The sequence below is a fragment of the Oncorhynchus nerka genome, linkage group LG12 (assembly GCF_034236695.1).
Source record: "Oncorhynchus nerka isolate Pitt River linkage group LG12, Oner_Uvic_2.0, whole genome shotgun sequence".
In the NCBI taxonomy this organism is placed as follows: Eukaryota; Metazoa; Chordata; class Actinopteri; order Salmoniformes; family Salmonidae; genus Oncorhynchus; species Oncorhynchus nerka.
Window position 1 is genome coordinate 61683533 of NC_088407.1, and position 53733 is coordinate 61737265.

Here is a 53733-nt window from a genome sequence, read left to right on the forward strand (position 1 = left end):
TCCTAACGTTCACCTGATCACTCTGTCATGGAAAGAACAGGTGTTCTTAATGTTTTGTATGCTCAGTGTGAGATATTCTTTCGTCTCTTGGACCATGTGTGAGAAACTTGCACGCATTGCTGAATATCCAAATGTGCTTGGACAATGAGCCTCGGTCACTTGTAGGCTACATTTTCTCACGGACAACAAGAGAAACCAGATTGTAAAAATCCACTATAAAAGCTTGGTTAGCTCTCTGCAGTCGCCCCTTTGATTTTTCCTTGACCAGAACCTCTGTGCCTTCTGCTGAACTTGTGACTCCGTGCCCTTCCCTACAGACCACAGCAGACAGAGAGGGAATAAGGAGCCTGTAGCACAAGATGCGTGGCAGCAACAGATTCAGTTTTAATTGAACTCACAGCACTTCAAAAGACTTTTGACACAGAGAACAGCTCAGGCCTGTCGGTCGGATGGAGGTCACTACTACACAGACACACTGTCCCACGGTTCCTCAACCTCAGGTCTCAATAAAAAAAACAAGCCACACATTTTCATCAAGATGACATAATGTTAGTTTTACTTTATTTCCCTGCGAAAGTAGATGCTTCAGAGAAATCTATAAGTAGTATTTCAGAAAGAACACAGCAGTTTCCCGTAAAGGACGAAAATAAGAGCTTGAGCAAAGTCTGGAAAACCACTGTATTCCCAAAACAGAGCCGGAGCGCCCATGTGAAGAGCATCTGATGTATGAGCACAAATGACAGAGGAACAATAGAGCTCATTTAGCATCAAATCTGTGGGTTTTACAAGTACATTTCCTCCTCGCAATGTTATTGGGACATGAAGAAAGTTTGGTTCTTGAACTTTTTGATGTTTGCACATGATTACCTGAAATGAAATGGAATCAACTGTTGTGACCATCATAAAAAAAACATGATTATTTTCTTATAAGAACATGTTAAAGAACTGTATGACCTGTGTAAAAACCTGCTGAATTCAGAGCACACGTTTGGTGATCTTAGGGGACTTCTGGGTTGGGGTTTCTCTATTCAAACTGATTTTATTGTGGTGCTCTCCACTATGAACATCTCAGAGGACAAAAATCAGTTAACCACCTAACTGAGGAACTCAATTTAACCTTGCGCAATACCCTAGATGCAGTTGCACCCCTAAAAACTAAAAACATTTCTCATAAGAAACTAGCTCCCTGGTACACAGAAAATACCCGAGCTCTGAAGCAAGCTTCCAGAAAATTGGAATGGAAATGGCGCCACACCAAACTGGAAGTCTTCCAACTAGCTTGGAAAGACAGTACCGTGCAGTATCAAAGAGCCCTTACTGCTGCTCGATCATCCTATTTTTCCAACTTAATTGAGGAAAATAAGAACAATCCGAAATGTATTTTTGATACTGTCGTAAAGCTAACTAAAAAGCAGCATTCCCCAAGAGAGGATGGCTTTCACTTCAGCAGTGATAAATTCATGAACTTCTTTGAGGAAAAGATCATGATTATTAGAAAACAAATTACGGACTCCTCTTTAAATCTGCGTATTCCTTCAAAGCTCAGTTGTCCTGAGTCTGCACAACTCTGCCAAGACCTAGGATCAAGAGAGACACTCAAGTGTTTTAGTACTATATCTCTTGACACAATGATGAAAATAATCATGGCCTCTAAACCTTCAAGCTGCATACTGGACCCTATTCCAACTAAACTACTGAAAGAGCTGCTTCCTGTGCTTGGCCCTCCTATGTTGAACATAATAAACGGCTCTCTATCCACCTGATGTGTACCAAACTCACTAAAAGTGGCAGTAATAAAGTCTCTCTTGAAAAAGCCAAACCTTGACCCAGAAAATATAAAAAACTATAGGCCTATATCGAATCTTCCATTCCTCTCAAGAATTTTAGAAAAGGCTGTTGCGCAGCAACTCACTGCCTTCCTGAAGACAAACAATGTATACGAAATGCTTCAGTCTGGTTTTAGACCCCATGTGAAGGTGGTAAATGACCTTTTAATGGCATCAGACCGAGGCTCTGCATCTGTCCTCGTGCTCCTAGACCTTAGTGCTGCTTTTGATACCATCGATCACCACATTCTTTTTGAGAGATTGGAAACCCAAATTGGTCTACACGGACAAGTTCTGGCCTGGTTTAGATCTTATCTGTCGGAAAGATATCAGTTTGTCTCTGTGAATGGTTTGTCCTCTGACAAATTAACTGTAAATTTCGGTGTTCCTCAAGGTTCCATTTTAGGACCACTATTGTTTTCACTATATATTTGACCTCTTGGGGATGTCATTCGAAAACATAATGTTAACTTTCACTGCTATGCGGAAGACACACAGCTGTACATTTCAATGAAATATGGTAAAGCCCCAAAATTGCCCTCACTAGAAGCATGTGTTTCAGACATAAGGAAGTGGATGGCTGAAAACTTTCTACTTTTAAACTCGGACAAAACAGAGATGCTTGTTCTAGGTCCCAAGAAACAAAGAGATCTTCTGTTGAATCTGACAATTAATCTTAATGGTTGTACAGTCGTCTCAAATAAAACTGTGAAGGACCTCAGCGTTACTCTGGACCCTGATCTCTCTTTTGAAGAACATATCAAGACTGTTTCAAGGACAGCTTTTTTCCATCTACGTAACATTGCAAAAATCAGAAACTTTCTGTCCAAAAATGATGCAGAAAAATTAATCCATGCTTTTGTCACTTCTAGATTAGACTACTACAATGCTCTACTTTCCGGCTACCCGGATAAAGCACTAAATAAACTTTAGTTAGTGCTAAATACGGTTGCTAGAATCCTGACTAGAACCAAAAAATGTGATCATATTACTCCAGTGCTAGCCTCCCTACACTGGCTTCCTGTCAAGGCAAGGGCTGATTTCAAGGTTTTACTGCTAACCTACAAAGCATTACATGGGCTTGCTCCTACCTATCTCTCTGATTTGGTACTGCCGTACATACCTACACGTACGCTACGGTCAAAAGACGCAGGCCTCCTAATTGTCCCTAGAATTTCTAAGCAAACAGCTGGAGGAAGGGCTTTCTCCTATAGAGCTCAATTTTTATGGAATGGTCTGCCTACCCATGTGAGAGACGCAAACTCGGTCTCAAACTTTAAGTCTTTACTGAAGACTCATCTATTCAGTGGGTCATATGATTGGGTGTAGTCTGGCCCAGGAGTGTGAAGGTGAACGGAAAGGCTCTGGAGCAACGAACCGCCCTTGCTGTCTCTGCCTGGCCGGTTCCCCTCTTTCCACTGGGATTCTCTGCCTCTAACCCTATTACAGGGGCTGAGTCACTGGCTTACTAGGGCTCTTTCATACCGTCCCTAGGAGGGGTGTGTCACTTGAGTGGGTTGAGTCACTGATGTGATCTTCCTTTCTGGGTTGGCACCCCCCCTTGGGTTGTGCCGTGGCGGAGAACTTTGTGGGCTATACTCGGCCTTGTCTCAGGATGGTAAGTTAGTGGTTGAAGAGATCTCTCTAGTGGTGTGGGGGCTGTGCTTTGGCAAAGTGGGTGGGGTTATATCCTTCCTGTTTGGCCCTTTACGGGGGTGTCCTCGGATGGAGCCACAGTGTCTCCTGACCCCTCCTATCTCAGCCTCCAGTATTTATGCTGAAGTAGTTTATGTGTCGGGGGGCTAGGGTCAGTTTGTTATATCTGGAGTACTTCTCATGTCCTATCCGGTGTCCTGTGTGAATTTAAGTATGCTCTCTCTAATTCTCTCTTTCTTTCTCTCTCTCAGAGGACCTCAGCCCTAGGACCATGCCTCAGGACTACCTGACATGATGACTCCTTGCTGTCCCCAGTCCACCTGGCCGTGATGCTGCTCCAGTTTCAACTGTTCTGCCTGTGATTATTATTATTTGACCATGCTGGTCATTTATGAACATTTGAACATCTTGGCCATGTTCTGTTACAATCTCCACCCGGCACAGCCAGAAGAGGACTGGCCACCCCACATAGCCTGGTTCCTCTCTAGGTTTCTTCCTAGGTTTTGGCCTTTCTAGGGAGTTTTTCCTAGCCACCGTGCTTCTACACCTACATTGCTTGCTGTTTGGGGTTTTAGGCTGGGTTTCTGTACAGCACTTTGAGTTATCAGCTGATGTACGAAGGGCTGTATGAATACATTTGATTTGATGGTAGCCTAGGCCTACACAGTTTGTGTGTGGCCAAAAGGTTGGTTTCTTGTTATGCTTAACATTTGTTCATAAAACACAATTCTATTCCCCCCTCAAATCAAACAAATAACTTTGATTTTATGAGACACAGTACATTTATCCTATAATATTCCTTCCGTTTCTCAAAATCACTTCTGACAAACACTATTTCAAAAAGACAGAGTATATCAAGAATATACTACCTTCACAGGGCTGCACTAAAGTACACTGGACATTACTTAGGTTGACAATTATACCGTTTGAATTTTGGAGTACTATTATATACATTATGTAGCTTCCTTTGGGTTCAGGAAAAACCAAAAACCACAATATATGAATGATGACAACATGACAAAACATACAGTACCAGTCAAAAGTTTGGACACACCTACTCATTCAAAGATTTTTCTATATTTTTAAAAACTATTTTCTACATTGTAAAATAATAGTGAAGACATTAGAACTGTGAAATAACACAAATGGAATCATGTAGTAACCAAAAAAAAGTGTTAAACAAATCCAAATATATTTTATATTTGAGATTCTTCAAAGTAGCCACCCTTTGCCTTGATGTCATGTGGTTCCCACCGTGATGCATGGAGGTGGTGGTGTGATGGTGTGGGCGTGCTTTGCTGGTGACACTGATTTATTTAGAATTTTAGGCACAATTAAACCAGCATGGCTACCACAGCATTCTGCAGCGATATGCCAACCCACTGGTTTGCGCTTAGTGGGACTATCATTTGTTTTTTTTTAAGAGGACAATGACCTAACATACCTCCAGTTTGTGTAAGGGCTATTTGACCAAGAAGGAGAGTGATGGGAGTTCTGCATCAGATGACCTGGCCTCCACAATCACAAGACCTCAACCCAATTCAGATGGTTTGGGATGAGTTGGACCGCAGAGTGAAGGAAAAGCAGCCAACAAGTGCTCAGCATATATGGGAACTCCTTCAAGACTGTTGGAAAAGCATTCCTCATGAAGCTGGCTGAGAGAATGCCAAGAGTGTGCAAACCTATCATCAAGGCAAAGGGTGGCTACTTTGAAGAACACTTTTATGGTTACTACATGATTCCATAGTTTTAATGTCTTCACTATTATTCTACAATGTAGAAAATAGTAAAAATAAAGAAAAACCCTTGAATGAGTAGGTGTATCCAAACTTTTGACTGGTACTGTAACTACAGCTTATAATCAACTCATAGGAAGGGAAAAGACACCAGAGAATCAACGTTCAAATCCCATTATATCATCGACAAAGAGCTTGAATATATGATCACAGAATAGAAACTGCAAAGACACCGACAACAAGGCACCTTAAGCCACAAACCAAATGCTTCCATTGAAAAACCCCATCAGACTAGCAAATAGTCTGCACATAATCAGTCAACATCATTAGCTCGGTGGTTTGTGGAGCACACTGCTCGACAGACCTGGGTTCAAAGACTATTTCAATTACTTTCAAAGACATTTTGAAGCAAGTATGTCGATGTGTTTTCCTTGAAAATAAGTAGTTCAATATTTGAATGTATTTGGAAGTATTGGCATGTACTTGAAAATCCTCAAATACACAGACAAGTGCATTTAAATACTCCATGCATTCGAACCTTGTCCTTTAGGTTACATTTTTAAATGTTTTAAATAAATGTATTTGGAAATAAGCATGTCAAAAAAGTAGGCTATTTATAGGAAACTATTAGAATATACTTTCTAATACTTCAAGAAAAGGTAGTACCATTCAGCTACATTAGAAAATATTCAAAACTCAGAAAATACAACTTTTACTAAAGACTTATATGCATGTACTTTATTGAACCCAGGTCTGCTGCTTGTCTATTGGTTGACGGAACTGTATGACACACAGTACACAGGAAGATGGCTGCTCACATAAAGTAGGGAGTAGGATAATAGCTATCAATTGCGTTGGATAGAACTATGGCCAGAATGTGCACATATGCGTGTATGTTTGAATCGGTCTCCCGCTTTTCCCTGCTCTTCAGTTCAGTCCATGCAACATAGTGAGTTTTTCTTCAAGGCACAGCAAGAGAGCACAATGACAAAACTCAATCAGTTTCCATTTAGTTTGGCATGGAAACCTCTCCCCCGAGCAGCAAAACACTCGCAATACAAAACTAGCAAAGGTTACTGTATGATTGAATCAAACAGTGAGGTCAGCCGAGTCTTTAGTTTGATGGGTGGACATGGAGTATTACAATGTATACGTTTGCAACATGCAGTGGAGCGGACGACTGGTTTGGACTACTGAAACCATGATGCAATAGGGTACTACTAGTATCTTTTCAAGACTATTTTTACGGCCGGACCTTTACGCACAATGTTTTAAAACCCAAGTCAATTGGAGATAATGTTAATGTTCTAAAAATTGAGGACTTCAGGTGCTCCCTGAACTTGTCCAATAAGAGTACTCCTTTTTGTTTTCTGTTTTGAAATCTTTTCTCCCATTTCCTCCTACTGAACACAACTATGATGTTCTCATAATAACAGTCATTGATAAACATTAATAAAAAGGGATGGCACTATACATAAATTATTAAACAATACACACAGTCCGCCCCTCAGCACAATAATATCACATACAACTGACAGTAGAGAAGAGCAAAAACAAGAACCTTGACAATAAATGCAATAGTATCAGACCCGTTGTCCCTTCCCCTCCATAGGGTGTTAGAGCTCGGAGTTCCACTCTGCCTTCCCTCCATCTGTCCTGTTCTCCCACTGCAGATGGCTTGATCCCGACCCGCAGCCCTGCCTCGCAGAGCTCTACCCCACTAGAGCCAGATCCCCCAGAGCCAAGACCACTCTGTCTAGTAGGGTCGTTGGGTTAAAACCCACTGAACTGCTGAAATTCATCCCTACTCCTTTCCCAGTGGTACACAAAGATAGTGTCCTTCACTACACAGTCACTCCCAGTCAGGTCACATACAGTATGGTAAAGTTCATTCACTTATAGAGGGAAAAAAGGGAGACATGAAGTAGTCAGAAAACTACAGATGCACTTTTGTTTGAAGTATCCTCCGTATTGTTTATTTAAGATGAAGCCCCCACATCCCCTCCACTGGGCTGGGGAAGAACCTATTTCAGCCTTTGGTTCCAAAGAACCTCCAAACACAAAATCCAAAAGGGTCCCTCACAAACATTGTACAGTCAGAGGGGCTTGGATGTGGAAGAGGGTAAAACAAGGGTTTAAAAAAAACATCTTTCTCTCTTACAAATAGGAGACGGTATGGAGGTTAGGGAGGGGGGTGAGTCACTGGTAGCCCACTGGGCTGTCCATGAGGGGGCTGGAGTAATAGGGGTTTGGAGGGTCCTGGAGCTCTGTCTCGACAGTCTCAACCTGGTCTTCCTCCTCCTCTTGCTCCTCTCTGTCCTGGGAGCTGGCCATAGTCCCGTAGCTCTGGTGAGCTGGGGAGGGCATGGGGGTCAGGCCTAACTCCGGCTCCAGCAACACAGATGCCACAAACAGCTTAGGGGAGAGACACAGAGAAAGAAGTTACTAATTACTAAAACTGAAATGACTCATACATATATACTAGTTATGAGCTTATTGTACAGGGATTGAGAGTGGTGTGAATGAAGGCAGGTACATTGGAGGGGGTGGTGGAGGGGGTGGAGCTTCTCTCTGCATCAGTGAAGGCCCCTTCTGCTGGCTGGTCAGCAGACATCTGGTCAAACATCTGAAACACATTGGGACAGTGATAATTAAGCCATTGAGGGCCAGTACTCTACACCCACCGGGGGGAAGTGTCAATAATAATCTCGCACTGAAATTATAGGGATTTATCTAAAGAGCATAGCTGCACTGCGACAGCAGATGCTTAAATACCACATCTCATAAAGACATAGCCCAAGGTTGAGGTACTTAGGCTTAATAAATTACATTACATAGAGTTTGTCAAAAACTAAGGCTGTGCTAGCAATAACACCAGTACAGCACTATGTCCCATTGTTCATACTATCGCTGACCTGGTAGCTTGATGACTTGTCAGGCTGTTTCCTAAGGCATAAGCTGAAGAGGGAGAAGACAAGGCAGGAGAGCAGCGACACAAATGTGAAGAGGGTGATGGGACGCATTGGGCCTGGAGCACAAGAGAAGAACCACAATCAAGACCACATCACCATATATGACGACTCACTAAGCTATGTCTGACTAACAGTGGGTAACCCACATGTATCGGTCTGTTTGATAGGCTATGGTAACATGAACCAGGAAGTACCCAGCCTGAGCACAGAGAAGAACAGGAGCCAGAACATGCAGAGGATGGGCGCCACGATGACCTGGCTGATGGCTGCAGTGTGGATGCGCTGGTTGAGGTTGGTGGGCACGTAGGCATAGTAGATGTTGTAACGGTCCACCATGTGTTTCAGGATCAGGTAGAGCAGCCCTGAGAGACAGACATACACCGAGCTGACTGATGAGGACATATGCAGCCAATCACCTATTGTAAAGTGTTAACTTCAGTCTAAAGCATAGTTGAGGTCAATTACACTCCCATGCCTGTCGGCTGACTTCGGAATTTACTAGAATTTAGATGGAATTGACCCCAACTCTGGGCTACAGAATGAATAACAGGTTAAAGACAGCATGCAGCAGGGCCCAGGCCTGGTACAATGTGGAAGGCAGGTGTCAAGGCCTGGAGAGTAGCAGCAGTAAATAAAGGAGAGTAGCGGCAGTAAATAAAGGAGAGTAGCGGCAGTAAATAAAGGAGAGTAGCGGCAGTAAATAAAGGAGAGTAGCGGCAGTAAACAAAGGAGAGTAGCGGCAGTAAACAGAGGTGAGTAGCGGCAGTAAACAAAGGAGAGTAGCGGCAGTAAATAAAGGAGAGTAGCAGCAGTAAATAAAGGAGAGTAGCAGCAGTAAATAAAGGAGAGTAGCGGCAGTAAACAAAGGAGAGTAGCGGCAGTAAACAAAGGAGAGTAGCGGCAGTAAACAGAGGTGAGTAGCGGCAGTAAACAAAGGAGAGTAGCGGCAGTAAATAAAGGAGAGTAGCGGCAGTAAATAAAGGAGAGTAGCGGCAGTAAATAAAGGAGAGTAGCGGCAGTAAATAAAGGAGAGTAGCGGCAGTAAACAAAGGAGAGTAGCGGCAGTAAACAAAGGAGAGTAGCGGCAGTAAACAGAGGTGAGTAGCGGCAGTAAACAAAGGAGAGTAGCGGTAGTAAACAAAGAAGAGTAGCGGCAGTAAATAAAGGAGAGTAGCAGCAGTAAATAAAGGAGAGTAGCGGCAGTAAATAAAGGAGAGTAGCGGCAGTAAATAAAGGAGAGTAGCGGCAGTAAACAAAGGAGAGTAGCGGCAGTAAATAAAGGAGAGTAGCGGCAGTAAACAGAGGAGAGTGGCAGCAGTAAATAAAGGAGAGTAGCGGCAGTAAATAAAGGAGAGTAGCGGCAGTAAATAAAGGAGAGTAGCGGCAGTAAATAAAGGAGAGTAGCAGCAGTAAACAAAGGAGAGTAGCGGCAGTAAATAAAGGATAGCAGCAGCAAATAAAGGAGAGTAGCGGCAGTAAATAAAGGAGAGTAGCGGCAGTAAACAGAGGAGAGTAGCGGCAGTAAACAAAGGAGAGTAGCGGCAGTAAACAAAGGAGAGTAGCGGCAGTAAATAAAGGATAGCAGCAGCAAATAAAGGAGAGTAGCGGCAGTAAATAAAGGAGAGTAGCGGCAGTAAACAGAGGAGAGTAGCGGCAGTAAACAAAGGAGAGTAGCGGCAGTAAACAAAGGAGAGTAGCGGCAGTAAATAAAGGATAGCAGCAGCAAATAAAGGAGAGTAGCGGCAGTAAATAAAGGAGAGTAGCGGCAGTAAACAAAGGAGAGTAGCGGCAGTAAACAAAGGAGAGTAGCGGCAGTAAACAGAGGAGCGTAGCGGCAGTAAACAGAGGAGAGTGGCAGCAGTAAATAAAGGAGAGTAGCGGCAGTAAATAAAGGAGAGTAGCGGCAGTAAATAAAGGAGAGTAGCGGCAGTAAATAAAGGAGAGTAGCAGCAGTAAATAAAGGAGAGTAGCGGCAGTAAATAAAGGATAGTAGCAGCAGCAAATAAAGGAGAGTAGCGGCAGTAAACAGAGGAGAGTAGCGGCAGTAAATAAAGGAGAGTAGTGGCAGTAAATAAAGGAGAGTAGCGGCAGTAAATAAAGGAGAGTAGCGGCAGTAAACAGAGGAGAGTAGCGGCAGTAAATAAAGGAGAGTAGCGGCAGTAAATAAAGGAGAGTAGTGGCAGTAAATAAAGGAGAGTAGCGGCAGTAAACAGAGGAGAGTAGCGGCAGTAAATAAAGGAGAGTAGTGGCAGTAAATAAAGGAGAGTAGCGGCAGTAAATAAAGGAGAGTAGCGGCAGTAAACAGAGGAGAGTAGCGGCCGTAAATAAAGGAGAGTAGCGGCAGTAAACAAAGGAGAGTAGCGGCAGTAAATAGAGGAGAGTAGCGGCAGAAGTGACAGAAGTGGAGTGGGCGTCTGGCTCACAACTCGCTGTGCCTGAGCGTCTGGAACTACAGCAAATACACTTCACAGTCTGCACCAGGCTGGCAGCAGAGGTGACCAAGGTTACAGTAGCAGGAGAGAGGTTTCCACTGAGCACACACACAGGAAGGAGACACGCACACAGGAAGGAGACACACAAAACACACACATAGGAAGGAAGGATGTGAGAAGCAAAGACAAGCGTGCTTCTTTAGCCTACACACACACGCACTCACCAAAGGGCATGATGATGGGACAGGTGATACTGTAAGTCATGCTAACAGCATAGATGCACATGGTCCAGGCGTACTCCAGACCAAACTGGAACTCATAGGCCTGGCTCTGGAGATAAAAAAAATTAATAAAAAAAAGGTTATTTGATAAATCACAGATGCACACAAATACTACAGTCAAATACTGCTCCTGTCACCCGTTTGACGTGGATGCGCTCGGCCCCGGGCTTGGCCAAACAGAGACGCAGAGCATACACCATCAGAGCTGGGATACGCAGCAGCTCCATGGCCGTGCCGATCAGGCTGGACGTGATCACGTAGTTTACAAAGAACGCGCCGTTATCAGGCAGGAACACACACCTGTACACAGAGGAGACATATCTTAGAAGTGTGTTTGCCATGGCAGTTCTGTCAGAGCGAGCTACGCAGATGGTACCATAGCAGTAGAGGCCTGGACAGTTACACTTACTCCAATTTAACATCCTTGTCTTCCAGGAAGTTGACATCAAACAGCCACCTGAAGAACAGATCCAGACTAGAGTAGGGCAAAAGGAGAGGAAAGAAGCACAGGTACATTAGAGCAGAAGCACAGGATCCTGGATCATACACAGTCTCTGTAATGATCATAGCAGTGAGCAATAAGTGGTCTGTTACACGTCAGCATGTACGTTCCTATATTCATACCTGGAGAGACCCAGCGAGGGCAGGATGATCACCATGAACACCAACAGTACAAAGCACTTGTGCATCGTGATCTGGTTCTCACTGGATCTGAGGACACCACAACATGGACCACATCACAAGAGGACATGTTTTGGACATCACAACACATATTTTGGACATGTAGTACATGTTAGAATATGAAATACTTTCAGGAGACACTAATGACAGAAGCTCACACAAACACAATCGCACTCACTCACACGCGACATTCAAAAAGCAACATCTCACATATTTAATGATTCCGTTTCAAATGCAAACAACTTAGTGGGCTCATTACCACGAGCAGAGCCCTCCACAATAACAGTAAACATTGATTTGCATTAAGTCCTTCACAATATATGGGTGGGTGGTTATGTAAAGAGACAGTGCTCATAGGTGCAGTGTGAGGTTGTCTCCTCCAGGATGCAGAGCTATTCTGCTCCTCAGTGTATCGTGACCACTTTGCATGTCATTATCTCCACAGAAGATCGTTACGACAACCTGACTAGAGAAGTAACGCAGGCAAACAGAGCACACACAGTGAGACAGAGAGAGAACAGTGAGAGGTGTGTAATTGTGTCGAGAAGACAGACAAAAACAAGTGAAGAGGGTCAGAGGAATATGAATACAGTGTTTTGTCTTTTCAGGGACAGAAGTGGGCCTTGGGTTGAGCAGTATCTGCTGGGGCCTGCAAGCAGTGCAATACTCTACCTGGTCCAGTGAGACTCGAAGAAGGCTGAGTAATAGACTATGAAGGGCAGCAGGACAGAGAATGACCAGAGCAATAGAGTAGGGAAGAACTGAGTGATGATCGGGCTCTATGGGGAGAAACCAAAACCTCATGAGTTCATTCTGGAAATACTGAGTTTATTTGCTTTTGTACAGCACCATCACCCCATTAGGACCATTCAAGCACTGTAATTCAGGAATGAACTCTGACCCTCAGGCTGTCCACAGGCCGGGTGACGTTGAACTTGTCCATGGTGTTGACAATGATGGCAGGAGTGGTGAGGAAGAAGAGGATGAGGAAGAGGAGGATGTTGAGCAGGACGCTGCGGAGCCACCAGCGGGAGCCACACACTGAGAGGTTCTCCCTGGAGACGAAGGAAAAACATGGTCACTGATCTATCCTGATGGACGGCTGACATGACAGACCTCTCCACGTCCTGTCTCTGCTAATCTGTACTACTGTTTATATCCACAAAGTATGAATACAACAAAAACAACCCTTAACGTGGGAGGGAATAACAAACCACACTGGAGTGGATAACAGGTTGGATACAGCACAATCGAGTGCTCCGTTTTAATGAAAGAAAACACAGTCAGTTAGTCAGTCAATCACTGGTCGACCCCAGAGCCTGTGACACCACCAGGGAGCACTCCTGCCGCACAAACACACACAGCCAATGCGGCATGAAGCACAGCGAGCATTGTCTCGTTGGCTAATGGGGGATACAGTCGAAGTAGTAAGTTTACATACACCTTAGCCAAATACAATTAAACTCAGTTTTTCACAATTCCTGACATTTACTCCTAGTAAAAATTCCCAGTCTTAGATCAGTTAGGATCACCACTTTATTTTAAGAATGTGAAATGTCAGAAAAATATTAGAGAGAATGATATATTTCAGCTTTTATTTCTTTCATCACATTCCCAGTGGGTCAGAAGTTCACATGGACTCAATTAGTATTCGGTAGCATTGCCTTTAAATTGTTCAAATTGGGTCAAACGTTGTGGGTAGCCTTCCACAAGCTTCCCACAATAAATTGGGTGAATTTTGGCCCATTCCTCCTGACAGAGCTGGTGTACCTGAGTCAGGTTTGTAGGCCTCCTTGCTCACACACGCTTTTTCAGTTCTGCCCACAAATGTTCTATAGGACTGCGGTCAGGGCTTTGTGATGGCCAACACCTTGACTTTGTTGTCCTTAAGCCATTTTGCCACAACTTTGGAACTGGAGCTTGGGGTCATTGTCCATTCAGAAGACCCGACCAAGCTTTAACTTCCTGACTGATGTCTTGAGATGTTGCTTCAATATAGCCATAGCATTTTCATTCCTCATGATGCCATCCATTTTGTGAAGTGCAGCAAAGCACCCCCACAACATGATGCTGCCACCCCCATGCTTCACGGTTGGAATGGTGTTCTTCGGCTTGCAAGCCTCCCCCTTTTCCCTCCAAACATAACGATGATCATTATGGCCAAACAGTTATATTTTTGTTTCATCAGACCAGAGGACATTTCTCCAAAAAGTACAATCTTTGTCCCCATGTGCAGATGCAAACCGTAGTCTGGCTTTTTTATGGCGGTTTTAGAGCAGTGGCTTTTTCCTTGCAGAGCGGCCTTTCAGTTTTTTTTTATTTATCCTTTATTTAACCAGGTAGGCTAGTTGAGAACAAGTTCTCATTTGCAACTGTGACCTGTCCAAGATAAAGCATAGCAGTTCGACATATACAACACAGAGTTACACATGGAATAAACAAATCATATAGTCAATAATACAGTAGAAAAAATATGTCTATATACAGTGAATGGAAATGAGGTAAGATAAGGGAGTTAAGGCAATAAATAGGCCATGGTGGCGAAGTAAATACAATATAGCAATTCAACACTGGAATGGTAGCTGTGCAGAAGATGAATGTGCAAGTAGAGATACTGGAGCGCAAAGGAGCAAGATAAATAAATACAGTAAGTATGTGGATGAGGTAGTTGGATGGGCTGTTTACAGATGGGCTATGTACAGGTCTGTGAGCTGCTCTGACAGCTGGTGCTTAAAGCTAGTGAGGGAGATATGAGTCTCCACCTTCAGCTATTTTTGCAGTTCGTTCCAGTCATTGGCAGCAGAGAACTGGAAGGAAAGGCGGCCAAAGGAGGAATTGGCTTTGGGGGTGACCAGTGATATATACCTGCTGGAGCATGTGCTACGAGTGGGTGCTGCAATGGTGACCAGTGAGCTGAGATAAGGCGGGGCTTTACCTAGCAGAGACTTGTAGATGACCTGGAGCCAGTGGTTTAGAGACGAGAGTGAAGCGAGGGCCAGCCAACGAAAGAGCGTACAGGTTGCAGTGGTGGGTAGTATATGGGGCGTTGCTCACAAAACGGATGGCACTGTGATAGACTGCATCCAATTTGTTGAGTAGAGTGTTGGAGGCTATTTTGTAAATGACATCGCCGAAGTCGAGGATTGGTAGGATGGTCAGTTTTATGAGGGTATGTTTGGCAGCATGAGTGAAGGATGCTTTGTTGCGAAATAGGAAGCCGATTCTAGATTTAATTTTGGATTGGAGATGCTTAATGTGAATCTGGAAGGAGAGTTTACAGTCTAACCAGACACCCAGGTATTTGTAGTTGTCCACATGTTCTAAGTCAGAACCGTCGAGAGTAGTGATGCTGGACGGGGGGGCAGGTGCGGGCAGTGATCGGTTGAAGAGCATGCATTTGGTTTTACTTGCATTTAAGAGCAGTTGGAGGCCACGGAAGGAGAGTTGTATGGCATTGAAGCTCGTCTGGAGGTTTGTTAACACAGTGTCCAACGAAGGGCCAGATGTATACTGAATGGTGTCTGCGTAGAGGTGGATCAGAGAATCACCAGCAGCAAGAGCGGCATCATTGATGAATACAGTGAAGAGAGTCGGCCCGAGAATTAAACCCTAAGGCACCCCCATAGAGACTGCCAGAGGTCCGGACAACAGGCCCTCCGATTTGACAAACTGAACTCTATCAGAGATGTAGTTGGTAAACCAGGCAAGGCAATCTGAAAATAAATTGAGAAACCAAGGCTGTTGAGTCTGCCAATAAGAATGTGGTGAATGACAGAGTCGAAAGCCTTGGCCAGGTCGATGAATGCATCGGCTGCACAGTGATGGCTCTTATCGATGGCGGTTATGATATCATTTAGGACCTTGAGTGTGACTGAGGTGCACCCACCAGCTCTGAAACCAGATTGCATAGTGGAGAAGGTACAGTGGGATTCGAAATGGTCGGTAATCTGTTTGTTAACTGGGCTTTCGAAGACCTTAGAAGGTTATGTCGATATAGGACTCGTTTTACTGTGGATATAGATACAAATTATGTCAATTAAGCCTCCCGGGTGGCGCAGTGGTTAAGGGTGCTGTACTGCAGCGCCAGCTGTGCCATCAGAGACTCTGGGTTCGCGCCCAGGCTCTGTCGTATCCGGCCGCGACCGGGAGGTCCGTGAAGCGACGTACAATTGGCCTAGCGTCGTCCGGGTTAGTGAGGGCTTGGCCGGATGTCCTTGTCTCATCGCGCACCAGCGACTCCTGTGGCGGGCCAGGCGCAGTGCGCGCTAACCAAGGTTGCCAGGTGCACAGTGTTTCCTCCGACACATTGGTGCGGCTGGCTTCCGGGTTGGATGGCGCTGTGTTAAGAAGCAGCGCGGCTTGTTTGGGTTGTGTATCGGAGGCCGCATGACTTTCAACCTTCGTCTCTCCCGAGCCCGTACGGGAGTTGTAGCGATGAGACAAGCTACTAAAAACAATTGGATACCACGAAAAAGGGGAAAAATTCAACAAATTAATTAGCCTAACAGAAGCTTCTAAAGCCATGACATCATTATCTGGAATTTTCCAAGCTGTTTAAAGGCACAGTGTATGTAAACTTCTGACCCACTGGAATTGTGATAAGTGAAATAATCTGTCTGTAAACCACTGTTGGAAAAATCACTTGTGTCATGCACAAAGTAGATGTCCTAACCGACTTGCCAAAACTATAGATTGTTAACAAGAAAATTGTGTAGTGGTTGAAAAACGAGTATTAACGACTCCAACCTAAGTGTATGTAAACTTCTGACTTCAACAGTATGTAACCTCATAGGGGCTGATGGTTATCACTTTATTTTATATCTCAAATGGACTTTAAAAACAAGTTCTAAGACATCCCACACAACGATCATTCTAAAATCCATCTCATTTAATCGGTTATATTGTTGAATGGCCCTCTTGTAAGAGTAAGTTAAGTAACACAAATTAACGCACTGCAATTGATTTTCAAAGGCAATTTACAGTATGCTTGAGTCGTCAAACGGTGAACTCAATCTGTGCAAATGTCTTTGGAAGCCTGTTACTAGCGTGGACCTTACTGCTAGCAACTTATTGAGGAAAAAATAGCTTACTCTGACTGGGATACGCCGTTGTCTCTCTTTGCGACTAACTGAAATACGAATTGCTAATGCAACAACTAAGTCGCTCTGGATAACAGCATCTTCTAAATGACAAATCTAACTGTAAAAATGCAGGGTACCGCTCGTTAATATGCGTCAGTTTCAAATCCCGAACGGTATATTTTAACTCACCTATCAGGTGAGATAAAGCTTCTAAACAGTTTGAAAACCAATGGGAGGGAATTTCTAGTCATCATCTGCTTCAGATAACCTCGCTCACCAGATGATGTCGCTTGGTGCCGGGGCGTAGTTTACACCCCACCTGTGAGACTGAACTACCGTGGTGATGCTTGACTGCTGTGGTTTCTGACGGCAACGGACCCTGCTATAGTCCTTGACAATACTGCGAAGAGAAACAACACACACAGACACAAAGTCATCACACAAAACAGGCAGACACACACTCATGAACATATTCAATCAAACCCTGTAACAGGAATTTGGGGGAAAGTAAAACATGTAATTTGGCACTGCGGGAAACTGCAGTACAGTGCATTACCATGGTCAGTCAGAGGTCATAGTTTACTCACACAGCAGTCATCCTTTCGTCCCGAAAGGTCACAAAGGCGATGCCCAGCCTCATGAGCGAGATGCGATGCTTCTCTGCATTAAACTCATCAGTCAGTTTCTCCTCTAGCTCACTGTAGTACTGCTCTGCATCCACCTGCAAAGAGTTGAAAATATAGATCAGCTACATACCGGTATTATTCATCAAGTCTTGTTGTATCCCTTATTGTATTTCAATTCAGACAGACGAGGAATCACGTTGCTGCTCAAATCTAAATTAGTTTCTTAGTGCCATCCAGTGGCAAAATGCAATCAATGCAACATAATTACTATGACCAAGATTCACTGTAACATTTCTGTTACAAAAGCACCTGCTCAAAGCCGCACACGTCACAGCAGAAGATGGTAGCACAGGGGTGGGTCTTAATCATGATCTTCCCCTCCTTCTGGGCCTTAGTGGCAAAATACAGCCTTCCTTTCATCGCCTTCCGTCTGAAACACAACAACTCAAATCTGCACAAGGCAACAAAAATGAAAAATGTAACTCATTTCTCCATATTGTCATAGTTACTGTACCTCTCAGAGTCCAGCCTCATCAGTTTGTGTACGTTGAAGCAGAAGCGGAGGTCAGTGACAGTACAGCTGGGGTAGGCCTCACTAGAGTGGAGGGAAAGGGGAGTTAAACCACCTATCCACACCAGCTGTATTAGTATCAGCTGTATCTTGAAAGAGTAAGGAAAGTGGGAAGTAAACATTTAAGATTACTGGAAGTGTTTGGTGATGAGGCCTGGGTCTGAGATCTCTCTGGGGATGCAGGTGATCATGAGAGTCCTGGCCACCTGACAAGATGGTAACAATAAATTACAGACACCAAATGGTGTCTCTTTCAGGTTTTCTGAGACAGTAACCTGACCATGCTGTAATCATTATACATTTGGCTAGGTTTGAGGAGCAGTCACACACACCTTCTCGTCCTCTTTGTACTCAAGGCGTGAGGAGTGGTGGGCCATACACAGCACTGTGATGATGAAGTAGAGCAGAGCAAAGACACTGTGGAGCCACAGGAAGCTGTCCCTAAGAGGAAAGAAAAGGTTTCCGCATGACTGTTGGATAACCATGATGGTCTCAAGATATTCTTGAACATTTCCTGAATTATTATGAATCCTCTGCCAAAAGAGAAGCCATAGCCCTTTGACCTACTTCGCAGGAAGATTAGCCACAGTCGTTCTTCCAAAATTTTCAGGATTATCCCCTATAGAAAAGACAACATGCGACAGTTAATGTGTGTGTAACAGTTATTTTTCTAAAGTAAAGGGAGGGATTTTAAACACCCACATCACTAGAAATCCACTTTTTCTCATGATGTTGCACAAAGTATGACATATCTGGGCTTGAAGTGACAAATCTGAACTGCCCACTTCGTGCAAATTCCTATGATATGACATAAATTATTTTCATTCTACGTTTTGTTTTAGGGCTGGGTTTTATTTGAATGTTACCATCCAGTAGCATGGCATTGTTTATTAACTCAGAAACAGCTGCAAAGTTCTTCCTCTTGACTGAGATGAGCCAAACAGCCTCGAGCCGCCTGAGCTATGGAGCAAATAAAGATAGCACCTCTACTTTCATTCATTACTAACATCAAGGCGGTGGCCCGTTCCTGTAGGTTCATGCTCTACAACATCCGCAGAGTACGACCCTGCCTCACACAGGAAGCGGCGCAGGTCCTAATCCAGGCACTTGTCATCTCCCGTCTGGATTACTGCAACTCGCTGTTGGCTGGGCTCCCTGCCTGTGCCATTAAACCCCTACAACTCATCCAGAACGCCGCAGCCCGTCTGGTGTTCAACCTTCCCAAGTTCTCTCACGTCACCCTGCTCCTCCGCTCTCTCCACTGGCTTCCAGTTGAAGCTCGCATCCGCTACAAGACCATGGTGCTTGCCTACGGAGCTGTGAGGGGAACGGCACCTCAGTACCTCCAGGCTCTGATCAGGCCCTACACCCAAACAAGGGCACTGCGTTCATCCACCTCTGGCCTGCTCGCCTCCCTACCACTGAGGAAGTACAGTTCCCGCTCAGCCCAGTCAAAACTGTTCGCTGCTCTGGCCCCCCAATGGTGGAACAAACTCCCTCACGACGCCAGGACAGCGGAGTCAATCACCACCTTCCGGAGACACCTGAAACCCCACCTCTTTAAGGAATACCTAGGATAGGATAAAGTAATCCTTCTCACCCCCCCCCTTAAAAGATTTAGATGCACTATTGTAAAGTGGCTGCTCCACTGGATGTCATAAGGTGAATGCACCAATTTGTAAGTCGCTCTGGATAAGAGCATCTGCTAAATGACTTAAATGTAAATGTAAAATGTAAATCTAACAGACAATTATCAAAATCACTTCGTTTTGAGCTAGTCTGTATTACAAATATAGCTGACCATTTTATAAATGGTTTAATTGCATATGATAGCATTTTGCTAACCCGCTCCCCCAGACACCAGAGACGGTTCTAGACCATTTCAACTGGGGGGGCCAAGCTGGGGCCAGTTGTACTGTTAGAGGGGCCAGTTACATTAGACGTTATTGTCACTGCATTGCAGGCATTAGCAGGCAAAAGACCATGTTCACAATCATTCAACATTTGCATTTTCTGTCTAATAACGGATGTAAAAAAAGAACGATCGCAAAAATGAGTTATGTAAAAATGATTTCATACTCCACATTTAGGGGGGCCACAGGGAGGTCCAAAATTGTTCTCACAGCGGCACTGCCCCCCCGAACCGATAGTGCCCGACAACACAAGATGAATGGTTTTGACAACAAACGTTTTGTTCACTTCCCACTAAATAAAATTCAAGGAATTTCTAGATGGGTTAGCGGACGTCGTCACGAAAACGATGTGCATGGTTCCATTGGGCATTATTCAGCATGTTGTGATTCTGGATGGCCAGATTGCTAGCAAGAATGACAAGAAACTGCTATGTGGGGAATAGTTATTGTCTTGTTTCAACTCGGTTCATAATGTTCTTGATACCATGTCTTGTTTTGAGGCATTTTAACTGATTTAATGTCAATGCTAATATGGGTCAAACAACTGTAAAGATGTATTTGAGAGACAAGTACTTGTGCAAATGTATTTGTGTTTTCAGTAAACAAACATCGGAGACGAAGTATAGCTTGGGGCGGCAGGGTAGCCTAGTGGTTAGAGCGTTTGGACTAGTAACCGGAAGGTTGCGAGCTGACATGGTCAAAATCTGTCGTTCTGCCCCTGAACAGGCAGTTAACCCACTGTTCCTAGGCCGTCATTGAAAATAAGAATTTGTTCTTATGGCTTTGTTGCTAAACAACCAACCTGTCTATAGTTACAAGTCATTTGCGGAGTGCATGATCATGAACAAAGTCATTGTAGCCTATCATTTCACTTCCCCGGTGTCATTTCACTCTGTCTGTGTTTGGATCTGTGGTGTGTGTGTGTGTGGCCTACATTTAAGATATCCATGAGCAGACTTTGTCCATTTGTATTTATAACTGTTGTGTGTGCATGCGTGCAAGCCCACCCCTGTATGCGTTTGCGTTTACATATGCATGTGTGGCCTGGTCTCTCCCGGCGAGGTGCCCCTCTACCTCCCCTGGCATCGATGATATCCCTGGGCCTCCCAACATAGGCCAAGGCTTAGTTCTAAATTACCTAGGAGGTTTCCCGAAAAGTTGACAGGCAGGATGATGGCCAAAGACAGCAGGCAGACCACAGTCATGAGCAGGATGATGTGGCGCTGGAAGGACAGGTAGGTGGTAGCGTCGACACCACACTTACTCCTGATCTCCTCATCCCTGGAGACGCAACACAGAGAGAGAGGTTCTGAAACTGGGGAGGGAAGAGGGGATCTTCCCAGGGTGGCAGGATTCAAACTAAGGAGACTAAGCGCAGAGTTACAAAGAAGCAGTGTGCAGTTGAGAAGGGGTCTAGGGGGAAACAGCATGTACTAGACACATGGGTGTAATGGGACTGTAGTGGGAAGAGCAGAATCCTTCTCTTCTATGGGGAGACAGAGTCAGGTGCTCCGTGGTAGTGATATTGTGGGGCCTGCTCCTCATACCTCACTGCACTCCTGGAGGGTCAGAAAACACACTTGTCTCATAAAAGAGAAGAAACAAGAGTTGACTGCTGGTCCCACGGCAGGCAGGCCAGGCCACACAGAGAGCTTTCAGGGTGGGTTAGCACTTTCCCAGGGATCCCAAGGTGAGGTATTACAGTCAGCCACTAACACAAGAGCTAAAAACAGCACCCGGAAGAACCCAAACTCCACCATAATAATATGGAAACCATGGACACAGAGGAAGTTACGGATCTAAATCCATTTAGTGGAGTTGCTCGAGTCTATGGTAAACCACGGCACAAACAATTCCGCGAGCACACACACACACTTGTTTGCTTTTCGCTGCTTAATGGGATGACAACATTGAAGAGAAGGGCAATAAAAATGATAGAAGTGATAACAGGTAGAGGTTTTACACTTACTTCATATGGTAAAGTGTTGTAAGCCAAGAGCAGAAGCCCTAAAGGAGGAAAGACATAAAACATTCAGTGGATCGCTTATCAAAAACAAAATCGATACCACATATGTGGTAGGCAGTGCCAAGCACGCCTGGCCCGCGGTGCATAACATTAAGGCCTACGCACTGAGAGAGTGATGGGGTTTAAATAGGTCTAGTCTGAGGCGTAAACCACTTCACTGCTGTCAAACTCTGGGAGAAGACTCCTGTCTTACTCCGTCCTACTCCCTCATTAACATAGTGTGTTACATTAATGGTGATCTTACCGAGTCACGCAGGCAGGTGTGTGTATATAAAGTCATTCTCTAAAGAATCTGCCTTTTCTTCATGTTTTTGTTTTTTGTTTGTGCAGCTGGATGTTTCATCAACTCAATTAAGGAAAAGTGCTTGATCAGGGTCACAAAAAGAGTGGAATCACACTCAAACAGGGTCACCCTTTATCAGCTATACCTCCAGACCTATCCTACTGTCTGGACTTGGATCCATAATAAAGTTGGACTTACCAAGTCCTTGGTGTCGGAGTCTGACGGGCTGGACTCTGACGGGGACTTCTCCTTCTCACTCTGCTCTCCGTAGAACAGGGACGTGAGGCTGAGCAACAGAAGACATACCAGGATTATCATTATGGTGCATGGTTCTCTTCCTACAGAATAGGAAGGAAGGAAGCTCATCACATAGATCACAAGATGGAAGACACTAAACTGCACGAGCAACAAGACTGCACAGTATGAGACTACAGCCGTTAAACACATTCTTGGAAGGATGATTTTCAGTGGCCTGGACAGCATCCTAAAATAATATAGCAAACGTGAACCCATTTTGCAATGAGTGACTGTGGGAAGTTAATATCCTCTCTTTCCAACAGACGGTCAGGCACAGAGCCTGCAGACAGCATGAGCGCTAATTGTGTTGGCTGGGTCTAATAGCTATTCCATGCAGGATGCGGTCCTCCCCTTAGAACTCCAGTCAATCTGAGATCATATCAATGATAGGAGGGAGGAGGGATGGACAGTGTTCCTGGAATCCAATGAAGCATTGTGATGATCGAGTTTGGTGATGTTTCTTTCAAGTTGAAGTTGCTGACAGCTCTACAGCGTGTCACTTTAAGCGTAATAATTGAATTAGCGCGACGGCCGCCCGCTCCGCAGAACAAACAGATGTCACTGCCCCAGGGTGGCAGAGAGCTGCTGCTGGTCAGGCAGAACTAAATCAACCCCACACTCACACCGGAGTGGATCCAGGTCAGGCAGAAGTAAGCTGTTGCAGAGCCTCACTCTGCAGACCCACACAGAGGACTGTCTGGACCTCACGTCACTTTAAAAGCTAACAAGGTCCTAAGATTCAGGAAAATCAGAGCTACAATGAGTGTGCCATTATTGCCTTCTGCATATTATGGTATCAAGGCTTGGGGAAAAAAAAATAGTACTCACAGATTGTGATAATGTGTAAAAAGTGATTAACTGGTATGTATGTATAGAATACTGAATAAAAATAACATGTAAAGTTTTGGTCCCATGTTTCAAGAGCTGAAATAAAAGACCCCAGAAATGTTTCATTTGCACAAAAAGCTTATTTAGCTCAAATTTTGTGCACAAATTTCTTTACATGATCGTGCCGTTTAAGCTTCTTGATATACCACACCTGTCAGGTGGCTGGATTAACTTGGCAAACAGCATGATCATTACACAGGTGCACCTTGTGTAAAAATGGCCACTCTAAAGTGTGCAGTTGTCACAACACAATGCCACAGACATCAAGTTGAGGGCGCGTGCAGTTGGCCTGCCCACCAGACCTGTTGCCAGATAACTTAATATTAATTTCTCTACCATAAGCCGTTTTAGAGAATTTGTCAGTACATCCAACCGGACTCACAACTGACCACGTGTATGGCGTTGTGTGGTGGGTGGTTTTCTGATGTCAATGTGAAGTGAGTGCCAATGGTGGTGCTGGGATTATGGTATGGCCATGCATAAGCTATGGACAACGAACACAATTGTATTTTATCAATGGCAATTTGAATTCACAGAGATACCGTGACGAGATCCTGAGGCCCATTGTCGTGCCATTCATCCGTCGCCATCACCTCATATTTCAGCATTATAATGCACGGCCCCATGTCGCAAGGATCTGTCCACAATTCCTGGAAGCTGAAAATGTCCTGGTTCTTCCATGGCCTGCATAGTCAGACATGTGACGCATTGAGCCCGTTTGGGAGGCTCTGGATAGACGTGTACGACAGCATGTTCCAGTTCCCACCAATATCCAGCAACTTCACACAGCCATGGAAGAGGAGTGGGACAACATTCCACAGGCCACAATCAACAGCCTGATCAACTTTATGCGAAGGAGATGTGTCACGCTGCATGAGGCAAATGGTCACACCAGATACTGACTGGTTTTCTGATCCACACCACTACTTATTTTTTTTTTTTTTAGTATCTGTGACCAACAGATGCATATCTGTATTCCCTGTCATGTGAAATCAATAGATTAGGGCCTAACTACTTTATTTCAATTTACTGATTTCCTTATATGAACTATAACTCATCTTTTAAATGGTTGCATGTCGCATTTATATTTTGTTAGGCATAGTTATATTAAAGCAATGTAATAGTGCTCCATCAAAGCAAGAGAGACAGGAAAACAAAGTATTTCATGAGCATGAGAATGCCTGGGCAGTACCATTTCTTCTCAGGAGGGGGAGCCAATCTCAAGTAGCACAATGTCAATCAGTCATGAATTATGCTTTCGATACGGATTTCTCCATCTTGAGTGTTGCCTCGACTTCTAAATCAGGCTTAAAATTCAGTGAGAATGAAGAAGCTGAGGTGAAGGGCTTTACTGTACCTGTCATTCTCCATCAGTAGAGCCAGACGGCCATAGTCCCACGCAGCCTTCCTCAAACAGGAAAAGATGAGCAAAAGAAACTGCAATACAAAGAACGAGTTACAAGACACACAGAGCTCATCAACCACCACCTCCCTGCGCCTTCATACTGGTCTAAAGCCATGCATGGGCAACCAGGACAATGTTTAACAAGGTATTGGACTAAGATGAGTAATACATTCTGCTTTTATAGTCGTGGCCAAATGCAATTCCTAAGCTCTCTGCATATATAATATCCCCTCGTTGTATCCCATTTCTCTCTGCCTGTCTCGAATGTCTTCCATCTCTTGTCCCTGGGTGGGTGTCCACGTTCCGCTGATGCCTCACAGATGATTCTTTTGTGTGATGTTAGGAATGGTGCAGAGGCGGCACGCTGTCACATGGGGGGAAATCAAGGTTTGAAACACACTTGAACTCGTCATTAAGACACTGCTATTAACCTTCTGTGTTGTCCTGACTACCAGGGAACAATCACAGTGAATCAATTAAACATGGGCTGGTAGACAAGACTGATAACCAGAGAGAAAATCTAGTTTGACAAGAACTGACAGCGGAACAGAGGTGTACATTCACAAATCTGGAGACAGATGGATTTCTATCATCATCCTGGAGTGGGAAGAGTAATCTTTCTGCATTTTTCTAAACACACCGTATTTTATAGAGAAGAGGAGAATGGAGTAGTGTTTGTATCATAAAACGATGAATGTGAAGGCTTGTAAGCAGATCCAGCATTATGGACGGGCCTCAGGGGTCTAGCCCGCCCCACCTTCTTGCCTGTACAAATAAAATATTTAAATATTGATAATTTATTTGACCGAGACGCATGCTGACGGAAAGACACATCGATCTCAGTTAAAGCACCCGAGCGAGCAAAACAGCGCCCCTCGGTCTCAGTATGTGTAACCATGTATCTGATGCTGCCTGGACCAAAAGAGTATTATGACATGTCATACTATTTCTGGCCAGACAGCATCAGATACATGGGCTACATATAGAGGGGCGCTGTTTCGCTCACTCGGATGCTTTCTCCTCTTGTGAATTGGAAAGGAAAATTGGTGGTTGCAGAGCTCTGCACTGTTAGGATGCAGAGGATGTGACCCCTAAAGTAAATGGTTGTTTCGACAAAATTGGCTATAATTACTTGTGTCTAAATTAAATCATTCAAAATAATTCACCAGGGAGCATGACTTAGCCACAGAGGATCATTAGCTTATTTAAAAAATATTTTATTGTGGATTGTTTCAAATCACAAGTATGTAGGCCTATGCTCAGCTCACCAGAATGCATGTGCTCAGCTCTCCAGAATGCATGTGCTCAGCTCACCAGAATGCATGTGTTCAGCTCTCCAGAATGCATGTGCTCAGCTCACCAGAATGCATGTGCTCAGCTCTCCAGAATACATGTGCTCAGCTCACCAGAATGCATGTGCTCAGCCCTCCAGAATGCATGTGCTCAGCTCTCCAGAATACATGTGCTCAGCTCTCCAGAATGCATGTGCTCAGCTCTCCAGAATACATGTGCTCAGCTCTCCAGAATACATGTGCTCAGCTCTCCAGAATGCATGTGCTCAGCTCTCCAGAATGCATGTGCTCAGCCCTCCAGAATGCATGTGCTCAGCTCTCCAGAATACATGTGCTCAGCTCTCCAGAATGCATGTGCTCAGCTCTCCAGAATGCATGTGCTCAGCTCTCCAGAATGCATGTGCTCAGCTCTCCAGAATGCATGTGCTCAGCTCTCCAGAATGCATGTGCTCAGCTCTCCAGAATGCATGTGCTCAGCTCTCCAGAATGCATGTGCTCAGCTCTCCAGAATGCATGTGCTCAGCTCTCCAGAATGCATGTGCTCAGCTCTCCAGAATGCATGTGCTCAGCTCTCCAGAATGCATGTGCTCAGCTCTCCAGAATGCATGTGCTCAGCTCTCCAGAATGCATGTGCTCAGCTCTCCAGAATGCATGTGCTCAGCTCTCCAGAATGCATGTGCTCAGCTCTCCAGAATGCATGTGCTCAGCTCAGAATGCATCTCCAGAATGCATGTGCTCAGCTCCCCAGAATGCATGTGCTCAGCTCCCAGAATGCATGTGCTCAGCTCTCCAGAATGCATGTGCTCAGCTCCCCAGAATGCATGTGCTCAGCTCTCCAGAATGTGCTCAGCTCTCCAGAATGCATGTGCAGCTCTCCAGAATGCATGTGCTCAGCTCTCCAGAATGCATGTGCTCAGCTCTCCAGAATGCATGTGCTCAGCTCTCCAGAATGCATGTGCTCAGCTCTCCAGAATGCATGTGCTCAGCTCTCCAGAATGCATGTGCTCAGCTCTCCAGAATGCATGTGCTCAGCTCCCCAGAATGCGTTCAGCTGTCTCCCGCCAATTCATGTGCATTCATTGTTTAATTGTGTGAATCGTTTTCCCTTTGTTTATTTTCCATCAATTCTCCATTACAGGTCACCAGTAGGCCTAGTAAATACCTAGTAAGTACCATTAATTCCCCGTCATTTGGTTACATTAATTTATGTTAATGCCTGTATTGTATTAATTACAGTAATTTACCGCTCTCATTCTCAGACTGGAAACGTTGTTTGAGGAGTTTACAACCTGCTACACTTGTGAGAAACACGTTTTGGTTTATTTCATAACCATGAGTTTTGTAAATGTTTTCATTGGCTTTTGTTTGGCGTAATCCATGTCAGCAATGAGCATGTGTCTGGTTTCTCGTTCCTGATAAAGTTGAGGGAGAGAGAGCACCTGAGTACACAGAAGTAGGCCTACCGGGCCTGCTGCATGCAAAAGTAAGAAAGCGCCCATTTGGCAATGTCTGATTGTCATAACTCACCACATCCACCACTAATGAGCTGAGCTTCTCAGTCATTTTTTATTCACCTCACACAGTAAGTCAACAATGTCTGTTTAGTTCCTCAGTATTTGAAGTCTTTCGAACACTCCCAGCTTCGATAATCACCAAGACTTGGTGTGAAAGAGCAAAATATCATGATCTGATGATTCCAAATGTAGTGTCTTAACACTTAGTACTTATTTATGTAATAAGAATGACTCTGAATACAAGCAATTGAACTGGAGCTTCACATTTACTCAAACGAGTTAGTACCAGAATAACATAGAACAACACTGTGCATGACCAAGGGTGCTCCATCCTTAAAGGGGACATCAGTAATTAACAGAACACAACACCAAACATCCAGTGGGATCGTCATTAAAAACAGATGTCTGAAACTCTGACGCCCGGAATAAGCTAGATGATATAATTTTGCAAGTTCGCGAGGGACAGCTTTGGATCGACCCGGTTGATGATTTGATACAATGTTGCACTTCACGTGAAGGATGGGTCTTTGGGGAAAATGTCTCTCTGGTACTGCTGTAGCACTGTAGTGTGTGTGTGTGTGCGCGCGTGTGATTGTGTATACATACATGTATCGGTGTGTCTGTGTCAGCAACATACCAGCCACAGGACAACATTGATGGCGAGGACCGTGGGCACCCCTCCAAAAGGCAGGCCCTGCAGGACACTGCTGCGGGAGTGGGAGCGGTAGCACCTCTCTGCTGCTGTGGTGTTGTCCTCCCCCAGAGAGTCCAGGAAGCCCAGCACATCCAGCTCCATATCCCTCCCATCCAGAGGGGGCGCCCTCACCACAAACTCAGAATCCACCATGAGTGAGCCAAGGCCTACGTCTCAGGGGCTGAAGTCATGCAACCATAACTGAGGAAATAGAAAAAGGAAAGTGATTCATATTGAACGGTATGCCATATCCCACACCATGCTGTTGATGTTTGCACTCAATCGCCATCAAAGTATGTCACACATCACTACTTCACAGGAGAGGCATTCTAACATTTTTATCAAAATGCATTTTGGGGCAGAAATGCCTTCATAAACATGTTAACTTTCATGTGCCTTAATAACAAACTTGTATGCCATCTGTAAATACAAATACAATTCTTAAATTACAAGCCTAGTTGGTTTAGCCATGGAAAAAGATAGGAACCTTCTTGCTAGCTATGATTGGCTGAGATAATGGATGGGCTGGATATGCCGAGAGAGGAGTTCAGATTGGTCTGCCATGTAGCACACTTCTGTCTATAACATGAGCTGCTTAGTATGTGTAGATAATCCTTGCTACCGCAGCTTTTTTTGAAAGATAATGTTAGCCATGGAGAACTCTGCTGAACAACATTGCTGCCCTGAATTTAGCAGGTGCTATCGACAAAGATCAATGGGAAGAAGTTGTGATGGACTACTTTCTGCACACCGTCAGTGTGAACCAGAGTGACTTGACGCACGCCGGACCAAACAAGCTGTACAGTAGTTAGCTACAAACTATCAAGTGAGTGGCATTGCAAGCATGTTATTCTTGCATTTCCAAATCAGTGAAAACTGCTAAATTATGGTTTACTATTCCTTGTCAAATATTGCATTGTTATCCGACTGGCCTTGGCATGCTACTGTTTAGGACTAAGGTATGGATTCCCTATGGGCCACACTCTTGCCTTTTTCTGTACAGGCACAAAGAGGATCTCTCCAACGCCTTCAGGTCCAGGCGATATGGGCTTGACGGTGTATCTACACACAATACATTTAATCTGGAGGTCACAAAGGACCCAGTGAAATTCAAAACCTCCATCAATCCAACTGTTTGCTGAGATAATGTTTGGCATGTGCTTCCTTCATGTCGCCATATTACTTTGTCTTTTCCATTCACACCAACACTGCAATGTACAAAGGCATATTTTTAAGTCTGATTTCAGAGCATTTTCCCCCAAGTCCAATTATAATGGCTGCCAGTGTCTTTAAAGTTGAGGATGAGGGAATGAATGCCATTTAAACAAGAAGTGACTCCTGTAACCCAACGCCCTCTCTAGAGTGGTTTCTCTCCCTGGGGATATTGCAGTAAGTGTTCATATCCAATAGACTGGATTTTTTTATTTAACCTTTATTTACTAGGCAAGTCAGTTGAGAACAAATTCTTATTTATAATGATGGCCTAACAAAAGGCCTCCTGCGGGGATGGAGGCTGGGATTTAACAACAACAAAAAATAGGACAAAGGGAGATCATAGACAACAACATAGCTAGGCAGCAACACATGACAACACAGCACAGTAGCAACAAGATGGTAGCAGCACAAAACATGGTACAAACATTACTGGACACAGACAACAGCACAAAAGACAATAAGATCGAGACAACAATACATCACGCAAAGCAGCCTCAACTGTCAGCGAGAGTGTCCATGACCGAGTCTTTGAATGAAGAGATTGAGATAAAACTGTCCAGTTTCAGTGTTTGTTGCAGCTCGTTCCAGTCGCTAGCTGCAGTGAACTGAAAAGAGGAGCGACCCAGGGATGTGTTTGGGAACCTTTAACAGAATGTGACTGGCAGAACAGGTGTTTTATGTGGAGGATGGGGGCTGCAGTAGATAGAGGGGAGTGAGGCCTAAGAGGGTTTTATAAATAAGCATCAACCAGTGGGTCTTGCGATGGGTATACAGAGATGACCAGTTAACAGAGGAGTATAGAGTGCAGTGATGTGTCCTATCAGGAGCATTGGTGGCAAATCCGATGGCCGAATGGTAAAGAACATCTAGCCGCTTGAGAGCACCCTTACCTGCCGATCTATACATTAGGTCTCCTTAATCTAGCATCGGAAGGATGATCATCTGAATCAGGGTTAGTTTGGCAGCTGCGGTGAAAGTGGACTGATTACGATAGAGGACACCAAGTCTAGATTTAACTTTAACCTGCAGCTTTGATATGCGCTGAGAGAAGGGCAGTGTACTGTCTAGCCATACTCCCAAGTACTTGTATGAGGTGACTACCTCAAGCTCTAAACCCTCAGAGGCAGTAATCACACCGGTGGGGAGAGGGGCATTCTTCTCACCAAACCACATGACCTTTGTTTTGGAGGTGTTCAGAACAAGGTTAAGGGCAGAGAAAGCTTATTGGACACTAAGAAAGCTTGGTTGTAGAGCATTTAACACAACATCCGGGGAGGGGCCAGCTGAGTATAAGACTATCATCTGCATATAAATGGATGAGAGAGTTTCCTACTGCCTGAGCTACAAGAATGGAATGGTCTACCATATCAAAAGCTTTGGCCATGTCATTAAAAATAGCAGCACAACATTTCTTAGAATCAAGGGTAATGGTGACATCATTGAACACCTTTAAGGTTGAAGTGACACATCCATAAACTGAGCGGAAACCAGATTGCATACCCAAGAGAATACTATAGACATCAAGAAAGCCAGTCAGTTGATTATTGACAAGTTTTTCCAACACATTTCATTTGATAAACAGGGCAAAATAGAAATAGGCCTGTAACAGTTAGGATCAGCTTGATCTCCCCCTTTAAATAAATGATGAACCGTGGCTGCCTTTCAAGCAATGGGAACTTCCCCAGAAAGGAGAGGCAGGTTAAAAAAGGTTTGAGATAAGCTTGGCGATGATAGTGGCAGCAACCTTAAAGGAGAAAGGGTATAAACCATCTGACCCAGATAGTTTTTTGGGGTCAAGTTTCAGGAGCTCCTTTAGGACCTCTGACTCAGTGACCTTGTAGCGGGTTAGGGGAAATAGAGGGAGAAGCATCCCGATAGTCGCATTAGAAGGGGTGGGAGATGAGGAAATGTTGGACAGCCAACATGACTCATGGCTGAGTCAAATAGGAATCCTGACTTAATGAAGTGGTGATTAAAGAGCTCAGCCATGTGCTTCTTGTAAGTAACAACCACATCAACTTTAAGAGCAGCTGTGAAGAGGGTTTATTCTCCAGGTCTTTAACCGTTTTCCAGAACTTCTTGGGGTTAGACCCACAGAGAGAGAACTGCTCCTTAAAGTAACTAACTTCGGCCTTCTGGATAGCCTGAGTCCACTTTTTTATTTTACCTTTAACTAGGCAAGTCAGTTAAGAACAAATTCTTATTTTCAATGACGGCCTAGGAACAGTGGGTTAACTGCCTTGTTCAGGGGCAGAACAACAGATTTTTTACCTTGTCAGCTTGGGGATTCGATCTTGCAACCTTTCGGTTACAAGTCCAACGCTCTTACCACTAGGCAACCTGCCGCCACTTATTTCTCATTTGCCTGAACGAGAGCCAGTCAGCCTGACTATGCATGTGGCGAGCCTTTTGCCAAATGCAATTCTTGAGGTGGAGTAACTCTGCAAGATCACGTCCGAACCAGGGGCTGAACCTGTTTTTAATTCTCATTTTCTTTATGGGGCGTGTTCGTTAACAACACCACTGAAAAAAATAAAAATAAAGGTCCAAGCGTCTTCGACAGATGGGATCAAGTTGATTCTATACAAATTTTACAAATGCCAGTTAATGTTTTTTAGCAAGCGTCTATGACAAATTACAGTAAAACAGGTACAGCCATCTGAAGAATCTTCCCAGTGAAAAAACGGATAGCTTACAGCCTATTGGCCGGCTCTCATCTCATCATACCTAGGCCTATTATTTAAACATACTGGTTACAGTAGATCTTAAAAACTAGGATAGGTGTTGTGTGCTCCTGCTATTTTTCACCCCATCAACACTCATTTATGTCTGGTGAAGCACCCACTGAGTGATATTCCCTGGTCTTGTCAGCATGCTATGGCAGAGTGAAGGCAGTCCTAGTAACACAGGCTTCCCTCATTCACCATGAGCTGACAGGAGGAAGACATAGGTCTATTAAAAAGCCATGGCTGGCTTACACAAAGCCATGTAAATAACAGAGTAGCAGTGGACTGGAGCTCCAGGTGGAGATAACGAGTGGCCGTCAATCTTCACTGGCCCACAGAGACAGGAAGTGGACTGGTCACATGGCTTGGCTGCCGTGAACAGTTAAGTAGCCTGCAGATAAAGCTATGTATTGAAGAAACGCAAATCATGATCAGGCGATTAAACGTTTGACCACAGGAGCAGGTCATTATTGTAAAAGAGAATGTGTTCTCAATGACGTACCTGGTTAAATAAAACATTCATGAAACATTACATAGCATGCACCTCTACCAATACTTGAGGTGATGTACAGTAAATTGGTATTGTAAAAGTCAAGCATATCATGCTATGCATCTTAGAGGCTTTTCACTGTGTACTCAACTGATCCAAGAGCAGCTTGCTGAGGTTCAAAGTTTGTCGGTATACAATGCATTGGGAAGGTATTCAGACCCCTTCCCCTTTTCCACATTTTGTTATGTTACAGCCTTACTCTAAAATGGATTAAATGAAAATCCTCAACCTGCACACAATACCTCATAACGACGAAGTGAAAACCGGTTTTTAGAAATGTTTGAACATTTCAATTGATTGGACATGATTTGGAAAGACACACACACGTCTATATAAGGTCCCACAGTTGACAGTGCATGTCAGAGAAAAAACCGAGCAATTGAAGGAATTGTCCGTAGAGCTCCGAGACAGGATTGTGTCGAGGCACAGATCTAGGGAATGGTACCAAACCATTTCTGCAGCATTGAAGTCCCAAGAACACAGTGGCCTCCATCATTCTTAAATGGAAGAAGTTTGGAAGCACCAAGACTCTTCATTGAGCTGTCCGCCTGGTCAAACTGAGCAATCGGGGGAGAAGGGCCTTGGTCAGGGAGGTGACCAAGAACCCAACGGTCATTCGGACAGAACTCCAGAGTTCCTCTGTGGAGATGGGAGAACCTTCCAGAAGGACAACCATCTCTGCAGTACTCCACCAATCAGGCCTTTATGGTAGAGTGGCCTCATTAAAAGGCACATGACAGCCCGCTTGGAGTCTGCCAAAAGGCACCCAAAGGACTCTCAGACCATGAAAAACAAGATTCTCTGGTCTGATGAAACCAAGATTGAACTCTTTGGCCTGAATGCCAAGCATCACGTCTGGAGGAAACCTGGCACCATCCCTATTGCGAAGCATGGTGGTAGCAGCAACATGATGTGGGATGTTTTTCAGGGACTGGGAGACTAGTTAGGATCAAGGGAAAGTACAGAGAGATTCTTGATGAAAACCTGCTCCAAAGCGCTTAAGCACACAGCCTGACAGAGCTTGAGAGGATCTGCAGAGAATAATTGGAGAAACTCCCCGAATACAGGTGTGCCAAGCTTGTAGCATCATACCCAAGAAGACTCAAAACTATAATCACTGCCAAAGGTGCTTCAACAAAGTTCTGAGTAAAGGGTCTGAAATCTGATATCAGTTTATTTTTAATACATTTGCAAAAATGTCTAAAAAACAGTTTTTGCTTTGTCGTTATGGGGTATTGTGTGTAGATTGATGGGAAAAAAAATGTAATCCATTTTAGAATAAGGCTGTAACGTAATTTTGGAAAAGGGGTCTGAATACTTTGCGAATGCACCGTTGTCCCCTGGGCCTGGATGAGAACACATCACTCACACTGCTGTGACCTCAGTCAGGGCCTGAGCAAAGCTAACTGCAGCTACGTACACTCCCAAGCTCTCTGACCAATCAATACAAGACCATTTCTTAGCTCAATAGTATTTGTATACACTTTTCACTGAGCAAATTGCCACAGTAAAGTCAATATCATCTGAGCCCTATCTGAACCTTGCTGTACTGCAAAATAATACTTGTTGGACAAGGTCATGTTTTAATTTTAAGGTTCCCCAAACCTTGAGTAATTTATGCAGCAGCAACTGTAAAAGCAGCCAAAACTGCATCACAATGTTGTCCAACAACTGTGCTGTCCAACTATTAGCTTACAGGAGATAAGAAAGAGACAGCAACTAGAGTGAGAACGAGGTTAGAGAGAGAGATAAAAGAAAGAAAGATATTAGGCATGCAAAATGTCAAACATTACTGGACTCCTCTTTGGTGTGATTTCACTGCATCAATGATGTCACTTCTTGTGACTCTTGGGCACCTTACGGTATGTGATATCAGAGGACACCATGAGGCGCTCACTGTGCAGCTGGAGAGCTGTTGCAACAACAGGATATTTCCTGCAGGCATCAATGGGCGAGCTGATGAACTGATAGCAGTGGCAAACAGACTGGGACAATACATTAAAGCTATAAAAACCATTAGGCCTATCTTTCACACTGGGCTAATCTTGTGAAGAGATTGGTTTTCAGATCATTGTGTGTCAACTGTCTGCTGCCAGCAGCATCTGGAAATTTCCCTGAGGACAACAGGAAGTCCCCATGGATCCAGGATAAAATCAGACCCAACATAGCTTTCTGAGGAGATGTTTCTTTCTATTCTACCCACCTAGCACATGCCGTTCTGAGAACCATATGTTTCTTGGAGCTTGGTGAAAGCATGTTTGTCTTACGGTAATTTTGCATACAACCTTCCCACAACTTTCTGGGAATGGTGCAGAATAGTTACGTGGCTTTTGGAACATTCTCAGCACATTTAAGGAACGTTTCCTACATGTTTCCTCATGGTTCTACTTAAAATAATGTTCTTAAATTGTTCAGAGAACTTTAGGAAAAATGTCCATTTAAAAAAAAAGTTTAAAAAGTTTAACTTTCAGAGAACGTTTAAAAAAAACTTATACAGTCCGTTCTCAGTATCAACAAAAAACTCTGACTATCCTCCATCTTCTTAATTGTGTTCAGGTGTGTCGGCCAAGCCCACTAATTGGCCACACCTGATCTTAATGGGTGCTTGCTTCCTTTGAAATGGGGTCTTTTTCAATAGACTAAAATGAATAGCTTTGTAGGAGTTTAAAAAACATAGCATGCTAGCTCAATCCTGGTGGCGCAGTGAACTAATTACATGGATAGAGAACAGATGCTCGGGCTCGAATCTCACTGACAATAAACGTGTTTGCATGATTAATGCCTAAGCAAATTAATTTCCATGTATCCTATCTGTGAATGGAGTTCAAAACAGAGCTAGCAGTGTTATTAAAAGTATGATTGAAACATGTTATCAGAACGTTATTTAATTACCTTCAAATAAGCTATAATTTCCATTCTCAGAACGTTAATAATATCGCCCAGGAAAACATAGGGAACCATTGTAAAACATTCTTAGAACCTCCCAGCAACCTAAAAATGAAGGTCCCCAGAACAGGCAAAATGTTCACTTCCATTCTTGGAATGTTTTAACAAAGGAAACGTATGGCTTCCTTCCCAGGAACAATGGCAAACCAAAAACGTACATTCCCACAACTTCCAAGGAACCAAATGTGTTAGCTGGGTAGTGATTGAGTTTGCCCTCCTCACTGTCCCAGCATGCCATAGTTCTTTCCTTATCTGTTAAATGATGGTTCCCTTTCCATAAGGGTTATTAACACTTAACTATAGTACAGCCTTGCACAGTACAAAAATAAGTTTACTGCAGAGTTTAAGCAAAAGCTCTCTACCAACAAGCAATACTGCAAGAGGTACAGTAATGTGATAGAGGGTTATTATTATTATCCAACCGTGTACACTGCTGTTTGTGCAAACACAATGATGAAATAAAACAAAATGCCCCACCTATCAGCAACAAAAAGCACAATAGACTTGCATGACAACCTATTCAATTCTGTCCCATTACTTTACTGTAGAATGGAAATCTCTATATCACAGTAGTTCTAGATAAAATGATAAGGATGGAGAGGGGAGGGTGAATATTTCATAAATGAACCATAACCAAGAAGCATTCACAAACAACAGCAATTACATCACTTAGTGAGCAAGTGTGGACAACAAAAGTAAACAGCTGTGCGCAGGGAGAGCTATACAATAGTGCCCTATCACACAGGGAAACAGCCAGACAATCTATTGAGAGAGATACTCCCTCTCCAACTAATAAGAGCTTAACATAAAGTAGTTCAGACAGACCTGCATCCGCTCAGAGTTGTCCGTCCATCAGTCTCTCCATCAGAGGGCAGAGGTGGATCCTGCTCCTGATGTGAAGTGGGACTTTTCTATTGAACAAAAACAACACTACAGGGCAGGATGCTGTGGGCTACCCACTCTGTCGGGTCATGAGGCACTACAACCAGTGCCACCGTTGCAGCAATGTGACTCAACTGAATACTGTACGCTCTCACACACACACACACCACACATGATTCCCACCTCTAAAAAAGCAGCCTGGTTTAAATAAAAGGCAATCAAATTAAATCTATAAACACTAATGTTCCTCATCCTCCTAAAAGTCCTTCTGATTCTATTGACTGCTGTGGGAAAATTAGAACCTTGAACTGCCTTTCCCCCATGAGTGGCAGGCAGACATTACCAGGAGGGGGGATGTGTGTGCACCTGACTGAGGATTTGCTGCCCTGAAAAATACATCATACAAACTCTGAAAAAAGGTACATCTGTAACACTAAACCTGAAATGTAAACAGTTCAATGGATCTGCCTTGGCCCATTACTCACAACCAATTCAGTTCAGTAAAATAATTGGTGGTTACTACACAATCCATTATCTGCATCTCTGACCAACAGCTGTGCCATCCCAGTTAGAGTACACCTTCAATTAGGGGGTCAAATGAAGGTCATTGTGAAACACAATCAAGCCAGCAAACAGAACATTGTGTTACACAGGCCAATTGAGGAAGGCCTAGTCCATGCTTTTACTAGGCTTGGGCAATATACCATTTACCCAGGTAATTATTCTTTTTTGGATAAACATACATATAGATACCAAAACCACAAAAAAACACCACAACAGTCCATGAACACAGTAGCCTCCCCTTTCAATACACAGAGTACATGTCAAAATCAAAACGTGATTATGTCTGTTGGCAAATGTCACACTCCGCAAGATGATCAATGTAAGGTTTCCAGAGTTGATTAAAAAAACAGAATCTAATGTAACTACATAGTTCAGCCCTCCAGTTTGTTATTTATGGTGAGTATGATGCTTTACAATTGATATCTATAAAAACTATTTGCAGTAATTAGACCCAAGTTACAAATGTATTTGATATTGGTCACCAATATTTACATATTTCCAAACAGACATAATTGTGGAGATGGATGGAAATTCCTAGACACAATATGATAGCACAGACATGATCTCAAAATGATGTCAGTTTGTCACAAGACCAATATAACAACTATGTCAAAGGTTTAACTGAGTTACAGTTCATAGAAGGAACAGTCAATTAAAATAAATTAGGCCCTAATTTAAGGATTTCACATGACTGGGAATACAGATATACATCTGTTTTTCACAGATACCTTAAAAGAAGAGTAGGGGCGTGGATCAGAAAACCAGTCAATATCTGGTGTGCCCACCATTTGCCTCGTGCAGCGTGACACATCACCTTTGCATAGGGTTGATCAGGCTGTTAATTGTGGCATGTTGCCACACTCCTCTTCAATTTATGTGGATATTGGCAGGAACTGGAACACACGGTCACACACATTGATCCAGAGCATCCCAAACATGTTCAATGGGTCACGTGCCTGGTGAGTCTGCAGGCCATGGAAGAACTGGGACATTTTCAGCTTCCAGGAATTGTGTACAGATCCTTGAGACACGGTCCGTGCATGGCAGAACAATGGGCCTCAGGATTTGGTCATGGTATCTGTGTGCATTCAAATAGCCATTGATATAATGCAATTGTGTTCGTTGTCCGGAGCCCATACTATAACCCCACACAGTCTGCCATCTGTATGGTACAATTGAAACCAGGATTAAAAGAGCACACTTTGTCCAGCATGCCAGTGGCCATCAAAGTTGAGCATTTGCCCACTGAAGCCAGTTACGACGCCAAACTGCAGGTCAAGATCCTGGTGAGGACGATCAGCACACAAATGGGTTTCCCTGAGACAGTGACAGGTTGTGCAAACCCACACTTTATTCAGCTGTCCAGGTACTGGTCTCAGACAATGCAGCCGGTGAAGAAGCCGGATGTGGAGGTCCTGGGCTGGCGTGGCTACATGTGGTCTGCGTTTGTGAGGCCGGTTAGATGTTCTGTCAAATTCTCAAAAACGACGTTGAATACGACTTATGGTAATTAACATTAACAATTATCTGGCAACAGCGCTGAGACATCTGTGGCATTGTCTATTGTGACAAAGCTGCACATTTTAGAGTGGTCTTTGTCCCCAGCACAAGGTGCACCTGTGTAATGATCATGTTTAAACAGCTTCTTGATATGCCACACCCGTCAGGTGGATGGATTATCTTGGGAAAGGAGAAATTGTCACCTACAGGGATGTACAGTAAACAAATTTGTGCACAAAATGAGAAACACGCTTTTTGAGCATAAGGAACATTTCTGGGATCTTTTCGGCTCATGAAACCAAGACTTTACATGTTGTGCTTATATTATGTTAAGTATAATAGGGTTCCTTTTTGTTTTTTTGCATCTCCAACAGAGATATTACATTTATGGGTGCATTACATGCATTGTGGCAGGAGTGTAGTAATTTAATTGATATGTTTCAATAATTTACATGTTTTAAGGTTGTAGTAACACACATTTTTCACATATCAGTGACCAATATTTCATCAATTTCTTGAGATTTGTTTCCCCATTTTTTGCTTTGTGTCAGACCCTAGTAAAACTAGCTGTAGCCATTGGGATCCTAATCAATCAAATTTCCACAGAAATGTATTTTTCATGCTTGAATTTTTTACATTTTAATTAGCATTATTTCAGTTTTTTTCCAATTCACTTTGAATCCTGATATAGCACCATAACAGTGCATTTGGAAAGTATTCAGACCCCTTGACCTTTTCCACATTGTGTTACGTTACAGCCTTATTCTAAAATTGATTCAATTGTTCCCCCCCCCATCCACACACACACACCATAACGACAAAGCAAAAACAAGTTTAGACATTTTTGCAAATGTATTAAAAATAAACTGAAATATTCCAGTTACATAAGTATTCAGTTCTTTGTTGAAGCACCTTTGGCAGCGATTACAGCATCGAGTCTTTTTGGGTATGACGCTACAAGCTTGGCACAACTGTACTCAGTGGTGGAAAAGGTATACAATTGTCATACTTGAGTAAAAGTAAAGATACCTTAATAGAAAATGACAAGTAAAAATTTAAGTTACACAGTAAAATACTACTTGAGCAGAAGTCTAAGTATTTGGTTTAAAATATTCTTAAGTATCAAAAGTAAAAGAGTAAATCATTTCAAATTCCTTCCATAAATTAAACCAGACGGCACCATTTTCTTGTTTTTTAGCCAGGGGAACACTGCAACACTCAGATATAATTTACCAATGTAGCATGTGTGTTTCGTGATTCTGCCAGATCAGAGGCCGTAGGGATGTTCTCTTGATAAGTGCATGAATTGGGCCAATTTCCTGTCCTGTTAATAATTTTAATGTAGAGTACTTTTGGGTGTCAGGGAAAATGTATGGAGTACTAAAGTAGTTTAAGTACTTTACACCGCTGCCTGTATTTGGAGAGTTTCTCCCATTCTTTTCTGCAGACCCTCTCGTTCTGTCAGGTTGAAGTCCGGGCTCTGGCTGAGCCACTCAAAGACATTCTGAGATTTGTCCCAAAGCCACTCCTGCGCTGAACCTTCGCCCCAGTCGGAGATCCTGAGTGCTCTGGAGCAGGTTTTCGTCAAGGATCTCTCTGTACTTTGCCCCGTTCATCTTTTCCTCGAACCTGACTAGTCTCTCAGTCCCTGCCGCTGAAAAGCATCCCCACAGCACGATGCTGCCACCACCATGCTTCATCGTAGGGATAGTGCCCGGTTTCCTCCAGACATTACGCTTGGCATTCAGGCGAAAGAGTTCAATCTTGATTTCATCGGTCCAGATAATCTGTTTTCTCATTGTTTGAGTCCTTTTGGCAAACTCCAAGCGGGCTGTCATGTCAATCGTATCGCTTTCGATGCTGCCCGTTACCTTGCTAATTGTAACACTTTTCCCAGGCGTATATTTAGCCTATTTCTCATCATAAGAAATCAGTGATATTTGATCCCAGGCATCAATTAGAAAGTTGTGTGAGATGTGGCCTCCTACGTCTCCCTTCACATAGAAACTCGTCTCTATGAACCACTATCGAACGAACCAAGGCCATGCACCCCTATAGGAGTTTTCTGCCCCGCTGCGTACAAGTGTTCGCTGCTGGTTATTTTGTCAAAATGCATAGCAGCATTCCCTCCGAATGCAGTAGTCTTCATTACCATTCTACACTCATCCTTCCAATGACCAACGGTCCCACATCTAAAACAGGGATCTGTCGCCATACGCTTTGATGATTTTTCGCTACTTTTCCCACCCTGTTTCTGTGTATTACCTTGGCCATTGAAACCACTGTTAGTGACTTTCACTGTGGCCGTGTTTACGCCTCGCACGACCGCGAATTGAGCGGCGTTCGATGCCACTCAAAGCATCCTGCTCCATTTCATCCACAACCCCCGCAATTGCCATTTTGATAACAGGTTTCAAACCTGCAGTCAAAGCAGATGTACACATTCTATCAATGTACTCAAGGACCCAGTCTTCTTGCAGCGGAGTACATCTCACAATTTTGGGTTTATCGGTTTGTCTTTTTTGTTGATAGAATGCTGACATCAAAACGCTGGTGTATTGAGCGTTGATTCTTATTTCATGTCACTGTGCCAAGTCACAACATCTCTGTATTCTCTATTAGATTGGAATTTCCGTCAGCAGGGAAATGCTGACCAATTTGCTCATTTTCCCCATATTCGAGCCGATTTGGTAGAATGCTTGTGCGGCCCTATAGCTTTTAGTAAAAACGGTTCTTCCTCTAGCCCCTCTTTACTCCGAAGCCTCTCCCGACAACGTCCAGAGTATTTAGATACCCCCACGCCTTCTATTAACAATTTTCTAAGGTAGCGATACCCACTTCCCCAGAGTAGTTATGGTACAGTATGTGCCTATTAAAATTGGCCACGGCACTTGATACCTTGTATTAGAACCAATAGTATAGCGTCTGCAAATGTATTACTGGAGAATATGGGTGACCTAATGTCTTATTCCAGTGTTCAGCCTCAAATATCACTGTTGTTGATAACACACATTACCAAAATTATTCACAGTTGTCTTGAACCAACCTCTCTCCTTATTGCTACTGCTAATACACACAAATCATGATCACACGTTTGAATATCTTCTTGCTTAAAAAGAATAAATGAATGTGGCTTCCCTCCAGAACTTCTAGGCAACCTCATCACCATCCACATTCCCCCCGGTTGTCCTTCTTCGTGGACTACTTATTTACAACCTACCGTACACAAGCATAACAACACACACACTCTCAAAGGCCTCACGCCAACCGCGGCTGGGCTTTCACCGCCTCTTTACAGGTTTATTAGGGAACCAACCCCCTAGGACGTACCATCTGCAGGTACCAGCCTGCTCGGGCTTACCTTTCGGAACTTACCATATACCATAAAACTACGACCGGTCGTAATACAATGGAACTACTGAATAAGTTCAGGCTTTCTAGGTCCGTATTCTAGAATTGGTTCAGCCTACGATGCTCATCTCCCCAAGATGTCAGAATGAGTGATAAACAAGGAAGGCACAGTTACGACATCTGTTTGGTTCCGGCTCCTTTTTCACTGATTCGGAATCCCTAGTTCGACTGTAAATCGTGGTGAACCCTGCTCGCAGCGCCAACTGTTAGGTTCTAAATAAAGAGTAAAAACTCACGGACGACCAGTAAAGCTCAAACCAAGTTTATTCACCCAAATGGTCAGACAGATGAACAGACCAAGGCATCTTCACACAAGCACTAGTATTTAAACCTTCCTCCCCCGCGGAGTCTCCTCCTTACACATCTGAACAGCCAATACACCTCTGTTGCTAGACAAAACTTTCGTGATATCTGTTCTTCCTCACTTCATCTGACCTGACTTCTGCCCCAAATATCTAACTTAAAGCACATCTTGATTGTCTCCTTTCAAATCCATTGTGGTGGAGTACAGAGCCAAAATGATGCACATTGTGTCACAGTTTATTTATTCATTTGAATCAGTATGTGTAATCCCCCGAAAGTAGAGAGGTCTGGGTCAGTGCATGTTCAGCTCCCATACCCAACCACTACAGAGTAAGTGTCAGTACTGTGTCCATGCTATGTGCAGTCGGCTCTCGACCTGCGCCTCTCGAGTCCGTACGGGAGTTGCAGCGATGAGACAATTGGATACCATGAAAAGGGGGATTTTTTTATTTTTACAAAAATATTACGTAGAATTGACATGACATTTTCATACCTGCAAATACGATGATAAATTCATGCAATGCTTGAAACTATAAAGGAGATCTTTCCACCCCTACCTGTCTGCAAACCCACAACCTTCTGACCCGCACTCCCGGTAATACCTATATGGATACTGCCAAACACTAGTTATTACAGCAGTATCCTGATTGAGTCACCAATTTTCAGTTAGGCTGGGTTGTAATCACAGCTGGTTTTGTGATCAAAGCTGCTGCTAGCGCATGAGAGGAACACGCTGTAGTCCCGAATTTGATTTACCCATGAGATGAAGTCGAACAAGGAATAGACAGTGATGTTCAAGCATGTTCACACAAAGCAGCCAACGATTCTGAGGTTATAGAGATTCTCAATATTCATTATATCTAATAAGTAGGGTACTGACATACAGTAGGACTTATGAAAGGCATGTCTCATTTCAAGAGAAATACTAAAGAGATTTTCTTCCTAGAAAAGACCTTTGGGATACAGTTTGTTCTTCCTAATAATTAACATTGTTTTACATGAGAGTGAAACCATGGAAAAGGTTGCTAAGGGTCAGCCCATGGGTAACAACAGTGCTGAAACATTTCTGGAGGGAGATATAGGGGGCAGATCAAATATATACTGCACCCAAAGAATAAACACATCACCTGACTCCATACAATATGATGTATCTGACATTGCCTACTGTATTAAATACAAAGACAAATAAAGAGACAAGGATTCCTGCACAGTAAAACCTTCAGTTAGATCCAGATTCATTACCTGCTTCAGTGAGCAGATGACACCAGGGGAAGACAGTCCTGCCATGGCACAGAAATTAACCATAAATCAAGTGTGAACTCAAATAGACTCAACCGCCATTGTCACCTCGACAACGGTCTGTCAGTCACTCACTCACTCTGGGATAAAGGACCGTCTCTAAAGGATGACTGGCAATTACCATAAATAAAACAATGAACCTGCTAGAGTTCCTGTGCTTGAATGCACCGACAGGAATCTGTTTGTTGTTTAACAAGCTGTCTCTCCCTGTCACTGTTTGTTTGTGTTGGAAGAGTTGTTTCCTTTTCATGGAAAAGCCTACGGTTGGGAAAAGAGGGATGAATTCTCTATTATCAGCTTATTCTCCAAGTACCCAGAGCTTGCGGAATACAAATGAGCTTTTACATAACTCTCATACTCTCATGGCCCGAGATATGCTACAATCGCGGAGGTGAAGTCAAAAAGAGGATGTCCTTGCTGCAAGAAATACATTAAACTGAATGAATAAAGGAGAAGGTTGAGGAGTCTAGAAGGACTGTTCAGCATTTGGTTACATAGCTAAAATTCTGATATTTAAAAAATATATAATCAAATTTTGAGGCAATTTTTAGACTTCCTTCAAAATAGCCCCTCTTAAAAACCCACTCCCAATCCACTTTCTGAAAGCTTCTCCAGTCCATTGGACTATTAACCAGCCAGTGACATCCCACTGACATGAAAGCAGGGCACGCCATCAGACAAGGACACACCACTTTCACCCTCTCCACAGGCTACTGACGGGGTCTGAGGCCCCCTAATTGAAATGAAAGAGATTTTGAAGCCAACACCTGAAGACCACTGGGGTGATTTCTGGCGTCGCTCACTTGTCACAGGAAAGAGGAAAGCCCTGCAATAATCCTCTGTATAAAAGCACCGAGATGAGTGAAAACTGCTGTATCAAAATAACGCAGCTCTGATAACAGAAGGCTGTGAAATATCCCTAATAGCTCCTATTATGTTTACAATATTTAGTCATGCAATTGGATTTAAAGCCATAAGACTGCATCTCTCTGCTAATAGGTTCTATTGGAATAGGCTAAATACTAGTTTGTGTGTGTCAGGTTTACTTCAGTACCACAGTTTGTTTAGGCCTGAGCAATTCCGCAGACCACAGGCTACTGAGGAACCTCCATCTGTCTATAGAGACAGGGGGTTCTTAAAAGGAAAATTCCACCCAAAAACTATTAGTCCATTGTTGACATAGTCCCAAATTGTGTTGCTTGTCTGTAGGGTTGCACATTGTGGGGAAAATTCAGAGGTGGAAACTTTCCGTGGGAATAAACAGAAATATATGCAAATTAATATTAATAACATTTAAATGTTTTTTGCATTGGACACATTTACCATATATGGAGACAGAAACAAACATTTTACCGCATCATAAGTAGACATAATTGCAAATGATTAAATCCTTCCAATAGAAAAAAACTACTTAGTTACAAATTGAACTTTAAATGTGTTGACTCTTCACATGGGATGATTTCACTGAACAACAAAAGGGAATATTGAATGATCCCCATAGATCCATCGCATCTCCCAAAATGTTTTAATCATATATCTGTAAAATGATAATCAAAGCTTTAGTTTCTAGACGGTCTTCCTCTCAGGCTTCCATGTCTTCTCCCTGGACCTCCTCAATGTCCACCTCTTGAACATCAGACTGAGGCCTCATCTTCACGGTCACTTTCCAATCCTGTTGAGGATGGCTTCTTGTCAGGCTCAAAAAGCCTCAAATTTGCCCGGATGGCCACCAATTTTTAAACCCTTGTATTGGTCAGCCTGTTGCGTGCTTTGATGTGTGTGTTCCCAACAAGGACCATTTGCGCTCTGAGGCGGCTGATATTGGTGGGATTTGGATTATGATGGAGGAAACAGGGGAAAGAGCCTCAGATCCACAAAGTCCCTTCCACCAGGTGGCTGACGAGATATGTTGGCACGACTGCCATATTGCATCTCCATCCCAAAGCCCTTGCTTAGAGGTGTACTTCGCCAGACTGCCAAGAACCTTGCCTTCATCCAGGCCAGGGTGGCGAGACATGGTAGTGATGACACCATAGGCCTGGTTGAGCTCTGCACCAGACAGGATGCTCTTGCCAGCATACTTGGGGTCCAACATGTACATGCGGCGTGTATGGGCTTCAGGCAGAAGTTTTCACGCTTTTTGATGTATTTCAGAACTGCAGTTTCCTCTGCTTGGAGCAACAGTGAAATGGGCAGGGAAGTACATATTTCTTCTCTTATATCTGCAAGCAGGGTCTGAACATCAGACAGGATGGCATTGTCTCCCTCAATCTGTGCAATGGCTACTGCTATAGGTTTCAGGCTGCTTACCACTCTCTTCCAAAATACATCATCCAGGAGGATCCTCTTGATGGGCCTGTCCATATGGGCAGACTGTGATATGGTCATTTCTTGGAGAGACTCCTTCCCCTCCAGGACTGTCAAACATGACAACACCCCCCCCCCAACTGGTGTTGCTGGGCAGATTCAATGTGGTGTTCTTATTCTTCTCACTTTGCTTGGTGAGGTAGATTGCTGATATAACTTGATGACCCTTCACATACCTAACCATTTCCTTGGCTCCCTTGTAGAGCGTATCCATTGTTTTCAGTGCCATGATGTCCTTGAGGAGCAGATTCAATGCATGAGCAGCACAGCCAATGGGTGTGATGTGAGGGTAGGACTCCTCCACTTTAGACCAAGCAGCCTTCATGTTTGCAGCATTGTCTGTCACCAGTGCAAATACCTTCTGTGGTCCAAGGTCATTGATGACTGCCTTCAGCTCATCTGAGATGATGTCGTTAATTATTCCTTGCCCACGAACATTCAACCACCCATTAGAGATGATTGCAATACAGTCCGCTTTCTCTATGATTTGCTTGACCTTCACTTGAACTCCGTATCCAGCAAATAAGTTGATAAAGCATGTCTGGTTGCTGGGCGAAGAACATTCAGAAATCTCTTCCACTACACATTGCCTGTGAGCATCAGAGGTGAACCAGTTGCATACACAGCTCGTGCCAGACATTCATAAGCATTTCTCTGACTAGGTTCCTCCATTGAGTCAAAACAACTTCTGATTCCAGGAGGACCATGAGCTGTTGCTATCGATAAGGTGTTTTATTCATCATTTTGACCCCAAATAGAAGTAGAGGGACATTTGTCAGAGGTTGCTTGTTGTGAGCGCTGAGGGAACTATATGCACTTGGCTAGCTGATTCTGCATCTTTGTTGCATTCTTCACATATGATTTGGTACAGTATTCACAAAAGTACACAGATTTTCCTTCTACATTAGCTGCAGTGAAATGTCTCCACACATCAGATAGTGCCTGTGGCATTCTCCTGTAAAGATTTAAAAAAATAGTAAAAAACAAATATAATTCCATGTACAGATAAATAGTTTAGCAGTTAGATTAAAAAACTCATTTTGTAAGATAAATGTTTTAAAATTAAATATGTATGAAACAGGTCAATTAACACTCAGTTAGCAGGCTCAAGCAAGCTAAAACCCAAATGGTATCAACAACTAACAAGCAGAAATTGTTAACAAGTTAGAAATGATTTAAAACACACTTTGCTCTAGGCTACTATTTACTAGTTAACAAAAAAAATGGTTATATAAAATATATTCACCCCATGCAGTATTGTAATCAAAACTTACCAGAAAGCATGTAGTCCTTGGCTCAGATAGTGTAGTAGTGTGGGCTCAACAGCGCTCATTTCTGTGCAAGATCTTGAGAATCATCTGTACATGTGATGGAAGAGTGCTCTGTACATGTGATGGAAGAATGCACTGTACATGCAGAGGATTGCATTTCCATTGAATTGGGGATAGTTGAACTAAAATATGCCACAAGACCTAGAATTGCCTTATGTGTGTCCCACAACTTCAAAGTTATAAGCTAACTTTGATGAATTTAAGCAAAATTCCCAGGTTCAACTTCCCATGGAACATGTCCAGAAATTTACCAGAAGGTTTCCGACCCTTTGCAACCCTATGTGTCAGTAATCAACTTTAAGATATGTACCTTTCAAAATGCAGAAATCATCCCGTATGATGCATTATACATCATATAATGCAAAACGCAGTGTCATATGGGGAGGATTTCTGTATTTGGAAATCAAAATATTTTGGGACTACATCAACAATGGACAAATGAAATAAATACAAAAATATAGTTTTGGGGTGGAATTTTCCTTTAAGAGACCCAGGCTGGAGGAGGGGGACAGGACACAATCTGCTGCTCCCCACCTGTTCTAAAGCCGGGGTGGAGGGGGTCTTTCTCCTTCCCACACACACAGCTGAGAGGACTGTTTTCTGGCCAAGCATCATCGCTCTCAGCCCCTTACTGAAGGCTGAGTGATCCATAACGTGCCTGGGGTGAGGACTGCGCACACACTCGCCTTGTTTAACAAACTGAACACCTGCTTCCTGTCTGCACTACACATGCTCAGTAGGCCCACTGAGGAGCACGGTCACTGTGTATATGCCTTGTTTGTGGAGTAGACTATGCCATTGATCATTGGTTCCAGTCTGGCAGTTTAAGTAGATCTTGTTTTGTAGCCTACAAATGAAGATCATTCATGCTACTATACAAACTAGAGGCTAATCATTTAAGCATCTAGGCAAACTGTAGAATAAGAAACAAGGGATATACAACCACATCATAACACATTTGCCTTGAGAGAGATCGGTTCCAAGTCAGTAACTATGTTCCCATCCAGTTTATGCGAGCAAAGTCCAACCGTATGAAGAACATATATCCCGACAGCTGTGATGGAAACTGGAAGTTTCGGTACAAATGTATAAATGCTGACAGATAATTTGTTCGTTCGACATGGTGGGATCTTTGTGTCATTAAAATGAATTATTCCAAGGAACGGTGGTGGAAACGCCTTTATGCGTAAATATTGATATAATAACCATCAAATCAAAGTAAACTTGAAGTCACTCGATGACATGGTGTGTGGTTCTCCTACAATTTGGGAAACTACAGTTTATTAGGCTACAGATGAAATAACAGGTTGGTGAAAGTGAACAGTGATCTTGATGCTCCTTTCCAATAAGTATCGAGGGTCTTATTCAGGTGACATGATAATCGATGCTTGACTGCCGTTTGAGAAATATTCTAGCTCTTATCCATAATAATCTCATCATGTAGACTAGCCTACCCGCACTGTATCTGTGAGCTGTTGGCTAGAGCACACATACCAAGACCAGAGTAGGCACATTTGCTATTTAACGCAACAGTTTGTGACAAAACTATCCGTAGAGTTCAACATGCAATGGGAACACACTGTATTTCAGATTGTTATTCAGTACATGACACTTTAAGCGAAAAAGTACATTTTGTGTGCACTACATCAGGCACAGCCTTTTATCCACAACAAATAAATATGGAAACATCTCTGGCATTGATTTTATGCAGAGTTTAGAATATTTGCATGAAAATCTGTCATCAATTGGATGGAAACCTAGCTGGTGATATCTAAATAAAATCTGCCAGACATCAACAGATTGATCTATCAAATTAAGAAAAATATTTTTAAAAGGGCAGTGGCATACAAACACAACCCACATGGAATTACTTATGAGAATAAAAAACCCATTCATTACCCATGTAACAGGCAGAAAGATGAATGACATGGATGAAGCCAATTAGAGTCCCACAGTTCAGTAACAGACCAGGCCCCAGTAAAAGGCCTCACCGAGTCTGAGGGGTCAGTCCGATACAAACAGCATAGCCCTGGGCAGTGGGGAGTCTTGGATGGGGAGTCATGGGACTTATGAGAGGGTAAGGTCAGTATCATTCCTAAGGAAGATGCAAGGTAGAGACATGACACTGTTGGTACATATCTATGGGGAAAAAATTAACTGATGTGAGGGGAAGCTGAGTAAAAATAGGGCATTTAGCAGAAAAACATATTGCTGGTTTGTAGGCTTATAATATAGTGTTGTTTCTCTCCTCTGTCAGTAATCATGCCAACTATGAGCTAGGTTGTGTGGGAAGGAGTCCCTGAGGACCCATGCTGAAAGGCATGAAAATTCACAGCAGGCGTTCTACTGCAAAAAAATGATCCTAGAGGGCGACTAATCCAAACAAAGCAATAAGCACAGATATGGTAATAGGTATACAGATATGGTAATAGGTATACACATACAGATATGGTAATAGGTATACACATACAGATATGGTAATAGGCATACACATACAGATATGGTAATAGGTATTCACATACAGATATGGTGATAGGTATACACATACAGATATGGTAATAGGTATACACATATAGATATGGTAATAGGCATACACATACAGATATGGTAATAGGTATACACATACAGATATGGTAATAGGTATTCACATACAGATATGGTAATAGGTATACACATACAGATATGGTAATAGGTATACACATACAGATATGGTAATAGGTATTCACATACAGATATGGTAATAGGTATACACATACAGATATGGTAATAGGTATACACATACAGATATGGTAATAGGCATACACATACAGATATGGTAATAGGTATACACATACAGATATGGTAATAGGTATTCACATACAGATATGGTAATAGGTATACACATACAGATATGGTAATAGGTATACAGATATGGTAATAGGTATACACATACAGATATGGTAATAGGTATACACATATAGATATGGTAATAGGCATACACATACAGATATGGTAATAGGTATACACATACAGATATGGTAATAGGTATTCACATACAGATATGGTAATAGGTATACACATACAGATATGGTAATAGGTATACACATACAGATATGGTAATAGGTATACACATACAGATATGGTAATAGGTATACACATACAGATATGGTAATAGGTATACACATACAGATATGGTAATAGGTATACCAAGAAGAGCACAGGAGAAAGTTTCAAAACGCATCCATATCAATAAGAAGCCAAAACGCAGCTAATAAGATGTTTGCTGAAAATATTTTTGATTTCTACAGGTTAGTTTTGTGGGAGGGTTTCTGCTCACATGGATGGCTGAGTCATGCGCTTTGAAAACATGACTGGAGGAGATGAGTCACAGTAATACATATCCCCATCTCACATCTGATGCAATTGACACGTACTCCCTCCCTCAAGCTCACATGCCCCTGCCTACACGCGCCTACACAAGCACCGTTTCTCTCGGTCTAGTGAATAGAGGGGCTAATTATGCCTGCTTATTACTCATCAGAACAGGTTGTTAGCCTCTTGTGAAATATTTTAATAGCTAGTTCTTCCCAGATTACATTACAGTTCAAAGCCTAGGCCAGGGTTCAGGTGCAGGATGGCTACACCTCTCCTGTCTGGCATGGCACTGATTATCTGATCTCTAGATCATGATGTGCAGTTAATGCCAAATTGATTGAAGCTGTCCAGTCACGTGTGGTGCTGAAAATACAGAAAGCATGTAAACCCAGAAGCATGAATGGGGACTCTCTCGTACTTCCAATGTGAAAGCTCACTTGTCATTTCCTGCCTAAACAAAATACAGACAAACTCAGAAACATGAGGCAGGCAGACTCCCCCTTCCCTGTCGCCAACACAGGCTACAGATCCCACACAACCAGGCCAAATGCAACATGCTGGGATAGGGGGAGATATCAACTTTCAATCTCAGCCAACAGTCTGATCAAATATTCATGACTCTGTTGTTTGGAAATGACAATGGCAACATTCATCATCTGCTCCTTCTCCATCAGAGACCTGGTTTGTGACGTTTGAATTGGCAAAACAATGGATAAGGTACTGTAGATAACGCAGTCCTTCCTTTCAACACTCTAAATGTGCTCTCAGCTCCTCTATTAAGACATTCAACATTGTTTACCAATGCTGTCAACAAGATGTCTGGACATTTTGAATTACTGGGAAGGTCAATACATCTGAGATTATGCATATAGGCTACTGCCTACTGGCATCCAAAATAAATCAAACTGGTTGAAACCTAAGCAGATAACCTTTCATTCAACATAAAGTTTTAAAAAATTATAGCTGGCATTTCAAAGCTACTGGTGTTTGCTGCAGACTGCCCTGAGTGTAATGGACCAACTGTAAATCATGAGCTTGAAATTAGTCAAAATAATCAAATAGCTTGAGTTTAGACTAAAGTGAAGTAGTGCATATACTGCATGTGCTCAATAGCACTGACAATAGAAACAAAACAGCTTCTGAACATTGATTCAACAGGTTCAACTGCTTACATTATGCAGAATCTACATACTTTTCAACACAGCATGGGTGTTCTTAGGCATCTTGACTTGGTTTAGAGATATCATCTTAATTTGCTGGATTAGACATGGATACACGCCCCCATAAAATACCAATGAGTAGGCCTATCACACGTAGTAGAAACAATGGACCACGAATGATGCCTACCATGGACAGACTACAGACAAATACCGACAAATACTTTAAGGCATATAGAGAGATAGAGATATCTAAACCACGTTTAATCAGACATCTTAGAAGAACCAGCTGATGTAACCGATGCTGGTTTTCTTCAAAATGCTATAGCGTTCAAAGAGCGCAAAGTGGTTAACTGTGCAGGCGGCGCATGGCCACTAATCAACTACACAATGCAGCCGCCGGTGTAGTATGGTGAGGAGTGTGTTTGTCAGGGCGTAAATCTCTGCCACGTACCTTCGGTGTCGCACTCACCGACGGATCGCTGCACAATAACTAATTCTGATCTAACGAACACGCAACTAAATAGATCCTTTATGCTTTAAGATAAGAGAGCAGTCTGTTGACAGGCCAAGTCACTACAAGTTATTCGAATGAACCAATAGTCTACATATTAATGTCTCCAACATCAATTCTCCAATGCTTCCCATCAAACATTTTAGGGCAACGACAATTTTTTTCGCCTTCCGGTATGATTCCCGTTGTTTTTTCTTTTTATAGCGGTTCACTTAACTAACGTAGTGGCTGTTCACTGCAGTAGGGTACTATCAAAACAGTAAATCCGCCCACTTTTTAAAGATAACTTCAAAATCAGCCGCCGCTAACCTCATAATTCGCTTGCACATTTTTTTCCATATTAATAAACCGACATTGGATTAAATTTATAATGTTAATGTGGCTCACCTCTTAAATGCTCCTTATCACTGGCGTCCGGTCGGGATGATGCTGCTTATTTTTGCATCAGTCACAAGAAACAAGAGGAGGAACTCCCTGCACAGGCGCCGTCTGTAAATAAGACACCTGCCCAAGATAAGAGAACACGCGTGTTTCAGTATAGACCAGCTTTGATTGTTTTGACTGAATTTTTACATTAAGGATTTTTATTTAATGTTATAGGCTATGGCGGTCCACTTCTTTCACACCTTCATGAGAATGTGGAATCATTAGCCTACACACGTTTAAATGTGTTAATATGACATAACATTGGCCTGTACTTAACTCGATTTTAATAATAGGCATTTAGAAATATCCTATTCGTAGTATACTGTCTGTCTACTCTGTATGTTTGGAAGGTAAACGTTTTACAAGTGTAGATGCATCTAATCATGCTTAGACCACTGCCACACTCGGAAGTTGAATATGACTACTCATTGACGAAGCATCATCGCCACCTGCTGGATAATACGTTTTGCACCAGACCTGCGCTGGAAGTGACTTGCGCAGACAAAATAATGTGTAGCCTAGTAGGCTAAACACGTACAGTAAAATTAGAAATCTGTCAAAATATTGTCAAAGGTTACATTGATAGAAACATCATGCGATTATTACTTATATCGAGAATAGAAAGCCGATCATATAATCTCATGGCCATTTAAAGGCGGTATTGACAACAAAATGGTTCAACAGCATATGGTTGTCTTCATAGAGATAGATAGAGGACTCATCTTATATATGTGCTATTACAGCGTCTGGGACAAAATGGGCAGTGCCATTGATGCTACAACCTATAGGAATCCCAACACAGTTGACTACTTTGACTACTGTAAAATGGCGGAAGCATGGTGGAAGCTCTCAATGGCGCTGCCCATGCTAGAATGGAATTTGGACCACTAGAGGCCTCTATTATTCTCTATGGTTGTCCTCTATCCTTATGACCGCATCCACGCCAACAGGCGGTGCTAGACAATCCAGAAACATCGCAGAATGAATGAACAAGCTCATTAACTATCGTCTTGA

At 43.2% G+C, this 53733-nt stretch overlaps 1 protein-coding gene across 3 annotated transcripts; it reads right to left on the reverse strand.

The window, feature by feature from the left end:
* Positions 1 to 539: 539 nt before the first annotated feature.
* On the reverse strand, positions 540 to 52792 carry tmem63c (transmembrane protein 63C). Of its 3 annotated transcripts, none has more exons than XM_029675439.2 (23): positions 52681 to 52792; positions 28118 to 28375; positions 24627 to 24706; positions 22283 to 22370; positions 21745 to 21782; positions 20914 to 21056; positions 18430 to 18481; positions 18195 to 18303; positions 17995 to 18068; positions 17806 to 17886; positions 17601 to 17721; positions 17253 to 17386; positions 16943 to 17065; positions 12486 to 12639; positions 12257 to 12363; positions 11528 to 11614; positions 11313 to 11378; positions 11041 to 11203; positions 10847 to 10952; positions 8385 to 8552; positions 8134 to 8246; positions 7755 to 7844; positions 540 to 7633 (listed from the first exon to the last, which is right to left on the reverse strand). In XM_029675439.2, exons 2-23 carry the CDS (start codon positions 28325 to 28327, stop codon positions 7418 to 7420), a joined length of 2523 nt encoding a protein of 840 aa, XP_029531299.2. In that variant the 5' UTR covers positions 28328 to 28375; positions 52681 to 52792; the 3' UTR covers positions 540 to 7417. The 3 variants fall into 3 exon arrangements, with proteins under 3 accessions (XP_029531299.2, XP_029531300.2, XP_029531301.2); XM_029675440.2 differs by lacking the exon at positions 52681 to 52792 and adding an exon at positions 52234 to 52450; XM_029675441.2 differs by lacking the exon at positions 52681 to 52792 and adding an exon at positions 41933 to 42167.
* Between the last annotated feature and the right edge of the window lie 941 nt (positions 52793 to 53733).

What these genes read in the sequence shown, in the direction of transcription:
- tmem63c (XM_029675439.2), bottom strand. Translation starts at nt 28,327, where the DNA reads ATGGTGGATTCTGAGTTTGTGGTGAGGGCGCCCCCTCTGGATGGGAGG. An exon ending in ACGTGTGCGGCTTTGAGCAG is followed by an intron (nt 17,387 to 17,600) that starts GTGCTTTTGTAA and finishes AACTCTTTGCAG; the next exon opens with GTGGATGCAGAGCAGTACTA. An exon ending in AGCGCATCCACGTCAAACGG is followed by an intron (nt 10,953 to 11,040) that starts GTGACAGGAGCA and finishes TTTTATCTCCAG; the next exon opens with AGCCAGGCCTATGAGTTCCA.